Genomic DNA, 72089 nt, shown 5'->3' with positions numbered 1-72089 from the left:
CTTGAATCCAAACTCTTTTTTTTTTTGAAGAAATCAAACCTAAAATTTTCAGAAAAAACCTCTTTTTGTAAATATTTCTCAAAAATACAAAAAATTAGTTTTAAATCTTTGTTTTCTCGTAAATTTTAGGGTTTTATTCTAAAAATATAAAAAAGTATAGAAAATAAAGAAAAGAACAAAAAAATAAAAAAATTATAGAAAAGAAAAAAATTAGTTTTTGAAAACCTCCTTTTTGAAAACATCTTCTAAAACCATTTTTTTTTTAAAAAGAACTTTTTGAAAAAGACCACCCTTTTGAAAATCTTTAAACAGGGAACCGCCTTTTGGTAAAAGCCCTTTAAACGATTTTTTTTTTTAGGGTTTCAGAAACCCTCTCTCTCGCTATCCATCGCATTATAACCCGCTCCCTTTTGCAAAACCCTCCCTCTGAAAGCTTCTCCATCACTAACCTCCTCATCCACCTCTTCCGTTCATCTCCAACGGTGATTCCATCTTCATCCCTCCATCACCAACAAACCCTCTTCTCGATCTTTCTTCCACTTCCTACATAAACAACCTTTGGGATCAGAGGTAGGGGGGATTGGTCTTGGCTCTATCGCTTCCTATCACCCATTAACACCTCCATCCATCCTTTGGCCCGAGATCTTCTTCCGGGGGTTCCAGCAAGCGGAGGTAAGTCGCAGTGGAGGGATTCCCCTCAAGCAACAGAAGAATTGCCACATCAACAAATTGTAACATCAATGAGTTGCAGTCGGTGTCGTTTCCCCTGCATCCCTTACATCCCCTCATCATCCTCTTTCTGTAATACACTATTGCGTAAGAACTTCCCCTGATTCCATCTTGCAACACAAGGCCACAACATCCCCTGTAGCAAAGAGGATCAAACTCTTTTTTTATCGCCATCGGCTTCAAGCCCTTTCTGTCATTCCTCTGCGAGTGATCCTCCTGCTTTTGCAACAAAAGCCCCCTAGTAAGGCCAATTCTCTCTCTCCTCCTCACTCCTTCTTAGTTAATTCCCCTTTGAGCTTTTCTATTTTCTCTTTGATGCACGAATGAGTAGTGTTGGGTTGCTGGTAACAACATCGACCCCTCTCGGTGCTACAGTGACGAAATCACATATTCCAACATTTCTTCCCTCTTTTCTTTTGCCAACTGTTTCTGCACTTTTATAATTCCCAGTATTTGTTTGTGTTTTGGCTTCTTCTGATCAATTACCTATCGTATATGATATTCTTTTTTGTATTTCTCATAATTATTGTTGTTTTTCTTTTTTTTTTCTCTGTCGTCTTCCATCTTTTCGGGTTCCCTTCACCCCATTGCAGCATCTCTGGTAGCAGTAAATTGCTTATAGCAATATCACTCTACCTGTAGGTAATGGTAGGGGAATCCCAATGCTCATTTCTCTTTTAGCAAATTCACTTCTGAATTTTTTATTTTTTTTTATATAGTTCATTTTTTTTAGTTATCAGCATTGCTCTGGTATTGTCCTAGTTTTCATTCCTCTCCCTCTCTGTTGATCAGAACATTCAAAGATGAGTTCATTACCCTCGTAGCGACCTGGTGTTCTGCAAAGGGGATGGACCCGGTTCAAACAAAGAAACTATTGCGCATTGGCATCCTACACCTACCTTGCACATTCAATTTCTTGACTCCCGTGTGAAGATTTATTTTATAGTAGATTTTCTATGAATGTTTTCTTTCTGTTTCTTTTGTTGTCTTGTTCCGCTATGATTTTTGTCTCTAATCCGTTCCAAAGTTCGACCATGGTTTCTTTTTTTTTTTAGTAATATTGACCTTAGTTCCTGTTTTAGCTGTTTTGAAATATATTGATTCCCATCCGCGGGTAAACGATCGTCTAATGGTTGTTCGAGTGAGTTTCTGAAGTCAAGAGGGTCATTGTTTAACCAGTCTTTAAGCTAATATCTTATGAGGAATTTTTTTTTCTTCCCACTTGATCCCCGGTGAATGGTCATGTGATCGTCAGTCATCAGAATTTCGGTATTTGACTGTCTGAATTCCAGCTTAAGGCTTGAAGCTGGGATCTGTGTGAGTATTGATTAATCATCGGGATTCCATGTACATTCGTTTGAAACTCTGAAACGATCACGTGACTGTTGGCAATGGAAGTGGTACCTGGACATTGGCTGAATGATCTCAGGTATTGATTATCCAATTTCAATCAAATGGGTATATAAATGTCTGAATCGACTATCCAATTTCTGGTAAGTTTTTCCTTTTTTTTTTTTACAGGTAAGTGCAAATTTTTGCCACATTCAGTTTTCAAAATAGCTTGAATTCTCTTGTTTTGATTACTTAATAATTCCATTTCACCATATCTTGCTTCTCTATCAGAATTTATTCCTTGATGGTTCTTAATAATCAGATCCTCACTGGATTACTAAGGATCAGTGTTGTGAAGATCAATGACCATCTCAGTATTGTTCAACTGTCTGCCGATCTTTGGCCCCAATAATCACAAGCTTTTAACTGAACTCTGATGAGTTTAATTGAGTTTATTGGCAGGGTTAACCAAGCTTACTGAGGTTGATATATATAGTTGTCTGATATATCGAACCTTTGCTACAAACGTCAGCTGGTAAATACTGTCAATTGAAAATCCCACAAGCAATGGCTAAATGGTCTGATTTCTTGTTATGTGGACCATCTGAATTACCTGAGATCACTAAATGCTATCGCCCGTTTCCGCAGTTGTTGAGCATTTTTATATTTGATCATCTGCATTAATGAACTGACCTCCAGCAACCTTTCAAAGCTTGGTGTGTGGCCACCCTTAAGAAAGATACGCTCCACAACCATTGCCAAATATCACTGGTATTAAGCATTGCGACAGCTGACCACTGGACCCTCTCTCCAAGCTTGGAAAGATCTGTCGGTTCAGCCACAACCTTTATCCAGGTCAGTTAATAATCTTTTAACCTGGCGTAAGTGTATGTCTTTCTTGAATGATAATAAGTGTATTCAAGAGGGTCCATTGGGGATTATGTTCATAACCCTGGGAAATCATGAAAGGGATATTGTTGGTACTGTGTGCGGGGAATAATCTCTGTTTATTTCCAGTTGCTTATATATGTTCATCACTAATGTATCCTCTGCACATTTCCAGCCACCACCTCTTCACAGAATAAACGTTCATTCTAATATATACAGCCCACATGTATACATCACATCAACTCCCTCTTACCCCAAGGGAAGCTGTTAATGGTATTGAATCATTCCCTTTTATCATCTTAAACACATGAGACTTAATTGGTAATTATTAAAAGTTTAAGTTGTACAGGGAGGTTAAATTTGTAGAGAAATCTTTGTCTGTATGTACAATGTGCGTGTGCTAATCTTTTTTGTGGCAGATTAAGAAGGCTCTTACTAAGGTGAAAGTTGAAGTGACTTATGGGGAAATTCCACGTAGGCGATATTGCATTGAGGGATTAACACAAGAACAAACAAAGGAATTAAAGTGAGTCAAGAATCACAACAAGGCTTAAGATGCTGGTTGTGGGAAAGCTCCATGCTGCTCAAGCTTGAATGCCTACCAGGTCCTCACCCAAGCAATCACGACTTCTACCATGAGTCACAAGTTCACACCATAATGCACAAGTTCTCCAAAAAAATGCATGTCACGATTTAATATGGTTCTCCTTCTCACTTCCAAATTCTTTTCTATTTTTTTTTTCAGCAAAGACAAAAGCCATGTTCACGTTTTTTTTTGTTCTTTTGTAGGAGCCATGGAAGTGAGGTGAGCTCCTATCGGTCCAAATGGAGGTGGCGTGGGGACTTGGGAAAACTATTAAGTTCACCTCTTCATTGCCCAATGAAATCGCATAGGGAGAAGAGGCTCACTTGGAGAAGGGATCACCTCTTACTGAGCGAATGAGGTGTCACCTCTTCTTGGGAGGGGCCACCTTTTATTGCACCAACGAGGTGCTTTCTTTTTGGATGGATTGAATCTCTACATTAAGACCCTAAACGAAACTTGACCTAGATTCATTGCTGAAACAAAATTCAAACATCTACACATATTACCCCTTACACCCTCTAGTACCACAAAATAAATTCTACAGGGCACCAAAACCACCCGGATCCATAGAATTCAGCTCCTACCAAAAAATAAAATAAAAATTACAACTTAAAAATTCAAATACAACTTATTTTTTTGAAACTAAATAGAAAAAAATATTTTTTGAGAAGTGTGTAAGCAAAATTCTCAGAAAATACAAAAGTGAAATGACAAAATTGCCCTCGGACCTCTTTTTGGATCCAAATAGATTGTTTTAGCTTGGCGGGTCATGGGGATGCCTTTCAGATCGGGTCCTGCTCCTTAAGTACACCCAGCTTGGTCTAGATGTGTTGCATCATCTCGTCTTGGATCAAAAAGCTTTTTCCTCGGAGCCTGATTCTTCTCAAGTGGAGGTCCATAATCCCTATAAAATTACAAAACATAATCAAAGTAGAGTTTGTTCCAATTGCAATGACTTTGATTATACACAATGAACAAAGTTGGATAGTTATGAAAATATTCATGTAAGCACATCAAGATATCCAAAAATCCAACAAAAATATACGGATCAACATTCTTTTCAAAATTTAATTCATAAAAATTTTCTTGAAGCAAAAATTCATCCAAAACAGAATCTTTAGCAAGTTTTCCTTAAGCTAATACAATAACAATTTTAGAAAAAATTTGATCATCAACAGTAGCATTTCATACAAAAGATAAAATTTCCTTCTAAGTTCACTACAAGATGTAGTTTCTTTTTCTGAACTAGCAATGAAACACATTCTAGAAATCAACAATGTAATCCAGGTATATTTATTTTCTCTAGATGCAAATATAGTAGGAACTTCATTTTCAACCTCAATCAAATTTTGATGAGCCCAAATAAAATTTAGGTTTTCTCACATAAAATGTTTAATGCATTCAACTCACATTTAAGACTAAGATGAATAACTATACTCTCTAAAGGCTCAACATGAGAAATCGCTTTCTCAACTACTAAATGCTTAACAAAAAAATTATCTTGTTTTCCATCACTATTTTCAATTTCATCAAAAATAGATTCTTTTATCTTCATATCTTCATTAAAGATGGGTTCACCAAAGATTTCACACATAGGTTCCATGCAAACCTCATCAACCACTATGGCATCCCAAAATACAGGTGAGAATTTTTCTTCGACGTCCTCATAGACCTCATCGAATATCAAATCTCCAATGATGACATGGGAAGGTTCCTTCTTGCAAATGATAGAGGTAGGAACAACGTTTTCAACTTGTTCTCGCGTCTCCTCATTAGACTAGAGCTCTACATTGAAATCAAAACTCGATCTTGCATCCTCTACTTCCTCTATGACATCCTCAATTGTCTCATCAAACTGAGGTTCTAACTCATGATCAAAATGAGATTCTTTTTCGAACTCATGTCTTGCTCTAAATGCATCTCTTAACCTAACCCTCGATGCAACAGACTCATATATGGATGGGTTGGGTTGGGAAATGGATGATGAGGACACACGAGTACCCTGACTCATTTTTTTATACGAAAAATTCGCATGACTCAACACCTTGTACCTTGAGCACAATTCCTTATGATAGATATGGGGTAGGAATTGAGCTTTAAGCTTTCGTTCCATGTGTTTCCAATGAACAATAGGATCCTTACCCGGACGAACATGAGTTTGCTTGAGCTGTATCCACCAAGCAGCAACTCGATCCTTCAACCTGAGACCAACTAATCTTACCTTCTTCTGTTCAGGAACTTTCAAGAACACCAAACCATTTTTTACTTCTCCTAACTAATCTAAGAATTCCTCGGCATCAAATGATGCATTAAACTCAGGGATTTCAAATTTTATCTCAGTTTTTTCTTTCTTGGGTGAAGTCGTCAAGCCTTCCAGTCAATTCTTTAACTTGACGCCATAAGTTCCTATTTTCAAACCTAAGATCTCTCATTTCATTCTTGAAAGCATAGTCACTGTGACCACAACCTCCGTGTCATCCGACCACGGCAAACATTCTTGCATAGGATCTTGCTAAGGTCTGAACCCTAACATAGCCTCTGGACATCCCAACACTTCGAATCGAGTCAAATTAAGAAATTTGACAACCTTTGCTCTGATAACAAAATGATGCAGACATGACCCAATTACGAGAGGTTAGTTTCATAAATATGCTTATAGACCAAGTATACAATGCAAAAAAGACTAAACCTAAATAAGAAAATAAATTTTGAAAACTATTTTTTTTTGTTTAAAAAAAAAAAATAAACCACTAACTATGCTAGACTCCCTAAGACTACGTACGTATACAAAGATATGTATATATATAATTCAGGTAAGGTGATATATATAAGGATAAGCAGTTCAGTTTGTGAAATATATATATATATATATATATAGCTTTATGCAAATGTGAATTCAGTTAACACCCTTTAATGTGTTCGAGAGCACTCGGGTGATAGTCCTCGATACATGAGTATTGAGTTGGAACAAATTCAGTTTGGGTAAACAATCAAGAGCAGCACAACAGGGTATGTGCAGGGTAATTTTCGGATTTGTAATCTAATGTCGTGGCAGCAACAGTACCAAAGATGTCACACTTTTTAGAAAAATATTTTTAAGGGTGATGTTCAGTTTGGTAACAACATGCATGCAGTGAAACTCACGCTTTCAACTGTGACTATTGAGTTCAATACTAACTAGGTGAAAGATTATATCCAGAGGGACTATCGCTGATTCGTTTAAGCATGACAGTCCTAGCTGGGACTAGGCATATATAATACCCAAACAGAGGACTATGAACGCAGTGGCAACAACAACGTGCTGGTCACTGTTTGTAGGTGAATCTGATCACCAAAAATGAACACACAAGCAACGTCATGCAAGGCATAAGTTCAGCACTCGATCAAATATAAATGGGGTTTGAAATTCATAACAGAACAAATGTTAATAGCCACTCAATTTTCAGGTTTCATAAACTACAATATTTGAAGCACTAATTTTGCTTTGATTTCAACTATGGCACATGCACACTAGTAAGAGGTATGGTCACGCGTGTCGAACCACAACACGAAACTAATAACAAAATTCATATACAATATGTTACGCACGAGGCAGGAAATTTTAGGGGATTTGAACTTAAACCACACACGATAGTTTCAGAAGTTCAGTCCACCAAACAACTTTAAAATTTCTGGGTAATAACTGTCCCAAACATCAAGCTCAAACTGATTGCATTCGAGGGATTGAGCGGTGGATTTGGCAACAAATCCTAAGCTGAAAAGGGGTTGTTCGATTAGGCCAAAAAAATAGGGAGAAATGCTCAAAGGAATATGATAAAATGTTATGAATAAAAAAAAAAAAACAGATTCACGTCCTATACTATATGCTAGATTTGAATGGTAACATGAAATAATAAAGCTATTCGGTTTGAGGAAATGTATCTGGACCAAAGCGAAGCCTCCAGCACTCCAACACTATCACTATATCACAGTTGGAACCTCACGCACGGATGAATAGATGGGAACTCGGTCACACCCATCACAAGTTAATTAATGCACGTAGGTTCAAATGTGGTCTGGTCCACGCCAACCATAATGAACATGCAACCAGTTCGATGGTTCAGGCCCAACCCCTCCAAGATGAATCACACGGTTGGTCTCCACGAAAACAAGCAAAAAGAATATCCGCAAGGCTTAAGACGCTGGTTGTGGGAAAGCTCCATGCTGCTCAAGCTTGTACGCCTACCAGGTCCTCACCCAAGCAATCATGACTTCTACCACGAGTCACAAGTTCACACCATAATGCACAAGTTCTTCAAAACAATGTGGGTCACGATTTGATGTGGTTCTCCTTCTCATTTACAAATTCTTTTCTAGAATTTTTTTTCAGCAAAGGCAAAAGCCTCATTCACATTTTTTCTGGTTCTTTTGTAGGAGCCTTGGAAGTGAGGTCAGCTTCTATTGGTCAAAATGGAGGTGGCTTGGGGACTTGGGAATGCTATTAAGTCCACCTCTTCATGGCCCAATGAAATCACACAGGGAGAAGAGACTCACCTGGAGAAGGGACCACCTCTCACTGAGGCAATCAGGTGCCATCTTTTCTTGGACCAATGAGGGGCCACATTTTACTGCACTAATGGGGTGCTTTCTTTTTGGATGGATTGGATCTCTACAATAAGACCTTAAACAGATCTTGACCCAGATCCATTATTGAAACAAAATTCAAAATTCTACCAATATTACCCCTTACACCGTCTAGTACCACAAAATAAATCCTATAGGATACCAGAACTATCCGGATCCATAGAATCCAGCTCCTACCAAAAAATAAAATAAAAATTATAACTTTAAAATTCAAATACAACTTTTTTTTTTTAAACTAAATAGCAAAAAAATATTTGCTGACATGCATGCGAGCAAAATTCTCATAAAATACAAAAGTAAAATGATGAAATTGCCCTCGGACCTCTTTTCGGATCCAAATGAATCATTTTTTCTTGGAGGGTCATGGGGATGCCTTCTAGATCGGGTCCCACTCCTCACGTACACCTGAATTGGTGAAGATGCGTGGCATCATCCCCTCTAGGGTCGAAAGGCTTTGTCCTTGGAGCCTGATTCTTCTCAAGTGGAGCTCCATAATCCCTACAAAATTGCAAAACATAATCAAATTACTAACAACATTTTCAACTTGCCCTCGCGTCTCCTCATTAGACTAGAGCTCTACATTGAAATCAAAACTCGACCTTGCATCCTCTACTTCCTCTATGACATCCTCAATTATCTCATGAAACTAAGGTTCTAACTCATGATCAAAATGAGATTCTTCTTTGAACTCATATCTTGCTCTAAATGCATCTCCTAACCTAACCCTCGATGCAACACACTCATATGTGGATGGTTTGGGTTGAGAAATAGATGATGAGGACACACGAGTACCCTGACTCATTTTTTTATACGAAGAATTCGCATGACTCAACACCTTGTACCTTGGGCACAACTCCTTATGATAGCTATGGGGCAAGAATTGAGCTTTAAGCTTTTGTTCCATGTGTTCCCAATGAACAATAGGATCCTTATCTTAATGAACACGTGTTTGCTTGAGCTATCTTCACCAAGTAGCATCTCAATCCTTCAACCTGAGACTAACTAATACTACATTCTTGTGTTCAAGAACTTCCAAGAACACCAGACCATTTTTTACTTCTTCTAACTAATCTAAGAAATCCTCGAGATCATATGATGCATTAAACTTGAGGATTTCAAATTTTATCCCAGATTTTCTTTCTTGGGTAAAACCCTTAAGCCTTCCAGTCAATTCTTTGACTTGATGCCATAAGTTTCTATTTTTAGACCTAAGATCTCTCGCTTCATTCTCGAAAGCATAGTCAATATGACCACGAGCTCCCTGTCGCACGACCATGGTGAACAATCATGCATAGGATCTTACTAAAGTCTAAACCCCAACCTAGGCTTTTTACATCCTAACACTTTGAATTAAGACGAATTAAGAAATCCAACAACCTTCGCTCTGATGCCAAAATTATGCAGACACGACCCAACTATGAGACGTCGGTCTCATGAATATGCGTACACACCAAGTGTATGTTGCATAATGATCACACATACATTTTACATGTTTATTCATCTTATTCTATGCATGATCCAGTGTAAAATTGTATTAAAAACTCATCTTTATCATTGTTTTCGAGAAATTGCTTCGAAACCCAATTTTTAGAAAAAAAATGTATTTTTTGATTTGGCCTTGTGTTTTCGGTATTTTTATTAGATAGAATTTTTCTAATTCATAATTTAGTTAGATTAGGACTTACTTTATTACTTTGAATTAGCTTTAGAAAATACCCCTTTGAAAAACATGTTTTTAAGAGGGGACCTGTTTTGGAAATTGAAAAATATTTTGGACTCCTTTTGATAACTTTGTTTTTAATCTAATTAGGCTTATAGATAGTAGTTTTGAGGGCTGAAAAAAGATTTTTTCCAGCAGCCCTCTTGCCTCTTGCCTCAATCTTCCCTTCTCCCTTCTTCTTCTTCATTCTTGACCGATTTCTTTTCTCCTTCTTCTTCCTCTTCTTATTTTTTATTTCATCGATCCTCTAAACTCTGTCTTCATTAGCTTTTCTTACATTCTTCATCGGGGAGGCATGTATGTAGCTGGGATCAACCACTTTCTCCTCTCAACCAGTCCGTCAGAGGTGATCCATGACAGGTTGTTTCTTTCTCTCTCTTTTTCACTGTAGATTTAGGTTTTGCATAGCATAACACATTGCATTCACATATAGTTTCATAGATCATTGCATCATCTGAATATTCATCTAGGTTAGTTTATGTATTGCATCTAAAAAAAAAAATCATTTTGATAGTTTAATCGTTCTTGACTTAAGCATAGAAGAATCATGTTTTTTTTTTGTAGATCGTTATTTTTATTATAGGATTTAGGTTTTGGCTTCTTGAATCTTGATTAGATTAGGACTAGATGTAGTTTAAAATACCCTATAGCAATTTTTTTTATTGTTCTTCATCATCGTTTTAGATCATATAAACAAAATATATTTTTTTTAGCAGAGTATTGTGTTAATCGTTTTGTTTTTGTGAAATCAGTTTTGACGCCAAAGCAATATGCTATTTGTTTTTAGTAGGTTAATGTTAGTTGTTTTCAGCAACATTTTAGTCTTTTATTTTTTTTTAATCAGTTGTTCTTCATTAGCATACAACATCTTTAGTTTTTAAGTTTTTCATTAGACGTTTTCAGCATATAATGTTTTAGTTTCTTTGTTTTCATTAGGAGTTTTTTTTAATCGGTTTAGCTTTTGCATACAACATTTTAGCGTCTTGTAGTTTAGTTATTAGTCATTTTAGTACATATTCAATTAATGTTTTCAGTAGGTCTGCAGCCCAATAGCTGGGTATTTCATTAGTATTCATGTCATAGGTTTGACTTCGAATTTAACGTTTTCTTTTAGTCTTAATGGTTTAATTTTTTTACAAGTGATTCGAGTATAGCGTCATCTACTAATTTGTTTCTTTTCTTGTTTTGTTTGTTAGTCATTGTTTCTTCCTTACATTAGGTTGCTAGTTATAATTAGTTCAATCAATTAATTAACTTAGGTTTGGCTAAGTTTCATGCGGTTAATGAGTCAAGTAAAATTATTATTTTTATCGGCGTACATTCACGGCTTTAATGATTAGATAGTTTCTCTTTGGTTTTAATTCAATTACTATGTTTTAGTGGCTTTAAGTTTACGTAGTTTGGTTCAGGTAATTAGTTTGTTATACCAGTTAGATCTTTATTTGGTAAATAGTTAGTTGGTTATCAATATTACATTTAGTTTCATAGCTAGTGTTAATTGATTTCTTGCATAGCCGATTAGCTCATTCTTTATTGATAGCAGTAGTTCTTGTTAATGTTTGTTAATAATTAATTAGTTTGTTATTTCCTTTTGTCATTTAGTTAGTTAGGTTAGATAGTTTTAACTCTTGATGTACGATTTTCTTGTTCTTAGTTACATAGTTGTTAAGAAATCTCATAAATTGTTTTCATTAGTTAGCCCTTTATTGTTTAGTTGTTAGGTAGTTTCACTATTTTGTCTTTTAGTAGTGTATCTAGTTAGTTAGATCTTGTTTTTCTGAATTTCTAATCAGTTAAGTTTAGAATTAGTTTAGTTTTCTTTGTTTTGTTGCATTTTATGTTTTTGATTCTTGCAAGGAAGCATTGGAATGTGTGGTAGAGCCTTTTTTTTACCCTCAAAGTACCCTCTGAGGTCCCCTCAAGCCCTCAGAAGTGCCCTCAGGGAGCCCTCAGATAGCCCTTTAGCAAACCATACAAAAGTGTTCAACCTAAGTACCTAAAGGGTACAAAGAGGGAAGGACAAAGGAAAGCAAATCAATCAAGAAGGGACACAAGAGGGACAAAAGACTCAAGCACTAAAGAATTTCACTTTTCTTTTAGTTTAGGATTTTATTTATTTTATTCATTTAATTTAATTGGGTTGTATAAGGCCTCTGTAATTATTTTGTTTAAGCCCTCTGGGTAGGGTAATAGTCTTTTAGTATTCTTTTATTTAATTAATTTTTTTTCTTGTTGGCAATAAAGAGTAGCATAGTTGTGTGTTTGAATACAAGTATTTCTCGTTCCCTGAGATCGACCCAGACTCCACCACTCCTGCGAGCCGTTTTTTATATTTTTGGTGTTCGGCTTTCACTTAGAATTTATCAAAAATATTATTTTAAAAAGGGTTTTCCAAAACTTACACCAAATTTTTGGCACCGTTGCCGAAAAACAACGATTACTACGAGTATTCACTTTATTGTCAGTGTTTGTTCACGTTTTGTTAGGGTGTTAGTTTACTCTTTGTTCTTTACTTATGATTATTTAGTTTCTTTTCTGCATTTAGGTTCAGAACCACGTTGCTTGCAAACCCTAGATAGCAAGTTACCTTTCTTGCACGACCCACCTATTAGGATGCCCTTAGAGGTGACTGCACACGATTGGTACCATGCTCATAGTTTGATTTTTTGCAGAATATATGTTGGGTGCAAGTGTGTGGTGCTTGTTTATTTACTGTTTTCTAGTCTTATTTTATTTTTCTTTAACTGCTTTGTGGTTTGGCCGCTTTGCACGTTAGGTAGGTAGAAAACCAGTGTCTTAGGATGGTTGCTACATCGATCTACCCTGAGGTGCACGCAAGGACGACACTCGCTTGACCCCGAACTTGTTGAGTTAGTTGAGGACCCCGAGTCTCTTATTAGGAGAGCCTGTTGATCCGGCCCCATGGCCCAAGATCAGCCATTGACCCATTCTCTTAGGGAGTACTTCACTCCCAATGCTTACACTCCGGCCTTCTGCATTGCGAGACCCGCTGTAGGAGCGCCGCAGTTTGAGATTAAGGCCAATATAATCCAGATGCTTCCATCTTTCTATGGCTTGAACAACGAAGACCCCGACCGTCATCTTGATGGGTTCCTCAAGATCTGCTCTACGGTATAGATCAACAATTTTGGGGATGACGCATTGAGGTTGACGTTGTTCTTGTTATCCCTCAACGATAAAGCTAAGCACTGGCTAAAGTCCCTCGATACTATAAAAGTTACCACTTGAGAACACATGCAACATGAGTTTCTCAAGAAGTATTTCTCAATTGGTAAGACGAACCAGTTTCGTAAAGCCATTACCAGTTTCTCTTAGATTGAGGGAGAACAGTTCCATGAGACTTGGGAGAAGATGAAAGATCTTCTCCGGAAGTGCCCCCACCACCAAGTGCCTCGTTGGCAACTGGCACAATACTTTTATGATGGCATGATCGACAAGGACAGGCAAATGGTTGATTCTTCATATGGGGGCACGTTCATGTTCAAGAGCGAGGATGAGGCATGGGCCCTATTCAAAACATTGAGCAAAAATGTTATGCGCCATGCCATGTCCTCATGGCTTGATAGGACCACACCTATTCCTAGTAGTCCGAAGAAGGGAGGGATTTATAAAGTTGGGTCCGGACATGATTTGCAAATCAAAGTGGACCCAACTTCACATAAGGAACTAAACCTAAGTGAGAAAATAAATTTTGAAAAATATTTTTGTTGTTTTTCGAAAAAAAAAATAAAACACTAACTATACGTATACCAAGATATGTGTGTGTGTGTATATATATATATATATATAATTTTGCTAAGGTGATATATATAAGGATATACAATTTAATTTGTGAATTATATATATAAGGTTGTATGCAAGTGTGAATTCAGTTAGTACCCTTTAGCGTGTTCGAGAGCACTTGAGTGACAATCCTTGATACATGAGTATTCAGTTCGCACAAATTCAATTTGGGTAAACATCTAAGAGTGCAACGGGGTATGCACAAGGTAATTTTTTAATTTGTAATCTAATGTCATGGTAGAAACAACACCAAAGATGACACACTTTTCAAAAAAATATTTCAAAGGGTGATGTTCAGTCTGGTAACAACACACCTTTCAGAAATGAGATATGTGCCAATTTCTTTTGATATGAGATCGACTGATTAATCGAGCACAGACAGATGGTTCATGACCTTGTCTATGATCATCTGAATTGCTATGTGTTGGTGCCCCAAGGTGGTAGCTGATAATCTTGTGATTTACATTGTCATAGGACTGAATTTGTGCATGTTGAATGTATACATGCATGTACCCTAATTGGTGACTATGAACCATGTGAGCGATCAATTGTGTTTATGCATGTATGACAATAGAATCTACTTGATAAAATAACATGTTGAGGAACTGTTCCTAAGAGGAGGATTCTATGTAGTTATACAAGTCCAACACTAGGTAGTTCGATTGAGGTGAGCCTATGAGGATGTACAAATCCAACAACAGGTAGTCTCCTAAGACGATTCTATGAGGGTGTACATGACTAAAATCCAAATATGATCTGATGAGGATGATTCTATAAGGTTGTACATTTCAAAGATCCAAATATGATTTGGCTGGGATGGGCCTGTGAAGATACATGTTTCCAATATCAGGTGATCCTAAATCTTTGAAAGATTAAACATGTTAAATATATTGATTTTGATTGTGATTAATTATGTTGATCAAATGAGCTAGTTGAGATAGCCAGTTGTGAATCAATGGATTTGGTTGTACACCAATTATTGTAGCATGATTACATACTGAACTCAGATCATCTATAAATCATAGTGTGATTGGAATAAATATGTAGACATATTAGGTGAATGACACATCATGCCTATAAACGAATATGTTGACTTATTAGGTGAATAACACATCATGCCTATGTAGTCATGTTGCTAGTAAATATATTGTGTTTTCCTAATTGACATATATCATATATGTGTATCATGATGTATATATGTCATGAATATCTGATTAAATAGATTATCTTATCATTAATGTACTACATGTATTAGCTTTGTACACTCACCATGTGTGTAGACCTTATAGGTTTTTACAAGTCTGATTCATTTTATGGGTATATAGGTGACTATGGGTTTAGCTTCGGATACAGGATGTTGTGACAACGTTGATGTGCCAATCATTTTTCTTTTCAGGGTATTGAATTCATATACATGTTACTATTGTTTTGGTTATGTAATACTCTGTTCTTTTGGAATTAAAATATTTTAAATGAGTCATGTTATCAACATTTGAATTCAGTATAATCATTTTTGTGTGGAATATAACCTGTCTGAAGTTTTGAACCAAAACAAAAAATGTTTTAGCTGATGATTATTCAATAAAAAAAGTTTTAATTTTTACATGTTTTACAAGTGGTTAAAAATCTCAGGGTGTTACACCAAAAATACCACTAGTCGCAGCCAAAACATCCTCTTGAGAAACAAGAGAAAATACTAAATCATCTCCTTTATGAGTATGTTTATACATGAATGAGCCACCAACAATAGACCCAAAAATGTTTGTCAGTACCCAAAAATTATAATCGACACCACCAGATTAACGAACATGACCCCCAAGCGCACTGCCTGTAATAGAGGATGTGTCATTCCCATCATGGTCGCTATGGACCAGTGGGTTGTTCAAAGTATCCCCATCGAGTGGACGATCATGCTAGGCCAGATTCACCATCATCGAGGGTGGAAAACCAGACCCAAGATATCCAAATAAGCATGAAGCATGTTAGATAATAGACGCCTTCATCAGTAGAATAGTTGATGTTCTAAATGTTGTTGCTGCCACAACTCAAGCGTCTTGTAGGGAGCACCGAACAAGTCTTCTCTTATATGGAGAGGGGGATTAGGGCACTCATGTAATGTCCCTGATTTATAACTCATTTTTTAGAGTATTTTTTTTATGCAAGGCTTTATCTATGACATTTCTCCAACTGGACTAAGCTTTAGAGAGTCAACCTATGCACAAACATTAGCATTTCATAGCCCTTTAAAACCAATTTCGAGAAAGCGACATCAAAGGACAAGAACCATTTATCAAGGAAACAGAAAGATGATACAAACACAATATCAAACCACTAAGTAATCCAATAATTTTCATAAATTTAAAAATCATCATTCACACAAAATTAATTTAAATTGTTCATAACAAGCAATTTTAAAACCAATGAGCCAATCTCAAAGTCTAGTGCCAAACCCCCATAGTATCCCAACCAATACAGTTGTCAAGTCTTAAAAGAAACTATCTAATTAAGCCTCCTCACCCAAAATGTTCAAATTATTTGGGGTGAGTACAACATTTCTAAGTATAAAAAAATTTACTTAAACAATGAACAAACTAAGATATCATTGAATAATTTTAATTATTTAATAACTTAACTATGACATGCACTTATCAGAACTAGATACAATTAACACACACACACACACACACACACACACACACACACACACATATATATATATATATATATATATATATATATATATATATATATATATATATATATATATATATAAAGAATATTTATATCAAATTTATGCATGAATAGTTAATCAATGCATGAACTTACCAGAATAAATAAACATCTCTTTAATGCATGAGTAGCTTCTTATCTTTATTATTATATTTTCTTACTTAGATGATACATGCAATATTCTAACTACATGCACAATACAACATTGTTTCTTTATCACACACATTTTTGGGGTATAACGGTTTAGGGTGTGTTTTCAACAAATTTGTGACTTATTAACCTAGTTTTGCACAACTTCACCAATGTTGGGGTGTGGGGCGATCCATTATCGAGAGATTCCCTAACCCACCAACTTGATATATCATAATTCCCTTCATTTGAAATCTATACATACCACCTTACGACTGTAGCCTAGTCTTCTCTCTTTGGTGGGAGAACAACCTTTCATGCTATAAACAACTTTTCATGGAGCCTAAAGTATGACTTGCACTCGCTTTGTAAGCTTCGAGAGAATTAATGCACATTTTACTTCATTTACCATGCATGCATAAGCATAATTAACAACACAGAATCCATAGCCACTCATTCAAGTACAAACAATAGCCACCTTTCAGGTACAAACATTGCCACCTTTCAGGCAGAAGCATGCAATAATTCAAGCATGGTATCAACACATAAGTTACTTTGTGTATATGCATACCAACATACACTCAATCATGCATTCAGTGCACATAAGCATATCATCATGTTTCACATATTCTATATCATGTTACATGTAAGCATAACGTAAAATTATATTGCATTTCATTACATCATGTAAGCATGTCATAACATCATGTAATCCATTTTAGCATTGTAATAGAAAATTATAGCATAGAAATCCAATTATATTCACTAGTGATGGCATAGCCATTCAACCTTTTTAGGCCCAAATAATGTACACTAACAGGTCGTGTGTCCATTTGGTTCAACTCTAGAACCTAGCTATGTCCATTTGGTTTACTTTAAGAACCATGACATGCGTTCAATCTCATTTTTTCAATTTGAAACTATTATAACTGAATTTATTAGTCAGTAGAAAGTCTTCCATAACCCATATAAAATGTTTTTAGTTATAAAATTTTTAATTTAAATTTATACACATGTTAGTTGTCTACAAAAAAAAACTAGACCCAAACTAATTCCAAATTAGAGAATAAAAATTCTAAAACCACTGACTATTTTCTATTCAGAGAACATTCTTGTTCAGTTTAGCCATCCCAATGAAATATCAGTCGTGCATTATACATAATGAAATAAATTCTAAGATTTTTACTAAAGTTAGCTTGGTAAGTTTAACACAATCTAAAAAAAATCCTAAGTTAAACCTTGTTTTCAATAAAAAATTAAAAACCACTCAATAAAGGTTATTTATGTTATTTAACATACTATTCTCTAAAAATTTTAGGTTTTGTATCAAACTTTTAGTTCTCAAATCATAATGAACCAGCATACAAGATTTTTATCTTGTGTTTTCAACATACAAACTAACATGCATGCAAATTTTAATCAGAAATCCTTAGTAATTCAGGAGGTATAATTTTTACAAAAATGTGTAACCAAAATAGATTTTTTGTCAGGACTGAAATTCTATGTTGACATGCAGAGGTTGTATCTCCCAACCTGAAACTCATTTCAGCTCAAATTTTTTTCTAGAGTTGCTTCCATATGTTTGGAACATCCCTCTAAATTTTTTAAATTGATGGGTTCACCATTTTAGAGAATCACATTTTTCTTTAAGGCTAGTCAGAATAAAAATATAGAATAACATGTAATTTTCATGAAAACACATCAAGAACTTTATGTTTTTTATTAAAAACACCAAGAACATGCATATAAGAATTTGTATTCATCAATCCCACATCATATTCATGCATTTAGACACCTAAACATGCAAAAAACACAAAGATATCATACATATCATGAATCAAACACAAGATCCAACATTTTTACTTAAGATAATACATTTTTTCCAAAAACTGATTTTTGAAAAAGATTTCGGGTTTCTAGAAACGTCCAAACTAAATTTTTAATCCATTAAAATCATATTAAATTAAGGCATAAATATTTTTAGCATGTTAAACACACAAAAGAATACAAGATTCAGAGTTGGGTTAATTCAAGCAACATACTTTCATTGTCTTATTTTGCATAGTTTCATAGAAACCGATACAAAACCCACTCAAAGACTCAATCCATGGTTCTAAACCATGAACTTAAATCAAGATATGGATTCACATTAATCAATCCTTGATCTAAACCTATTTATATAGATTTCTCATACCTTTTTTGTAAAATCTTGTGTTCTATGGCTTTGTATGTCTGAAACAACTATAAAAAATTGCACACAACCAATAGAAGGCTGCTAATCTGAAAAAACATATGATATAAGTTCAAACTTAGATTTGAAACTGAGGTTGAAGCTCAAAATGCAAGAAATTTCAGCTAAGGCACTCACCTATATTAGATCAACCACCAGATTCTCCTATGTATGACCACCTACACCTCCTTCCTCTTCCTAATGAGAGGGGTATGTGGAAGGAAGAAGGAAGAGAGAGAGAAATAGGGAATTGGGATTTTAGAGAGAGGTAAAGACAGAAATCCAAGGGGCGTGTGGGGTGAGGGAGAGAAGATCCCCTTTTAAATCACCATGTGGGGTTTCCTAATCCCATATGGATACTAAGTGTGAATTTGAAGATCCTAGCTAATTAAAATAAGAAAACTATGAGATACCTAAGCTAACTAATCTCGTTTATGAAATAAGAAACTAATGACTTAGTTTGACTTTAGAATAAAGTAGAAGAGTTTGGGAACATACTTAAATCCTTCTCAAATTGGTTTCTAACCTCAAGAGGGCCCACAGAGGAGAGGGCGTCCCACCCTATGGATCAAATTACTTAATGTTATCAAACTCTCTCCAATTTAATTTTCCAAATCATGTTCAAATTGAAATCTAATCCAAATTTAATTTTATATTAAATTCATATCCAAATTCAATTAAATCTCAAATTCAAATTCACATTCAACTCAAATCCAAATTAAATTGAAACTCAAATTCACATTCAATTTAAATTAAAACTCAAATTAATGTGAGATTTAAATTCAATCCAAATTTGAAACATAAAATTCATCTTTATTTATTAAATAATTATAAAAAATTCACAGGTATTATAGTTTAACCTATGGATTTGAAGCTGCCGATATTTTAGACTGTACCGTGACTCCAACATATTGCAGGGAAGCTAATGTGGATCCGGAAGGGGTCGATCCATAATCCAAGATCTTGATGCGCGGAAGCTAAATTGGATAACCTAAAAAACTGACAGTTTTCAATACAGGGTGTTTGGAACCTGTTGCACTCCAAATAGAAGGACAACACCAAAATTGATTTTGTAGATAATAGATTTTTCTTTTCAACGAGTCCAAAAACTCGTAAATACGACCACCGATGGTTAAGATACAAACCCGACACCAGACCAATGGATTAGTGTTTACAGGTGGATCTACTATAACTGCCCAGTATGGATAGGTAAGAACAGGACTATTACTTATGGATTCAGTTAATGACCCAAAAACAAAAGTTATAGAAAAATTAGTTTTGAAACCAACTAAACTCAAATCAAATGTCGAGCGACTTCGATACGACCCAAGAAAGATGGTAGACTGGTACAGTTCTATACAGTCACTCGTAGGACTGTTCCATCTATTCCAAGATACTTTTGACCAAGAAGAAAATTGATTTAGCAAATTTATTTAGCATAAAATTTGTAGAGAATTTAATTATCAAATCAGAGCAATAAAAATCACTTGAATCGGACTTCAGATAACTTTTATATAAACCAAACAAGGGGTCAAATTTTTACAGTCCAGACAGTCAGTCACCTGAATGACTATTTTCTCAATTCTAGATCTATTTTGATAGCCAAATCGAATAAATCAAAAAATTCTCTAAATGTATAAGTTGTAACCACAGATGTTATCTTTCCAACAAGCTATCATACGCTAATGTTTCTAGAGTAGATTAAAAGTTATTATTTAATTAGTGCAACTGTGTTTGATTCACAGACAATCACAGAACTGAATGGTGTTACACAATTCAACAACACATTTAGTTTAATCCAAATTTTAATGTTAGGGGTTTATTGTTCAACCTGCACATACAAACACTTTTAAATATATATTCTCTAATGTTAAATCCATTCTACCTTATCCCAACCTTGGTTAGACAAAGCGAGGATTAATAACAAGTCATAAATATCAAACAAATTAGCAAACAAATTTATATTCAAGATCCAATGCGTAAAAGATAAGGTCTTTCATCAAACAAGATATATAACTAGTTTAAATTATGACAAGTTTAATCAAACCCATTTTAGAAGTTACAAGATAAGGTTCAAGCAATAATATCAAGAGTCATGCAAACACAAACAACAGGGAATCTACTCCCTTCCAATTCAGCAAGGGCACTACGACCAAGAAACTAGCTACCACAGTTGGTACAAAATTTTGACAGCAACTACAGACACACAAACAGTTCACTTGAAACTCTGGTTCACGCCTAACTGGAGCTATGGTCTGCACCACGGTCTGGCTCTAGCAAGCTTCAACAAAAATGTCTCAATGTAGGAGATGACTAGGGAAGATTGACCATGATTTTTTCTTTAACACAATTTTCCAGCAAAGAGAGAGAAGTCCCCCTCAAAGTTTTTTTCTGGGTTCATTTAAAAGAGGAAGAAAGGTAGCATGGCCTCTTATTGGCCATGTTGAAGGCCACCTCCTTAGTGGCTAATGAGAAAGCCAAATTTAAAATGTGTTGCTTTTGGATGGTCAAGAAGGAGATGTCCTACTATTGGCCACCTTGGAGGTAACTTGGGCTTAGAGTGAATTTAAGTCCACATCCATTTGCACCAATAGGAAGTCAAGATACACTTCTCTTGACTTTGGTCAAACAATTTCAAATAGGGTCCATATTAGTCCAACCATAGAAGGGGGGGGGCAATATAAATCCATTTAAGATGAATTAGATATGGTCCAAGATCCAATTGGTGCAAATGGATATCAAGCCATTTTAGAGCAAAATAAAATTGCTAAAAACAAATAAAAATTTACCTCGATACCTCATACACCCTCTAGTGCCCTAAAATAATCTTACTGGATACTAGTACTAGACAAATTTATAAGATCCAACACCTAAAAATATAAAAAGAAAATACATAACGGATTCCAATATTAGCAAAAATGGAATCGCCACATAAGGTAATTTCTGAGAAGCTAAACACAAAATTCTCAGAAGTTGAGATGTTTCAAAATGAAGTAGTTACCTCAGAGATCCATTTGGACCCGAATGGGTCTAAAGAAAATTGGACCTTCTAAGGTATTGTATCCCGAATCGAGTCTGGAGAGTTGGATTCACATCCAACTAGTCTTAAATGGTTTGATCATCTGGATGTTGTATATCATCCCCTCCTAGGTCAAACGGCTTTGTCCTTGGAGCCTCGTTCTACTTATGCAAAGCTCTATAATTTCTGCAAAATTTCGAAATAAAATCAACGCAGAATCTGTTCCCAGAAATAAAAAATAAACTATACAATACAAACAAAATCATATATATATATGATGATAATTATGTATGCAATGTAAATTTTGTAAAATTCTTTTGATCATTAATACATCAAAATTTTGATGAGGTAATGCAAAAATAATTGGATATTCATGCAAATATTCTTGTAAATACATCAAAATATCCAAAGAATTATATGCATCAAAATTCTTTTCAAAATTCAATGCATAAAGGTTATCTGGAAGCAAAATTTTATCTAATACATGATACTTGATTGTTGTGCTTAGATTTAATGCTCTAATAATTTCAAAAAAAATTGGATCATCAAAATACAATTTTTTTCTTTGTAGCATTTCACACAAAAAATAAAATGTCTTTCTAAATTCACTGCAAGGTACACTTTTTTTCTCAATGTTAAAAATGAAATACATCGCATAAATCAACAATGCAAACTTACTACAAAAGTTTCTCTAGATGCGAAGGTAGTATGCAAATCATTTTTAACCTTAATCAAACCTTGATGAGCCCAAAAAAAAATTTGGGCTTTCGCACTCGAAATGCCTAATGTATTCAACTCACATTTAGGACTATGATGAATTTCTAATGACTTGACATGAGCATTTTCAATTCCTAATTGCTTGATGACATATATCTCGATTGAATTTTCAAAAATAAGATTAGGCTTTCTAATTCTCATATCTTCCTCAAAGATAGGTTCAATAAAGGCATGCGAAAGGTTATTGTTGAAATCCCCACATTCAAATGAGACTTCTTCCTTGATCTCTTCATTGGATTTTTTCAAGATCGGGTTGTCATGGATAAGTTTGTCATTTTATAAAGCTAGACAATCTTCATGATCATCTATGAACATCGGGTTATCAAAAATGACATAAGAAAGTTCTTCACATTGTTCTATTTCAAAAAATGAAGAAATTTGAGACAACTCTTCGAACTCCTCATCAAAGATAGGTTCACCTATGATCTCTAAAATAGGAACATCCTTAATTTTAGGTGAGAGTTTCTCTTCATCCTCCTCATCGACCATGTTAAATATTGGATCTCCAATGATTTCACGAAAAGGCTTCTCTAGGGGTTCTTTCATGAAGATATCAAATGCAGAGTCAACCACTTCACACTAGGACTCCTCGAGATTTCAACCAATTTTTAAACCCTCGTTCTCCACTATGACTTTTTCAATTTTCTGAGGTTCTAAGCCATAGAAAAAGGGGTTCTTCTCAACCTCTCAACTTGCATACAAGGCATCCGCAAACCTTACCCTAGAATTAACAGACCTAAGTGAGGTGGGTTTAGGTTATGGAGTAAAAGATTACAAGGTCACATGAGTACCTTGTCTCAGTCCCTTATGCAAAGGATTCACATAATTTGACTTCAAATATGGACAACAAAACTCCCATTTGGTTTTCCTAGGCAGATCCAAAATTCTATCCGAATATGAACATTGATGCAAATCTGACTCATGATCGGAGTCATTCTGACTATAAGATCCTCTGGATCCATGCACACCATGCTCGAATCGAGAGACTCTTTCTATCAAGGCTTCACAAATTTGTATATTCAACTCCATGACTTGATTCTACAAGTCGCGATTCTCATACCTAAGATTTCGATTCTCATTTTCGAGGTTAGGTTCACCTCGACCACTACAAGAATTCTATGAATTAGTGATAGACGCTATCCGATGCTAATCTGTCACAAATCTATTGATGGCTTAGCGTTGGATAGCGTCCGTCACAATTTCTTGGTTGCTAATTAGTGACAAAACTGATTTGTCGTTACTTCCGTCGCTAATTCATGACGGATTAGCAAATGTCAAGATCCGTCGCTAATCTATCGCTAAATAATTAGTTTTGCGATGAAATGAAATCCATCGCTAATCCGTCACTAAAATTTAATGATGAATACATATCTGTCTCTAATATTCATCACCAATTTAGCGACGAATTAACGATGGATTATATTCTATCGCAAAACATCGACTGATTTAGTTTTTGAGATAGATAAATATTCATCCCTAATTCATCGCTAAATTGGCGATGGATATTCATCTAAATATTAGCGACAAATATTATCTATCGTTAATCCATTGCAAATTTAAAAAAATAAAATAAAACAATTTTGTTTGAAATATAAATATTGAGAAAAAAATTCATGTTATACAATTTATATAACATGTGTATAAAAAACAAAGTACACATAAAAAATACATATACAAAGCAGGTGAAACAAATTTAACACAAGTTATAAGTGAAACAAATTTAACAACCCAGTATAATCCTCGCCAAGTTCTAATTAGTTACAAGTGAACATATACAAAGAGTTTTGTTTGAAACAACAAGTAGGTGAAACAAATTCAACACATAAAGCTAATCCTCGCCAAGATTCAGAGCATCATTGTCTTCATTGTCTCAATTTGCCCCTCCATCCATGCCTCCATCAACTCCTCTACGCTGATAATCTCCAGCATCCTACAAGAGAACCAAAATATTAGTATTCATAAACAAAATATAATGAAATAAATTATATACAATGCACCTAATCTAAGGCAATCAAAGTAACATGGCTGAATGACACATAGACTAGCAATAAAGTGAAGGACATTAACAGAATTCAGAGGTTGTGTGATCATTGCAAAAAAAAAATCTCTTTATTCCTCTTTTTCCTTCTCTTTTCCTTTATAACCTCTATTCCCTTTTTGAAGGGGAATAAAAGATAGAAAAAGAAGAGAGAAAAGAAAAAAGAAAGGAACTCTTTTGCAAAGGTCTCACTTGACCTTAATTTTGAAAATATTTTAAAAATTACTTGCCTCCATTTTTGAAAATTTGCAGGGAAAAAATGGAGAGACGAGATTCACTCGTGGGTACGAGATTCACTCGTCGGTACGAGATTCACTCGTCGGTACGAGATTCACTCGTCGGTACGAGGTTCAACCATTCTTGGCGCCTTTACCAGGGGTAATTGAACTAAGGATCGCATTTATGCCTTTTGCTTTGCCTAAATATTATCTAAGAAATTATTCTAAGTCTAGAATGCACAAAGAATCATGCTTGTGAAATGTAAATGCAAAGATGTATGCTTTGAAGGATAATTTTAGAAATTTTGGGTTTTATCCAAGTGATTTTGAAATAAATTTGAAAATATTATGAAAAAATGATTCTTGAGAGTTGAAGATTGACTTGGAAAAGTTAGATTTTTAATCTAATTTAAGACTTGAAATAGATCTGGAGAAAGAGACTTGAAATTCTAAGTTTTGGAATAATCAGAGATCTTGATTTTGAAGAAATGAAGAGAAAAGGAGGTTTCAAACTGAGATAGAATATTTAAAGTAAGAATGAAATTTTTAAAGTCAAAATGAGCTTTGATTTTGAGTTTGAATCTAGAATTTTGAAATTGAGATGGAATTTGAAAAGGAATTGAATTCCGAATTTAAAGTTTAAAATTAGAATGGAATTTGGATTTTTAAGAAATCTAGATGAAATTTGAAAAATGGAATTGATTTTGGAACTTGGAAAGAAAATTGGAAAATGGAATTGGATTTAAAAATCTGAATCCAAGATGGAATTGGTTTTAAAATTTGGAATTCAAGATGGAATTGGATTTGAGAAATCCAAATGGAGTTTAGAAATAGAATTGAATCTGGGATTGGATTTGAAAAATCTGGAATTCAAGATGGAATTGGATTTGAAATCCGGAATTCTAGATGGAATTGGATTTGAAATCTGGAATTTAAGATGAAATTAGTTTTGAAAAATCTAAATGGAACTTGAAAATAGAGTTGGATTTCAGAAATCCAGATGGGTTTTGAAGATGGATTTTGGATTTTAAGAAATCCAAATAAAATTCAAAAATAGGAATGGATTTAAGAAATCCAGATGGAAATCGAAAATGGAATTGAATTTAGAATTGAATCTTGAGCTGGGAAATGAATTTGGAATTTTAGAGTTAAATTGAACTTTGAAATTTAATTTGAGTTGGAATTTGAATTTTGAATTTAGAGATGGACTTTGAAATTTCAAAGTTGAATAGAGCCTTGAAATTGAAATGTTGAAGTTTGAATTTTGAAGTAAGATAGAATTGAGAATAGGAAGATGAATTTGAATTTATAAATAAGAACTGAAGATTGATTTGAAAAGAATATTTGAAGATTTAGCTCAAAATCACTTGGATTTCTCAAGATAATTTGAAATAACTTGACAAATGATATGATTCTATCCTAAATGATGAATGAATTAAAAGAATTTGGAAATTGAATTTGAAAAAGCATATTTCATTCTTTAGGAGAATTAAAAATAAGATTAAAGATATAATACATTCCTAACTATGGTCATAGATGTATTATAAAAATAATCTGTATTTAAATTCTAATAAAGAATAAAATATATTTTGGTGCCTTTATAGAGTTTGAGATGAAATTAACTTTCAATATATCCTGACTATGACCATTGATATATGTATTAAGTAAATTTACAAGTTAAACTCTGATAAAGGAAGAAAATTTCAAAAAATATGATGATTTTTTAAGGAGATTCAGTGTGGATCCAATGTTATTACATAAAAGATAAAAATCCTAAGCATTGTTCATATTTTAACTATGGCCATCAATGTGAGTCATTTGCTCAGGATTGATTACCTCTTATTAGAATGGTGCACGTGCTGTTCATGTTACATTTTGTGATTTTTTTGAAATAAAAAAAAAATGATATGAAACAGATAATTCATGATATTTAAATGCTCATACATTCTAATCTAGTGTAGGAAATGTAAAATTCTCATTATAATCTAGCTATTACAATTCTGAAATTGACACTAAAATTACAATTTCTAAGTTATGAAGGAAAATAACCTCTCCTATATCATTCCTGCAAAATTCAAGTTATCATAAGGCAAAAGATGCATATAAAAGGGGATTTGCACAATGTTATATCAAATCTTCAATACAATTGACAAGAGGCTCATGCATATGCCAAAGGGTTATACAGGGACACACATATATATATCGATGGAAAAGGATATAAGTATATGCATGGTTATGCTAGAGAGGGGACACACATATTAGAGTACATGTATATTGAAATACACATGTCCAGCATATGCCTAAAACATGTATGTGCCTGGCTAATGAAAAATGCATGATTTGATGCATTATACCTTTAAAAGGGATCTAATATCATGCAGATGCAGGGAGTGTTAGTTGCTGCTAATGGTGTAACCATAGGGTGGATGCAAGGTATATGCAAGGAAGTGCATGGGATATGATGCTGTAAGTGATAGTAAGTGAAGGTATGGTGAGTGAAAGTGAGGTGCAGCAATGCAAACATGCACTTGCTACTGCAAATGGGATTGTAGTCGTAGGTGTGTGGTAAGGTGTGTTGGAGGGCGTGATTGAAATGATGAAGTGTGATGCAGGAAAGTGCAGCTGGAGGTATGAAGGGAATGCACTGTGAAACTGCAGAAATGTGGTGTTATTGGTTAGATGAGAAAAAATGCAGTATGACAACAATGTGTAATATGCTGGAAATGCAAAAGCAGGTTATGAAATTGCTGCCTATGCATAGTATGGTGATTATGAAAGCATGACGGATAAAGAAAGTGGATGGTGTAACTCAGTGCGGTGAACAATGTGGTATGGAGGCAATTGCAAATATAAAGTATAATATGCAGGAGGATGCTGTGAAAAGGGGCTACCACAGCCCATTGGGCTGCTGTATTGAAGAGCAAAATGGAGGATAAGCTAGGTTGAAGCTGTAGATGCTTGTGCAACAGTGGCTGGAGCACTATTGCTGTGAAAATAATGAGTACAGCCACTAACGGCTAGCAAGGGGTGATCATATTACTGTAATTGCAGCAATATTGTTGTGAAAAGATGGGATATGTATATCTAAATGATGTGCACATGTAGTCACATATATTGACATGACATGCAGGTGACAGAGGCTGAGTGTAACTGCTATTGTAGTTGCAGCAGTGAAGGGGAAGGGTATGCTCAGGCTGCTGCAAACAGTACCGTAGCAGCCAAGTGGGTATGTGCATAGTGAAGTGAATATACAAGGGCAAGAAGAAGGTTGTGTATTGGATGCAGGTACAGATGGAGGGGTTTGCAGAAAACAGAACAATGTGGTGAAATGCTACAGATAAAAGAACTGGGTGTTGTGAAGTGAAGGTGGAGTAATAAAACTACATAAAACACATAGTGGATGAGTCCAGTGAGCGAGCTCAGCAGATACATCCAAAGAGAAAATGTAAGCAGCCGATGAGTTCAATGAGTGAGCTTACCAGGATGCTTCAAATATATGCAATCTACTCCATTAAACTTTGTACCCCTATCGACCTTATCACGTCAATAGGATCTTGAACTCCTTGCTGGAGTACATTGGTTCCAACAGAGGGACTGGGAATGGATTTGGTGTGATTGAGGAGAGGCACTGAAGTGTTGTGAGGGGTGATTGTGAAGAGTGCAATTTACAGCAGTGGAAGAATTTTGACAGTAGGTAAGTGGATACTGAAGATTACGGCAACATGGTGGGTGGCTTGTTGTTCCAGGTTTTGTTTCTTTAAAACAAATGGCAAATAACAGTAAAAGTGAACACGTGCAATCCTTCATCGACTATCACGTTGCATCCAGAAGAACATGTTCATAGCAAAAGTCCTCAATTACTACTGTAGTAGCTATTGTATTGTCTGATATCTTCAAATACAACTCATTCAAGATATACTATCTCCATGGGTATATAAAGAGATATTGATACCATAGTCTGGAAGACAATGACAGAACTTAGAAAAGAAGAGAACATCTCCAATGCTAGGTCATAACAGTTGTAAATCTTTTAACTAATAATCCCATTTGTGAGGTGTCTTTTTCCTGCAATGGTGCATTATATCCAGCATACTCCATGATATTGAATCAAGCAGAAATTTTCAATGAAGAAGATGATGAGAGCCCAAACTTTGTTGAATGGATCAATCATGAATAGATCTCACAACCAATGCCGACTTATTCCTAAAGAAAATAAAGCAATTCTAATGGGTTATAATGATCTTCTTTTTCAGCAAATGTAAGCCCAGATTTTGCAATAGAATCACACGCAATAGATTCAGGACCTTGCTTTAGAGGAATGGATCGGAATTTGGCTATTTCCAGCAAACTAGATATGAAGCGCATATCGAATTCACTAAACATGAATAATCATCAGATCTTAATATAACATTATGGTCATCATGAATAAAGAACTTTCAGAGAAACACAAATATTGAAAACATCCACTACGCGAGTTCAGGAGGGAACCATGATCGAAGATCCGATCTCATTGATATAGTAGTAAGAGCTTAAACGCTAACATAGCAAACAAATATAAATAATGAAGACATTGTAAGGGGGAGACGTTGGACCAAGGCATGAGTATATGTCATAGCAGGACGTAAACCCATGCCTGTAATGAAATTTCGGGAAAGGAGGGTATATACTTGCATTACAACCCAACATGGTCGTCTGTCACGCATGGTGCACGAAAAGAAAAACCGAGTAACATCAGTATAAACAGAAAGGTGCAGGAAATAACAATGGTAAATGACGTTAACAGTAAATCAAAAAGGATTTTCAGAATAAACCATAAACCAAAGGTTTTAACGAAAGGGAAAAACACAAACTGATGCTACAACGAAGCATGGCTGCGTGTGGTGATGAAAATTCAGAAAACAAAAAGCGGAGGTCGAAAATAGAAATGATGCTCTAAACAGGAACATAACGGGAAATGCAAATGGTGATACTAAAAGAAGAAATAGTAGTCAGAATCGATCGATAAAAACCAATGATCGACAATGCTAGGCATCATATGGTTCATTGGCAGATGGGTATCTAGTACCCAGACTTGCCTCATCCGAATTCCAATAGCAGGATACAACCAAAGGGGTTTATAGAAAATTCAGTTCCAAGAAAGAGAACAGAAACTGTATGGATACATCAATTCTAGAACGATTAAAGCACTCCCTGATGCTAGAAATCAAACTGTAGAAGCCAACCAAAATAAATAGCAAAATAAACAGGAAATTGGATTGAGATTTAAATAAACCATAGAAAATCATTGAATCTGATAGCGTGAGCAAAAGTAAATTGCAGAGTAAACGAAGAAAATAAAAACAGAAGCCAAAAGAAATGTGGGAATTAGGAAATTCCATTTATTGATGCAAGGGGTGAGCCGATCCTGCTATATGTAGGTCAACCCTACCACCAACGCATTGTGATTAAAGAAAAATAAACAAAAGAAAAACTAGAACAAAACACAAAAGGATGTAATGAAATGGGAAGAAGATTTTCACAAGAAATCGAAGGAGAAAGGGGGTGATCGCTTACCTCTTAGCCGCAGGGAGTGGTCGACCTCCTCCGGATGGCTCGAAGCTTCTGCTAATTGGAGGGAACCAGAAGAAGAGGGGATAAAGACAATGAGCTCAGAGAAAATGTGATCGTGCTGAAGAATGGCGCAAATATAGATCAGTGAGGAATGGATTTCTCGATGGTGAATGGATGCTTCGAGAGGCTAATGGATGATCTCGACCTCTCCCTGTGGTCGCTCTTTATAGTGAGCGACCGTTAGGAATTTCTCAAATTGGGTCCATAATGTTTTTGAAAACTTTCAAAAAGGTGGCTCGTTTCAAAATGGTTTTTCTAAAAAGTGGTTTTAACAAAGCAATGCTTTCAAAAAAGGGTTTCTAAACTATCTTTTGTGTTTTTCTTTTTCTATTTTTTTGTTCTTTTCTTTGCATTTTCTATATTTTTTTTTTGTGTTTTTGAAATAAAAACTCTAAAACTATGGGAAAAATAAGGGATTTTAAACTATTTTTGTAAAATTTGAAAATATTTACAAAAGAGGGGGGTTTTCTGAAAATTCAGGATTAAACTTTGAGAATTTCTTCAGAAAATGGGTGTGGATTCAGAGTTTTGAGAAAATGTTCAAGTTTTGGATCTCGAATTGAGGAAAATGGAAGAGTAGATCCAAATGGATACCGGATGAACTGTTTGAGCCATTCAAAGATTATTTTTGTATTTTTATAATTTCGATTTTGAAAATTGGATAACAGGGCTCAGAATTGGATTTTGATACTGAATATGGATCCAGAATTGAGTCAGATATAAAAAATGGATTTGGATTCCAGTGAATCCAAGAAATAAATAGAATTTAGATCGAAACTGAGTCAATTACTCAGAAAATAGAGGCTAGGGGCAAAAATGAAATTTTTGGTAATTTTTGAAAAATTTAGGGTGTTCACAAATTGTCAAAAAAATTTCATAATGATTCAATCATGCATATATGTGTTCTAAGGTTGTTAAAAAAATTTATAGTGATTCAATCATGCATATATGTGTTCTAAGGCTGTCAAAAAAAATTCATACGGATTGAATCATTTATATATTTGTTCTAAGGCTGACAAAAAAAATTTATAGTGATTCAATCATGTAGATATGTGTTCTAAGGTTGTCAAAAAAATGTCATAGTGATTCAAGCATACATATATGTTTTTTGAGGCTGTCAAATAAATTTCATACTGATTCAATCATGCATATGTGTTCTAAGGTTGTCAAAAAAAGTTCATAGTGATTCGATCATGCATATATGTGTTCTAAGGGTGTCATAAAATTTTTATAGTGATTCAATCATTCATATATGTGTTCAAAAGGTGTAAAAAAAATTTATAGTGATTCAATCATGCATATATGCGTTCTAAGGTTGTCAAAAAAAATTCATAGTGATTCAATCATGCATATGTGTTCTAAGGCTGCCAATAAAAGTTCATAGTTATTCAATCATGCATATATGTCTTGTAAGGTTGTCAAAAAAATTACATAGTGATTCAATCATGCAAATATGTGTTCTAAGGTTGTCAAAAAAAAAGCATAGTGATTCAATCATGCATATATGTGTTCTAAGGGTGTCATAAAAATTTTATAGTGATCCAATCATGCATATATGTGTTCAAAAGGTTTCAAAAAAGTTCATAGTGCTTCAATCATGCATATATGTGTTCTAAGGTTGTCAAACAAATTTCATAGTGATTTCATCATGTATACATGTGTTCTAAGGCTGTCAAATAAAAGTTCATAGTGATTCGATCATGCATATATGTGTTCTAAGGTTGTCATAAAAATTGTTTAGTGATTCAATCATGCATATATGTGTTCTAAAGGTGTCAAAAATTTTTATAGTGACTCAATCATGCATATATGTGTTCTAAGGTTGTCAAATAAAATTTATAGTGATTCAATCATATATATATATGGTCTAAGGTTGTCAAAAAAAATTATAGTGATACAATCATGCATATATGTGTTCTAAGGTTGTCGAATAAAATTTATAGTGATTCAATCATACTTATATGTGGTCTAAGGTTGTCAAAAAAAAATCATAGTGATGAAATCATGCTTCTATTTGTTCTAAGGTTGTCAAAAAAATTTCATAGTGATTCAATCATGCTTATATGTGTTATAAGGCAGTCAAAAAATTTCATACTGATTCAATCATGCATATATGTGTTCTAAGGTTGTCAAATAAAATTTATAGTGATTCAATCATACTTATATGTGGTCTAAGGTTGCCAAAAAAAATTCATAGTGATTCAATCATCCATATATTTGTTCTAAGGTTGTCAAAAACATTTTATAGTGATGAAATCATGCTTATATGTGTTCTAAGGTTGTCAAAAAACTTTTATAGTGATTCAATCATGCATATATTTGTTATAAGGCAGTCAAAAAAATTTATAGTGATTCAATCATGCATATATGTGTTTTAAGGGTGTCAAATAAAATTTATAGTGATTTAATCATACTTATATGTGGTCTAAGGTTGTCAAAAAAAATTATAGTGATGAAATCATGCTTATATGTGTTTTAAGGTTGTCAAAAACATTTTATAGTGATGAAATCACGCTTATATGTGTTGTAAGGTTGTTAAAAAACTTTCATAGTGATTCAATCATGCATATATATGTTATAAGGCAGTCAAAAACTTTCATAGTGATTCAATGATGCATATATATGTTATAAGTCAATCAAAAAATTTCATAGTGATTTAATCTTGCATATATGTGTTCTAAGGTTGTCAAAAAAAATATATAGTGATTCAATCATGGATATATGTATTCTAAGGCTGTCAAAAAAAATCATAGTGATTCAATCATGCATATATGTGTTTTAAGGCTGTCAAAAATTTTTATAGTTATTCAATCATGCATACATGTGTTCTAATGCTATCAATAAAATTTCATAGTGATTCAATCATGCATATATGTATTCAATCATGAATATACATATTGAAATCTAACAACATGAAACTTTATACCTGGCAGGCACCGGAGCTCATTGTTGAATGCAGACGAAGTTCCCTTGTCCCAAAAAAAGTTACACAACTCATTATAGACAAGGTTGGGAATGACTTCATGTAAGAAGTCATGCATTGTATCCTGACAAAGATGGCGGACACCATCCCAAGAAATAGCAGGGTCAATCGGCCGCTAGGAGTTGATACTGAGGAGAGAACTCTGAGAGCCGTCGCTGAAGGAGGCAACGACTGGTGTGGTGTTTATATTACTCCCATACCTGAACACAAAATCTTTTTTGGGTTCACCGGTTGCAGTCACCCATGCTGCTGGATCAAAAGTCCCTGAGTGGAGTCATCACCATATCGCTCTATCATCTGCTACTCGTATGACTCTTACAAAAGTAATAATTACAGTGTGAATTAAAAATTAAGAATTATAATGTTTATGATAATGTATATCGTGGTAACTTGTATATTACAATATTTATTAGTACAATAAATATATATTGTTATCGCTCTCGCCTTTTCTGATACAAACTCTCTCGTGCTCTTATGTTTATGTGTTTCAACAAACACATCCTTATAAGGCACAATGCCTCATTTTTCAGCTTTCTGTAAGGGTAAACGATAAAAAAATCAATTAGAAAGTATGCAGAAATACTTATAAATTTGATAATATATATATATATATATATATATATATATATATATATATATATATATATATTGATGAGTTATCATTTTCTTCTGATGGCTCCCAAAAGTCCTAGAATCACTTGTGTGTAGATAGGCATCGAGCATCTTCGCTCGGTTTTGTGCAGCATTTGCTGAGCGGTTTCAAAATTCATGGCTTGCCCACTTGTCGCACATTGTATCCCAATAATCTGACCTGATAGTAGATGGGTCATGGCCCTTCCACTGCAGTGGATCATCTATCCCACCAGCTATTTTTATTGTTGCAGTCTTCATATTGTGAAGCATGTCAGCAAATCGACTGACAGCTACCTTCTGCCACACTAGCCTCGCGTCCTGCTCCTCCTTCGCAGTCGCGAAGCGATTTGAAGCCTATAAATAATTTCAGAAAGTTAGTACACATGACTATAACAAAAAATTAAATATAAAACACATTAGATATGATAAACGATTATATACCATAAATGTGGACCATAATTTGTCCAACATCTCCTTTGAGTATTCTTTCCATTGAGCGACTGGTCCTGAAAGATGTTGAACTAGTAACTTCCTAATTTCTTGAATCACTTCTTGTAGCTCAAACCGCGCACTACATATGAATTGGTATACATTAACAATTGACTATCGATATACACTATTTATAAGATAAGTATTGGACAAGTGACAATGAAATACTTACGATCGACTATCGATATACACTATTTCAATGAGTCATCGTGTGCTAGACAGAGAAGACCCAGCATCTGACGAAACATCATCTATAGAACAATGAGTTAGAAATTCACATAATGCACATTTAAACTAATCAAGTATACAATTATTTAAATGATATACCTATCGAAGCATTACGTGAAGAAGGTTGAGACTGGCTATCACTGAGCTAGGATCCTATAAAGACGATTAACAAGTAACAATTTTTATATCAACATATAAACAATAATATAATGAATGCCTATATTTAAATATAACACAAAGACATCTACCTATTGCTGTCCCACGGCCTCCACTTGGTCCTCAAGCACTAGGTGCTCGACCACTATGACCTCCACGAACCATATTTTAACAAATAAAAATGTTATTTGGATCAGTTACATAACTCTTAATCTTAGCATAGACATGACATATGCATGAAATGTAAAGATTTAAAGGTCTTAAATGAATCAGTTGGTGAGCAATTTTTGTTTGGTGTATATCTAATAATTCTTTTTTGGTGATTGTTGGTGAGCAATTTTTTTGTTTTAGTTAATACATAATTTTTTTTCCTCTCTACCACAAACATGCTTAACATAAAATGCAATTTCATGAACTATTATGTATGCATTGATAATTCAATATTTTTTTGTGTAACATCACATCATATTTACATACATCATAAGGATATTTAGAAAAATGAAATCACATTCACAAACATGATACATTCAAGTTAAGCATGTTTTCATGATACAATTTTACATGAAATGCATAATCAAATCGAAAATAACTTCATGCAAGCATGTATAGTCATGTCAAACATTACAATACATTCAATCATTCATATCACAACAATGTCAAACATGTACTTACAACAAACACACTTCAATATCTCGCTAACTACTACCACGACTAGCATAAAATCTGAACTACAAAAATAAGAGTACTTCTATTTCCATACATTCAAATCATGCTCAACATGATCTCCAAACTCCAGCAAAACAGTCTTAGATATCCACAACTAAGTGAGTGTGTGAGCAAAAAAAGTATTGCATCCAAGAAAGTAAATAACATGTGATGTGTTTGCATCACTTACTCACCACGGGTATTTACCCGATTTGCATGCTTTTGTATTTGCATTTTTCTTGTTTTTTTTTTTTCATAGCATTTTAAGCCGCATACGATTCTTAGCATTAAGCATCGCGCATTTTGCTCTGCTAGTATGGACAGGTCAGAAAAGGATTGTTCCTTATGAATTCAGTCAATAACCAAAAAACAAAAATTATAGAAAATTTAGTTTTAAAACTAGAGAAATTTAAATCACTCAAATTAGACATTGATTGACTCCTATATGACCTGAGCAAGATGACAAACTGGTATACTTCTGTACAGTCACTCGTGTGATTGTTCTATCCATTCCAAGACACTTTTGACCATGAATAGAATTGATTCAGCAAATTTATTTAACATAAAAGTTGTAGAGAATTTAATTAGCAAATCAGAACAATAAACATTACTTGAATTAGAGTTTGGATGACTCTGTTACGAACCAAATAAGGGGTTGGCCTATTACAGTCTAGAGAGTCACCTGAATGACTATTTTCTCAGTTCTAGACCCATTTTGATAGTCAAATCGAATAAATCAAAAAAATCTCTAAACGTATAAGTTGTAGCCATGTATGTTAGCTTTTCAACAAGCTATCATATGCTAATGTTTAAAGAGTAGATTAAAAGTTATGATTTGATTAGTGTGACAGTTTGATTCACAGACAATCATAGAACCAAATGGTGTTACATAATTTGACAACATATTTAATTTAATTCAAATTTTAATGTTAGGGGCTTATTATTCAACCTTCACACAGAAATACTTCTAAATGTATATTCTCTAGTGCTAAATCCCTTTTACCTTATCCCAACTCTGGTTAGTTTAAGTGAGGATTAAAAACAAGTCAAAAATATCAAACAAGCTAACAGAAAAATTTATATTTAAGATCCAATGCGTAGAAGATAACCTCTTTGATCAAACAAGATATATAACTAGTTCAAACTAAGAAAAGTTTAATCAAAACCCTTTTAGAAGTCACAAGATAAGGTTCAAGCAATAATATAAAGAGTCATGTAAACACGAACAATATGAACAATAGAGAATCTACTCCCTTCCAACTCGGCAAGGGCACCACGGCCAATGAACTAGCCACCACAGTTGGTACAAGTTTTTGACAGCAACTACAGACACATAAACGGTTCACTTGTAACTCTGGTTCATGCCTAACTGGAGCTATAGTCTGCACCACAGTCTAGCTCCAACAAGCTTCAGCAAAAACGTTCCAATGTAGGAGATGACTAGGGATGATCCACCATGATTTTCTTCAACAAAATTTTCAAGCAAAGAGAGAGAAGACCCCCTTAAATTTTTTTTCTGAGCTCATTTAAGGGAGGAAGAAAGGTAGCATGGCCTTTCATTGGCCATGTTGGAGGCCACCTCCTTAGTGGCTAATGAAAAGGCAAATTTTCAAATATTTTGCTTTTGGATGGTCAAGAACGAGGTGTCTTCCGATTGGCCACCTTGGAGGTTCCTTGAGCTTAAAGAGACTTTAAGTCCACCTCCATCTGAACCAATAGGGAGTCAAGCTACACTCTTCTTAACTTTGGTCAAACAAGTTTAAATGGGATACATATTGGTTCAGCCATTGAGGGGAGGGCCAATATAGATCTATTTAAGATGAATTGGATCTTGTCTAAGATCTAATTCATGCAAATAGATCTTGAACCATTTTAGAGCAAAATAAAATTGCTAAAAATAAATAAATATCTACCCTAATACCCCAAACACCCTCTAGTGCCCTAAAATAATCCTACCGAACACCATAACTATCTGGATCCATAAGATCCGACACCTAAAAAAAAGAGTACAAAACTGATTTCAATATTCGCAAAAATGAAATTGCCACGTAAGGTAATTTCTGAGAAATTAAACACAAAATTCTTAGAAGTTGAGATGTGCCAAAATGAAGTAGTTACTCTGGAGATCCATTTGGACCCGAATGAGTCTGAAGGGAATTTGATCTTCTAAGGTATCGTATCTTGGATCGAGTCTAGAGAGTTGAATTTGTATCCAACTCGCCTTCAATGCTTTGATCATCTGGATGCTCTGCATTAGAAGCACTGTACGAGACCTCCCTCTAGGTGGATGGGAGGTTGGGTGATCAACTTGTGGGTGGGTCTCTCGACCACTCCCCAAACCCATTGAAAGCGATCATAGGAGGAGCCAACAACCAACACCACCCACTGAGGACCAACGCCGCTTGCAAGGAGAAAGAGGGGTTATGAGAGAGGGAGACAAGACAAATGCAGGGAGAGAGGGATTTTGATAGGAGTGCAGAGAGGGGTTAAGAGAGAGGTTGACGAGGGCATTGCACAAAGAGAGAAATTAAGAGGGGTTTTGAGAGGGGTGTAAAGAGAGAAAAAATGGTTAAGAGAGAGGGGGACAAGAGGGTTACAAAGGGAGGAGTTTTGAGAGGGGGTGAAGGAAGAGAGATTGATAATGTTTTGAAGGGGAAAATACCTAAAATCAATGGCTGGAGAGAGCATCTGCCAAAGCCCACCATCGCTAAACCCTCATTCTCAGTGAGGGTTCCTCACGCTCTAACACAGTCTGTCTCGCTAAGGCACTTCACGAGCTCCATCACCAACACTTGGCAATCTTGCTCGATAACCCTTGGCCATCTTTTTCATGCCCTTGACGCCTGAGGTAATGGTCGCAACGGTCAGTATTATGTTGGGTAGAAAATGGTATTTTCAAAAAATTTATATTCAAAGGAAATACTTTTCAAGTGAGATGTAATAAGGGTTCGATTTTTCAAGGTTCAAATCACATTGAATCTTGGATTAGAATCCTATAGTCGGTTTAAGGAAATATCTCACATATGTCTGGTTTTCTTTCATTATTTGAGAAGGTGGTTAGCCGCTAACCACTTTTTTAGCTAGCTGTTGTGCTAACCAGGACTTTGAAGGGACTTTCCATGTTTTCCTTAAATATGACCGTACAGATGCATTTTGATTTTATAAGAATCAACTCTTGAATCATCTGATTATGATACGCATGTAGCTTTTATACGGTTTAAAAAATTAACAGTCTAAGATTTTTTTTTTAAATATTTAAAGCTTAAAAATTTATGTTTTTCATCAAAAAAACATGATCCAAGTATCATTTTCACATCTGTATAGTCAGATTTAAGTAATAATGTGAAAAACCCTTCCAAAGCCCCAGTAATACGGTTAACTAGAAAAGTGGTTAGCAGCTACCAACATTTCATATATATATATATATATATATATATATATATATATATATATATATATATATATATATATATATATATATATATATATATATATATATATATATAGTAGGGCGTAGTGCTTGCGCACCTACTTAATCAAGCGGACCGTCCATTGAGCTTTTAATTGGGATCTGAGGTCCCAGCACGTTATTGACGGAACAAGGCCAGGTTCATCAGCTGTTCCAGATAAATTTTTGCCCCTAGAGTGGTGCAGTTTGGTCCACGGCTTTCCCATGGTAGAAACCGCTTTTTTTTCTTTATCTTGACGAAAATCATCGTAGAAACCTTATGAAAACTAATTTATCATCTTATCTTTTTTATCTTTTATATTATTTTAGATGACAAACATGGGATTTGAACATAAAAGCTACTACTAATCAAGCATTCTTATTACATTACACCGACACCAATTGGTATACATTGTTGTAGTGTCAAACTTAAATTTCTGCATGAGAGGGTAAAGATCTAGGAATTGTTTTGACACAAAATTTAGCCCTTCCATACAGATTGCAAGTCCTTTTGTTCAGATGAGAAAAAGGAGTATCACTGCTTATTCCAAGCTATGGAGAGTCGCTCAAACTGCTACCTTCTATTTGTTCTTTTATTCCTACATGACCATACGAAAATCCTTCAGACAGAGTACTGGTTACCCGGCCTGCTTTCAAGTGCAGAAAACAGACCGTATTATTATAAACCGAGGATGGTCTGTGTCATTAACCTTGAACTTAGTCTATTATTGTTGATCTTGCCGACTGTCACATACTTGGCCTGGATCAAGGGGCTTTCGTGCCAGAATTACAGAGTTAATGACATCGTTAGTAGGATGAAAGACCTGAAGAATTCGAAAGGAGGACAGGTCTTCCTCTTCAACCACTGGGTACAAGAAAGCCCTTGCTCCATTTGCACTTCTCACAAGCAGAAATCCACCAGCCTTCATGTACTTGCCTATATGGCTTAGAATTTCCACCTTCTCATCCCTACTCATCCCCACCAGTGCAGCCAAGAATATGCAGTCAAATTCTCCAAGCTCTTCCTTTACATTCCTTATGTCACAGCTCTTGAAACTCATCCTCTTTGCCAGATCAGTGTCCGTTGAGACTAGTTGTTGTGCCATGTCATTTGCTGATTCATCAATATCATAGTTAACAAAAGAAGTTGATACCATATATTGGGTAGCCAAAATAATGGATGTTAGAGGCATGGGCCCAGATCCTATGAAGGCTACATGGTTGGGATGCACTAGACCATTGGAGGTAAGGATTTTGTACTCTAGGCCTGCAAGTTCGACGTAGTTGTAGTAGTAAGGGAAGAGGTTGAGGCAGTTCAATGGCCGAGAGATCTTTGACAGCAATGTGGAGAATTCTACCTCGAGAAGGCCTTCCCCACGGGCACATATGTCTATTAAGCCTTGCCGAATTTGGTGCAACTCGGGGGCCAAGAGCTTGATGTTTATGGAAGATGGAAGGGTGCACAACTTCACCAATTGAGTGAAGAGGCCATTGACATACACGGAAGGCCTAAGAGACTCATGCTCACAGAGGCTTGCATATATTCTGAGAATGTTGGTTATCAAATATTCATCTGACACATGGCACTCATTCATTGACTGTTTCAGGGCAGCCATTGATACTGTTGAAGATGAAAAAGGCTAGGTTGTTGGTAGGAGAGGGCTGTGAACGAATCTATTTATATGCATCTGTTCATTCAACCGCCCTAATATTTAGGTGTGGTAAACTGTCTGGATTTGAATTCTCATAGCAGGATATTATTTATAAAGCAATGACATAAGAATAGATAAAGTAAAATAATGCATGAGCAGGGGCATGTCCTTCTCACGGTAAAGTCATTTGATACCTTACACAATTCGGGTTCACACTTTGTCATGTAAACAGGCCAGTCCTGCACCCCACCCCCCCCCCCCCCACCCCTCAAGCTCCCAGTCCTGCCTCCCGAAACAGTTAAAAAAAACTTTTTTTTTTTTAAAAGCCCAGTCCTAGCCCAACCCTGACTGCAGCAAATAGTTTGATTTGTGCATATGAAATAGATTTTTATTAATGATTGTAGCCATTTTTTATTTTATCTCAATTTTTTTTCCTGGGGCACTGCCCCCGGACCCACCCAACCCCCTCACATGAATCCTAGCTACGCCACTGACCATAGCATATCAGGCATACCAGTACACGACTCGTTTCTAAATCATGAATGAGCGCATCAAATGTGTAGGAAACTCATCTCAGTTACTTGAGAAATGTGTGTTAACACATGAACTGGTTTTTATTACACTATAAACGAGTATCAAGCATGTTTCCATTAACGCCCCTATATACAAACAAAAAAATTTATTTTGTATAGGGGATTTTTTTATTAAGACTTTTAAATATTATGATTTAAAAAATTATTGAAGAGTAGTGATATACTTATATATATGTATATATGGTAATGATAGGGTGCTCCTGGAGTACTTACTCCCACCTAATAGAAGCTTTAGATTTTCAAATTTCTTAATTGTTTTTTGTTGGTCAGACCCCCTATAGATATGATCTATAAGCATTATTTAGTAGAAAACAAGTTTTGGATCATGTGATTATAGCATAGATGTATGCTTTTAATAACTTTAAAAATCAATGGCTTGCAATGTATCAAAATTTTATGATTTAAAAAATTTCTTTTATGTCAAAAAAACATGATCCAAAGCATGATTATACTACTATCAAATAAACTGTGTTGAGACGTACATCTATAAGGTTTAATTGAGAATATACAACCTACAACCATGATTTCTAGTATGTGGGAGTACTAGAGAACAGTAGTATTACTCATATATATATATATATAATATAATTTGCTAGTAATGTTTGCTACCCTGGTGGGTAAGGAACCTTTTAATAAAAGAATATAATAATTTTATTTTTTTATCAGTTTTTTTTGCACATTTAACCCTCTAGATGTGATCTACATATTAAGTTTAGTAAAAACTAACCTTTAGATCATGCATTTTTATTTATATGTCAGATTTTATGAGGATTGAAAAAAATCTACATACAGCTTACAATGTACCAAATTTTCAAACCTCAAAAAAACATATTTTTCTTAGAAAAACTATGATCCAAAGGTTGTCTCATGTTATTTTGATCACGTTGAACACATCCAAGATGTCTCAGATTTGGTCAAAACAGCTTTTTCCTATGAGTTCCAACTAAGGGGTTCGTTACCCACGAGGGTACACCAGCTCTTTGAAAGACAGTATCAATGTTAATTCTGAAAACGATAAGCCCTTATCTTCCTTGTTTGGGATGGCAGTGGATCGTTGTGGGGGTGGGGGACAATGTCTCCACCCCCGTCCCGTCTCAAAATTTTGTCCTCTATCCCCACCTCCATCCCTACACGGGTTTTGATTTTAAACTCCATCTCTGCCTCCATTCCCGTTTCATGTCCTCCATCCTAAGGCGGGGTGGAGCTCCGTTTTCCCTTGGTCCACTGTCTTCCCTAAAGGAGAGAAAGGTTTACTAACGGGTATCAGGGACGAGGCGGGGGGAAATGTAAGTCCATCCCCGCCTTCATTTCTGTTTCATGTCCTCCATCCCTGGTCCAAACGGGGGGAGGCGAGAGGGGTGGGGCCCCGTTTTCCCCAAGTCCACTGCTATCCTTGTTCCTTGGCATGCATCATTTTTTTCATTTGGTACCTTGGCATGCCGTTTGGGTTGTATGTGCTGTCGACGTACATTTTGTGCGTGGGTGGGTGCTCAAAATGGCCCATAGATGATGTATGTGCTGTCGTCTTTCATATGTAGTATTTCTTTCAATTTCTTGCATAATGAATTCTTGCGTAAGTCTTAAACTATGTGATGAAACTTTAAGCCCCGTTTAGATGACAATAGACAAAATCAGGTTTTTCATAAACGTGGTTTTGCCTTAAAATCTAGTTTGGTCTTGTGTTTGGATGACCTCAAAAATCAGGTTGTGGGTTTCAGAATTTTAAAAAAAAATATTAAAAAAGATCACTGGAGATTTTTAGCTATTTCAAAATAAAAACATTAAAAAAAATAGTGGGCCCATTTTTCTGCCAACCAACAGCCAAGAAATGGCTGGGCTGATCCCACTTGGCAAGGGGGCCATCATTCCAGCCATTTCCTAGCTAATGACCACTAGAAAAATGCCAAAAAGCCTAAACATGAAAATTGTCAAAATAAAAGAAAAAATGGAGGAGCCATTTTTTTCAACCAATGGCTGGGAAATAACTCTGCTGGTCCGACCCAGCAAAGGGGGCACCAGCCTAGCCATTTTGTAGCCTATGTTCAGCTGAGAAATGGTCGAAAAGCCTAAAAACTAAAAAAAAAAAGAAAAAATTGCGGGATTATTTTCTAGCTGATGGTTGACCAGAAAATGTCGGAAAATCAAAACAAAACAAAACAAAATTAAAAATTAAAAATTAAAAAATTAAAAAATGGTCAGGTCATTTTCTAGCCAGCCACCGGTTGGGAAATGATCGGGCTGGTGCCACCATGCATGGCGACATCAGCCCGCCATTTTTCGTTCGGTAACTGGCCCAAAAATAGCAAGACATAATTGTTTTTGCAAGAGAGAGTATCAGCCATTTCCAGCCAATTACCAACCATCCAGAACTGGTTCAGCCAGTTTCTGGCGGACATCGACTGGAAATGGCCATACATTAGAGGATGAGAGGGTGGAGAAGAGGAACGAGGTTTGGCTGTTTTTCATTTACTGGGTTTTGAAAAAAACAGTTGATAAAAACTCAGGTTTGTGTCATCCAAACAATGCACAAAGCTGAGATTTTCCTTCAAAACTTGGTTATTGCCCAAAATCAGGTTTAAACCAGGTTATAAACCTGGTTTTGGGTGTCATCCAAATAACCCTTAAAATTGTGAGGATGCTTTTATTTGGCTAATAAGAGAGCTGGTCAGCTATACTACAGTGAATTGGCTCTCGACTTTTGCATATACCGCCCATCACTATGAGTGCTACTGACTGTACTTTGAATTTTTTTTCCTTTTGTAAATCTCAAGTAAATTTTTTACCAAAGCCAGTGGGTTCTGCGCTTTCCACGTTTATCCAAAACATGGTTAAACTTTTTCGTATTAATTTGTATCAAAAGCAGTAGAGGTGTAACTGGGTCGGGTATACCCAACCCAACCAGACGCCACAAATCAATTATACCCAACAAGGCCTGATTTTAGTGGACTCATGGGTTCGAATCAAGTCCAAAATATAGACCGATGATGAAAACAGGTCGCGTCTTGGGTATTACAAATAAAGACCCAAACCTTTTTGGACTGAACCCACTTTTTATACTCAACCCGAATGGTTCTCCATATTGTAAAACCGAACCGGCCTGATTATATACCCAAACCCATTTTATTCTTCAATCGACCCAAAGTCGATCCTGCTTCGTACCGGAACCCATTATCTACCCAAATCCATTTTATAATTGATAATTTGGTAGTACCAGGAAATAACTAGAATAATTGGTAAATATTGTATTATATAATCAATTAAATATTTAAAGAAGTTGATAATCTTAAAACTAATATGCCTTTAATTCATTATTTTATAGATACTTCCTACTACCTTTGGCACGGAAATTGATGGGCTGAAGTGAATATCAATTCTAAAAAATATTACTCAAGAACACATTGAATTTGATATAGCATTGATGTTTTTATTTTAACATGAAAGGATTTGTTGATATAAAATATTTTTTTATACTTACACTTGGCGTTATTTATAATAATTAATAAACTTATCATTTGTTAGCAGATAATCTTCTTAGTAAATAGTTAATTTTATTCATTTACATATTTTTAGTGCCTTTAACTGGTGGGTTACCGAGAGCTTGGTATTAATGACCCCAATCTGGGGATTTCCTCGTAAGGGGAGGGCCCACTAAGTGACCCGATTCTTGGCAAGGTTCCCTCATCATAAAAAATAATAATGATAATAGGTCTAAAATACCAATCATATCAAGACCCAAGCTAAAACCCAATCCTATCATACCTGAACCTGTTAATCCATAGGGCTCAGCAATACCCAAACTTGATCCCAAACCAAATCAAAATGGGGTCTATTAAAGACTCAACCCGATTGTACTGGATTTGATATGTACCCAAACCCGTTAACCCATATGAGTCTATAATTTCTAGTTGTACTCGAACCTAAATTAGATTGGGTTGAGTTTGGGTTTTAATTTTAGACATGATTCAGAATCGGGTCAGCTAAGATCCAACCTGACACCCTAAAAATCAACTGATTAAAATAGTCACATCTCAAGAAACGAGTTTTTTGAGATAAAATATCTCAAAAGTTGAAGGGACTTACATATTTTTTGGGAAAAAAACAGATAAAAAGTCCAATCAAATGCAGCCAAGAAGTCATGTGTTAAGGCATTTACGAATATAGTATTAGAAAATCACAAATGTAATGTTGCATAATTTATCAAGGACAGTAAACAATTTTGCCAACCCAATTTGTTGGTGAACCATAAAGCTAGTCTAGATTGGAACCCTCTGTGGCTCACAGTAGACTTGATCACGTCTGTCCTAGCATGTACACAAATCTGGATTGGATTTGGAGTAAGTACAAGTTAGGTCCATCAGATTTCAAATATCCAAAACAGGAAAGCAAACATAATTGGATCTGGGTCAAAATCCAGTTTATCAAGACTATATTGAACCTTAACACACAATTAGGCTTCACATGTTTTGGCATATCCAGTACCACCAAAGCTTAAACTCCTAACATGGTCTGAATCTTCACTGTGCATCGGTTGGGAAAAGTCATTAAGTGGATATGGTAACTAAGCTTGAACTAGGTGCGCTCGGAGACACGTGTTAGATGTACTATCTTTCAAGCGATAGTTGCCCCACTTAGGATCAAGTCCTTGGTGCGATAAGTATTTGTGCAACTTATTTCTTAATATACAATCGTGTTTTCACTTACTCATGAAAGTTGACCTACACCTTGCAGGAGTGAAGGTGAGCAACTTGACGCATATCACCTTGAATTACCTCTTGAATTGATTGGGTAGACCTTAAGCTCAACCTAAACTACAATCTAAGCTTAACTTAGACTACACTCTAAGCTTAACTTAGGCGGAGTCTTGACTAAGTCAAGGCCTATACTCACTAAAGAGAGAGAGAGAGAGAGCTCATATGAGTTGGAGAACTTTAAAGAGTAGGGAGCTCGAGAGAGAGAGAGAGAAAGAGAGAGCATAGTAGAGCTTGTGAGATGATGGAGAGAATGGGAGAAGGCTGAGGTTAGGGTTGCAAATGTGTTAGATCCAAGAAAAATAATTTGCAAATTTTGGTTGATCTGACTTTTCAATGTATTATTTTGGGATCCAAAACTGACCAATTTGCATCCTTAGCTGGGGTATATATAGGCTCTATCCCAATAGCTAGAAATAAATGGTTTGGGCTTGGAAAATGACAACCATAAAGACCCAAACAACTAGAAGAAAGAAGGTTACGGGTTGGGCCAAGTCTTAGAATGAAGAGGGTAGTCAATGGGCCTGAAATGATATTGCCAGGCGCAAAGGAGTCCAAAAATAAGTCACAATCAAACGTAAACATGGTTGAGCAGTTCTAGAACATTGAAGCAATGAAGGGGTCATGCGAAAACATTGGGTAGGTCCAGCTCGTGGTCAAAGGTGACTCAAATGGTTCAATGGACCAAGTCACGGTAAAAAAATCGATCAAAGCTCATAAATGGGTTGGCCAAAGGCTTAAAGAAGGTTGAACAAGGTTTTTTGAGATAAAAATATTCTAAGAGCAAAAAAGATTTGTCAAAATTCAAAAATGACCATGACCAAGACCAATCCAAACTGAACCGAACCAAACCGAAACTTAATCCCAAATCTAAGTTCAAAGTTCAATATTTAATTGACATATGTGAAGTACCCTAAACTCTTTAATCTTAGACTAAGCATTTGAAAAGAGTGATAAACTCAATAAGTTAATCTAGGAAAAAGAATAAGCAAACCATAGGTTCTAACTCAATAATTTTGAGACAAAACCCCATCAATCCCCCGTGTAGGTCAAAATTTTGGAATGATTTAACAAGCTATTTACAAAGATTGAGTGCATAAATGAAGATACCTTTTAAGTTTGAATCTCCACATTAGTATTACTTAGTCATAGTCTAGGACCCCAATAACATTAGCTTTGAATTAGGCATTTTAATTGACTTTTCAAACACAATAATACACACTTTCACTTCAGGTGATCACTGTATGTCTACCAATATATAGAAGTCACACATTAAGACTCATGTGTTTGTATCTCAGTTTTATATGTGCTCTATAGACAAAGCTTAAGTCCCATAGAAGGCGACCCATACCTTCACACTCATATAGGTGAGTACATCAAAGGTGTAAACTTATTTGAAATACTTCAATCATAAGTCCTATGTATCTCATTAAGAGTTTAGTTTGAAACTCAACTTCTGTACGCAGGTTTTGAGCACTTAATATCAAGAATGAGAAAATCATAAGTACCCAACACAATCACTCAATGTATTATTCTTCTCGTTAAGCCACTTGGTTTGACCCATATCATGCAGTTAGGTTTCTATGATCGATTATTATAAGCTTTACCCTCATTCTCCTTGATGTCTTAAAGTCAATTTCTCAAAAAAGTTCCTTTGTTAGTGAATTCACAAAGTTTTGATAAGATTTTACATACTCAATAAAGATTACTCTTTATTTGAGTAAATTGTTTTAGATTGATATGTCTAGACTTTTTACCATAAATATTACTTGTTACTTTATAAATATTTGCTTGACTATAACAATACATAGCTATTAAAAGTATTGACTTATCTCTTAATGATATTTTCATAAGAGATTTTTAAGTCATTCAACTTACATGCTAGCTAAAGCAAATGTTATCGATTATATTTTCATTGTAGAATGAGTTATCACAGATTGTTTCTTGTATCCCTAAGCAACCACTTAAGATCTAAGAATAAATATGCATTCACTTGTTAATGATGATTTATTAGAATCATAATTTGAGTTTACATCAGTGTACTCTTTAAGTACAATGGGTTCTCTCACATAGAATATCTCATAATCTAGAGTTTATTTTAAGTACAATTCAGAACTTAATAGATAGCATCTCAAAGCTCTTGTCCTAGATTACTAATCAACTAAATTTTCTCATGCAAAAAGCTATGTTTAGTCTAGTTCCATTCATTGAGACTACCAATAACACTCATGTATACATCTTTTAGTGTTAGTCGAAAACTTATTACTATGATCAAACATAGTAGCAATTGACTTACAATATATTTTTTAAAAATCTTTTCAATGAAGTGGGATTGAGTTAATGCATGTCCATTATCATTTGTTAGATAGATCTAATATCTATTACAAAATAAAAAGTCCAACTAGAGTGTCGGCATCACTTAGCATCAGAGTCTGGTGTAGTTGCAAAGACTTAAGTACCCTTTCTTACTATTCTTGTCATGAAATGATGGTTTGAGAAAATGACAAAAATATCTTTCATTCAAAAAAAAAAAGAGAAATGACGGTTCAAAAAAAAGACAAAAATATCCTTTATCCAGAAAGTCGAGGATGATGTTAATTCTTCAAAGTCCAAACAACGAAACAAACATGAAACACTCTCTTTCTTTTCTGTTTGAACTTTCCGTTGTCATCTTCCTTCTCCGTGAAACACTGTAAAACTCTCTGTCTCTCTCTCTAAACAAGAAATTAAGGGAGGCAAAGAGCCGGCGATCCGATGTTGATCGTCGTCCTCTTTCTGCTAGCGATAACCAGAATGCTGCCCTCGTCCAGCGAGCAACCGACTGCGGCGGTCGCTCCGCCGCCTTCGAGGGACACCTACAACGGAATCTTCCTCCAGTATACCTACAACAGAGTATTTCAAAGTATAATCTGTCTACTCCTACATCGGCAACACAGGTGCTCGCACCTTCAAGTCTTGGCGGAGATTCATTGGGTTCTGGCACCGCGAGGTCCTCATCTCAACCTCCAGTGTCGTGCTTTCCGACAGGACCGACCTCCCCGCCAACGTCGAGAATGACACGTTCCTCTCCGGCTTCTCCATCACAGACCTCAAGACTGCCATTGAGCTGGCGACTACAGCCTGATCACAACGAAGATCGTGCTCAAAGGAAAGTTGTTTGGCATCACGATTTATGATTTACACACTGTAGCGATTTACGAAAATTGCGTAGCACAAAAAAAATAGTAAATCGCAAAATCGAGTAGCGATTTATGAAAATCACGTAGCGAAAAATAAATAAATAACAAATCGCTATATCGAGTAGCGATTTACGAAAATTGCATAGCGAAAAAATGACAAATCGCTAAATCGAGTAGCGATTTACAAAAATCGTATAGCGAAAAAAAAAATCGCTAAATTGAGTAGCGATTTACGAAAATCACATAGCAAAAAAAAAACAAAAAATCATGGGAATGGGTGTTACGAAAACTTTGATCAAGAAACAACCGAAGGAAACATATAAGCGTCACGATCAAACAAAACACTTTATTACTCTTTTTCGACAGTTATAAGAGGGAAAGAAAAGAAAGAATTTATACAAGGCCCAAAACAAAAATTTATACAAGAACCCCCGCTCGTTGACCGCGCAGCGGGACCTGCATCGGAGGAACCCCCGAAACCCCTTCCTGTAAGAAAAAAAACTCTGAATCAGACTCCACAACTCATCAAGTTGAGTCATGCTACAGTCAGTGTGCAGGTGAGTCGGTGCTTGATGGAGCAGTGTAGGATCGTTTGTTGGATGTGCGCAGAGGCAGAAAGAGAAGGGGGAGAGAGAGAGGGTTGATGTTCATGGCCTTCTTCAGGGGAGATTCTTTTCTCGGATAATCCTGTAGTGCAGGGACTAGGTCTTAAATAACCATTTTCGGGGTACTTAAGTCTTTGCAACAACTCCTTTTCTAGAATTGTCGTTTTATGACACCAATAGAGGAAAAGGTACTTAAGTTTTTGCAACCACACCGGACTCCGATGCTAACAAACATGGAGATATGAGCCATACATGCTTACATACGTAGTGCTCATTGGAACCCCGAACAAGCGATGTAGCTAACGACCATCTTCAGGTGGGGGGGGGGGCATATCACCTGCTTCGCTCTTAATGGGACGTTGCAACTTTGAAGTTCGGTTGAATAACTGCCTCATAGTATGAACAGGCCTATCTAGGTTGGGTAAAGGCTGTTTGTAAAAATGTAAGTCCTGATTCCCCAGCTCTGTTACGAAAAAAAAAAGAAATATCCACTTAGATTATAAAGATGCTTTTGTTTGCCCTGAATTCGTTTTCAAAATCTCAAGTAAATTTTCAACCAAAACTAATGGGGCATTGTAATTTGTCTGCAAAAGGCAACTTATTAAAACAGTCACATCTCAAGAAACGTTTACTTTTTTCAGATAAAATATCTAAAAAAATGGCGGAATCACAGATTTTGGGAAAAAATTCCCTATAAAACAAAGGGGAGCTCTCAAACAAGGTATGAAGAATTCGTAACTCCATGAAGTTTCAATAGACGGTCTTGACAAAACACAAAACCATATTTGCATTCCAATGCATGGCTCCCAAACATAGCCTGATCCTCATTGAAATTCCACCAGCGGCTATCGCCTAGTTTTCCTATCATTGAAGATATGCAAAAATCAAAAAATGTAAAAAATTGTTGACAAATTGCTCCTGAGTGGATAAAGGGATCTTAAAAGTTGACAGGAAGCCAACCAATGCTCATTTTGGTAATGGAGTTTTTCCTTGTCCTAGCCAAACAAAAAATTGTTGACAAATTGCTCAAATCATGAACAATCATCTAGTAGAATGCTCTCAAACATTATCTGTTATCTATGTCCTAATTCTACCTTCAGCATTTTTAATTTGTCAAAATCTAATTATCATATTCACTAGAATTTTATCAAAGCAACTTAAAATGATAAAATCCTGACAATATCACAAATTTATCACGGCCAGTACATTGCTCTCAAATGTTATCATGCATCCATGTTGCCAGTACCTCAAACGTGTTTAATTTACTAAAATTTTATTAGACAACTTTTCAAAATGATCAAATTTAGTAATGTCAAACCTAATGCACGGTCAGAGCAGGGCATAGTTCAGGTTGAAAGGATTTATTTAGATCCAGTTCATTAGTTTAGGCCACCCTCCCTATGTGTTAGACAAAGAATGCAGTAGGCAAGAAACTGGAAGGAATGACACATATGGAAGATGATCACAGCACATGAGTCATCATGAGTCATCTGTGGCATATCAACCACCATGCACAAAATCTATGGTGTAATTAGATTTTCTTATTTCTTTGAGAACCAACCTCCCATGCTGTTTTTCAGCAGTGGGCCCACCAAAAAGGCATGCCAAGTCCCCAGTAGATCAAGTGACGCATGCAATGAAGGTAAGGGCTTACCATTTGGAGAAAAATAAAATTAATTATTGTCCATACGTCACTTCACTTGTCTTTTTTTTTTCATAACCGAGAAAAAACTGTTTCAGTCATCGTCTCATCGAGTTCATTGGCGTAAAATCCCATGTCCCCTTTGCCAACTGGAGAGTACCCAGCTTCATATGCCACCTTGCTATTAATCATCTTTAGGGTCCGGGTGTCTAAGGGACACGGCATGACACCAACACATTACATGACACACTATGATACGTGACCGACACCATTTATCTCTTTATCGGTTTTGGTTTTGTTACTAATCATATATAATTTTATAAATAAAATTTTTCAAAAAATTGTTTTTAAATATTTAAAAAGTATGTGCCGTTAGGTTCTACTTTTCATAGAAAACACTTACTCCTGTCTCAATGCCCTACTGCATATTTGTTGCGTTTATAGTATCCATCAGTGACATAGCAGAACGCTTCATGTCCTCATTTAAAATGAAAGGAAAACAAATTCAAACTCAAAACTTCTCGTATTACAATGAGAGGCTGCAAAATTTTCTATCCCCTCCTATAAATGCTACCAAAAACAATTAGGAGACTTGACTGAAACAAGAACACAACGGCTTCCAAATAAAATTAACAGAAAATGACGGTGTTGTACGGCAAAAGTGACACATTTTTCAAAATGTCTCAATTTTTTAAATCCACCTCATGTTCAAATTCACAAATGCTCGCCTTTTGACTTTTTTACCCTTTTCACGAGTGCATCTCTTGAGGTTCATGCGATATATAGATACATTGTCCTGATCTCACAACCAATCACTAAAAAGTACATTTACGCTGATGATTTTGCAAAACCTCATGAAGTTCGCATAACTAAATTTGTGAACCTCTTGTAACTGAAATTTGCATACCTTTGTAAATACTATACATAATTCGCATTTATAGATGACATTCACGAGCTACTGTGTGAATCTCCTTTAAATAAATGATCCTCAAAAAGGTTCACAAATGTGTAGTGACATTCACCTATTAATGTTTCAGAATGTTCTCAACCATCGCACTTTGATCAATCTCTGCAAATAAGGTATTATCTTTGCATGTATAGTACGACATGCATGAGCTATCATGCAAATCTCTTTTTTTGTAAATGATCCTTAAGGAGGCTCAAATATGTGCAGACATTCACATATAAGTCTTGTGAATGACATCTACCTTCACACTCTTATATGAAGATAGCAAAAAGTGCTTGTGAATCTCCCCGAATAAAATTCTCTTTAATGAGATCCACAAATATGTGCTGACACGCACAAATTTTTAGCATGTGAATTGTTTTATATTTGCATACTTGTTGAATCATATATAAAGTTGCTTTTGTACATTCACATAAACATCATGTGAATGTCCTCAAGTTTGCAAGTAATGAAGTAAATTTGCATATACATGATGTGAATGTCATCTGCGGATCTCTCTATCCTCACATCATAGTGTGTGAATGTTCTCAATTCGCAAATAAAATAATAAAGTACATTCACAAAACTTTATGCAAAAGTACCGATTGCAAGCAGAGGTTGCAAACATGTTGACTTTCATGCATAAGATACTTGTAGATCTCACTTAAATACATAGTAACTTTCATTGAAAAATTACTTTTGCAAATAATGGAGTACATTTGCATAAACATCAAACAAATGTCCTCAATTTCACAATAATGATTATATTTGCATAAGCATTATGCATACATCCCTATCATCACATCACAATGTGTGAATATCCTCTATTTTGTAAATAGATGGCGACGGGGTAGAGAAACAACCTAGGAAGCAAACACTAAAGGTAATATGTGACCAACAATGAACTCACCAAGTAATGAAAAGCAGTTCAATAGATAATTACAGCAGCGAATTCAATAATTTTACAGAAATTAATTGTGATATATTTCAACCAAGAAAACAACACTTTAAATTAATCTCTAAGTATTAATTTTGATTTCCAATTCAAGTGGTCTGTTAACCCTTATTTGGAACCTATTAGGGAGGATGAATGTGGTTCAAACAGGCTATGCTACATTGTTGTCATGAATACTAAAAGAAAATCAGATATGCAATTCAACGAACGTCCAACAACAAATATTTTAATGTCGAACAATAATAGGAACTAAAGAAAAGAGGCTCAGATATGACCCAAGGGTGGATCAGCCAGTTCGTTGAGGCATTTCACCAAAATGTTGGTTGACGTTTGGTGCAACTTTTCGTGAAAGTATTTTTAAAAGATATTTTTTGAATGAAAATTGTTTATGTAAACTGTGCACCAAATCTAAAAATTTTGGTTCACACTAGTGGTGAAGTCCGAGTCAAACACAGGGAACGTGTTTAAAAGCCTTTGCACTCCACACAATGACAAAGATTTATTGCCTTAATGAAAGAATAAGTAAAACATTTTACCCTATTACAATAGTCGAGCAAAAATAAAAAATTATTATAACTCAATTAAATGGCCTATGGCCCAAAAAAATATACAAATAAACTTAAAGAAAAGCAAAAAACTTGTAGGGCTTTATTTGCTTTTACGGACTCGCTTTCTTTTGCTTTGCACGAGCATGACCCTAGCGATGGCACTTCCTTCGCACAAGTGAATGTACTTGTAGGAGACACTAAACACGCAAAACAAAAAAAAAACTCAAAAATGCACACACACAATTTATAATGTACCGAATGTTAGTTTTTGTAAATAAAAAAATATATAATTAAAAATGATAAAAACTATTTACAATGACTAATTAACTAACTATGTAAAGAAACTCAAAAAATCTAAGCTAAACTACAATGAAACATTAAACTAAAAAAACTAACAAAATCTAAGACAAGCTAAATAGAAACTGCTACATGTTGTAGGTCTAAAAACATGATCAACATTGATCACGCTGAACTGGGTGACTAGCGTTGATGGTGTGAAACACGACTCACACGTGTGTGCGTGAGCTGCATGATCTGCCAAAAACACTGGCAGATCAGATCAAGCAGCAATTGTGATCTTTGAATCACACTGGAACGTGATACAACAAATCTGCAGTTCGATGTGGATCTACTGAAAGCCCAACATGTATAAAAAAATATTGCCACGTATTTGCATCAATTTCTACAGACAAAAAAACATAGATTTGATCTGAGATCAAAACTTCAGATCATGATCACACAAATAGGCATGAAGAAACCAGAATGTGTGATCTACAAATCACGCTGATAGGCATGCTTTTGGATGATCCAATCAATTCTAGTTTGATGATGGATCTGGCTAAATACACACACACACACACACACACACATATATATATATATATATATATATATATATATATATATATATATATATATATATATATAGTTTCTTGTATGCGTAGGTCTGCAAAATCTATGCAATACGAAATACGATAATTGTTGGGCCTGTTATGGCATGATCGAGATTCGATCAACTGTTTTAGCATTAATCAAAGAGCGATCAGATTTGTTAACGATGACAGATCAGTTTCGGCTTTCACGCATATTGCATTGCAGCAACATGCACTCCAAAAAAAAATGAAACAACATGAACTACAAAATAAAACCTATCTATATGATGCTGAAATAATTTTTACGCTACTCTAGATGCAACAAAATTGCAGAAAATAAATTATGATATATGCAATGCTAAAGCACAATTTTATGCATTCAATAAAATAAAACAAATCTAAACTAAATGTGAAAAGTTAAAGAAACAGGAGAGAAGAAGCATACCTGGCAGTCGCTTCCGACGGAGGGGTTGAGAAAAGAAGTGGTCGTTCTCCAAGCTAGCATGCACACTCTGATGAACAAGAAGAGGACAGCGATGAGAGATGGGAAAGAAGAAAAGACGAAATAGGAGAAAGAAGAGAGAACAATAGAGGGAGAACTGACGGTACAGAGAGGGACGAGAAGGAGAAGAGAGAGGAGAGAGGGGCTGGCGTGTTTCTCAAGAGAAGACACCCCCCTCTTCTAATTAACTATTATTTATAATGAAAAGTAGATTTTGGGTGTGTTTAAGAAAATTTCTAAAACACCCCCAAAACCTTAATAGTTTCAAAAGACCTATAAAAAAACTATTTATAAAAACATGGTTAGTAAAAATTAGAATTATCAAAAAATACTTAAGTGATCCACTTTAATCATTTTTTTCTCTTATTTGAAAAATAGAAAGTGCCTTGCCAAAAATTGCTAAACAAGGATTTTTAATCTCTTTTCACAATTAATCATGTACATAAATTATATACAATATCAATACAGATTATGCATGATCAAATTCCCCCATGCTTATCGTTTGCTAATCTATGAGCAAACTGACCCTTAAAAAAAAATAAAAACAGAGCATTAAAATTAAAACTTAACTCACTTTCGTAGGAATCGCGGTTGCATTTAGCATATGCAACAAGCTCTTTAAACCCATGGGTTACCTCAATGGATGAGTAAAGTCTCATGAGGGTTTGCAGTGATGCTACCCACAAACATCTCTGTCATATATACATCAGAATTCAAATTCAAAGAGCATTAGGCAGTTAAGAAGTTTGTCCAACAAATATTTCATGTCATTACACTTTCACAACATATCTAGAGTTTACGCATGCCACCACAAAAGAAAAATTATTTCTTTTACTTTTCTAAAAGTCACAATTATTTATGTTTATTCTCAAAAAATCAAGTACACTTATGCTATAACTTATTTATCCTCACTTATATGTTTTATGTACAGTTTTTCATCATTCTTTCTAAGTAATGAATTTTTCTTTAAGCTCACATTATACTTTCTTTTTCTTTTTTCTTTCTCACTTTTTATAATTTTATTTTATTTTTTCAGTTGATCAATATATTCATTTTCAGGTTTTTGTGACCCCTGTAACAAGTTTTGCGTCGGTGACTCCCAAGATAGATGACCTTAGGGCACAAAATACAAAGTATCCCTCAAACTTAATTGCTTGAGTCATTAGACCTTATACTTTTATAGTTCTACATATAGATTTTTTCTTGGCATGTGCAATGTCAACATCTCTTAGGCCCTCTATAAAGTCCATATAGCGAGCTTTCAGGACGGTGTCTCCCAAACTAGATGGCTTTAGGGCACAAGGTGTAAACACCCGTTAGGCTCTACTTGCTTAAACCAAATAGGCTATAACTATTGACTAGACAAAGAAGTGATTTCCTTCATTATCCTTTTTGACATGAGAATCAAACACTTTAACTTGTGTCTGAGCCCAGTTACTAGGAAATACGAAGACATCAACCGACTAAACGTATGCTCATTTTCTCTTTTAAGCTCTTATTCTTGATATTTTTTATTTGCTTAGTTTTTCAAAAATAAAGTTGTGCATATTCATATTCGTGATTCAAAATAAACTCTCACATTCATCTACCATCCTTTCTTTGAAATCTGCATAAATGACTATGCTTTCTAGATTAGTGTCAGAAAAAAAAAATCGTAGCGTTTAAAAATTCTCTATAATGTTGGATCATATAACACATTTATATAAGGTTAAAACTTATTTCTTAAAAGTTAAATTTTTATGAGTTTTTATCAGAGCAGATACATGGACAAAAAAAATTGGGTGCAAACTATACCCTTCCCCATGCTTAACTGACACTATCCTCAGTGGCACTCCCACATGCTTATATGCAACTAAATGAATGCATAGTAGGAAACAAAAGACATACAAGAGAAGAAATATATATCACCTGATATATTTGTTTAGAGATGTCCCTTCACCTGTAACTCATAAACCATATCCAAGAAATGAAATGTATACATGATCTATCATACATGCTTATAAAACAAATAAAAAGAAATAAATAAGTAGAAAAAATACTTAGTTACTAAAGTTACAACAACAGTAAGGGTTGCCTCCCAAAAAGCGTTAAGTTTTACTCAGCCATACGGATCTCTGGTTACCCTTCATCGTCCGTGTGATCAATGGACTCAAGGTCATGCTCAATCGAGAGGTCTCTGGTATATTGTTTCATCTTTGGCCCTATCCACTACATGTCCCCAAACTCTACTACTATGGACCCTGCAATGACACTTTTTCCTGCTATGAACAAGCTTAGCCTCCATGCCTATTTGAAAATCTTTGTGAAGCTCGATGATCCCAAAAACATAAAGTTATCCATGCAAGTTTCCAACTATGGATTAGATTACTCCCATTGAGGATTAATGTTATCTACATGAAAGTATTTGTCATTTTTTGTCATTCTCATGGTTGAATCAAATGTGTTTAATCTCATTCTCTTGTTGCTAAATGATACATCCATCTCCCCAGTACGATAATTAATCCAAGCATTCAAGTGGCCAAGAATGGTCTACTTAGAATGATAGGATTATGGTGAACGATATCAGTGCCTTCCATATCCATAACAACAAAATCAACAGGGAAATAAAAGTCCTCGACCTTGACTAACACATCTTTCAATATTTCTCGAAGAATCTTGATTGACCTATCAGCCAACTGTAGGTTGGTTGAGGTGGGTTTTAGATCCTTAATCCCCAAAATGTCATATAAAAAACCCGATAATATGTTTACACTGGTCCCAAGATTGAGCAAAACATGCTTGATGGTCATATTCTCTATTACACAAGAGATGATTGGTGCCCTAGGATCCTTAAGTTTAGGTGGAGCTCGGTGCTAAAACACTGAGCTTACCTGCTCAGTCAAGAAGATCTTCTTGGAAGAGATCTTGATTTTTTTTTGCGTGCAAAGTTCTTTAAGGAACTTTGCATATGCAGGCACTTGTTGGATGACATCTAACAGGAGAAGGTTTATGTGAACATGCTTGAATATCTTAAGAATTTCTTGTATTTTTGTCCCTTGCTTGCCAAAAAAAATTGGTTTCTCAAAAGCTTCAGGAAAGGGGCCTTGGGTATATATGACCTAAAAGGCTCAGGTGGTGGAGCCCTCCCACTTTCCTAAGATAAATCTATAGGGACCGACTGATCACTCTTCTACCTCTAAAACTCTTCAGTCATCTCCGTGGTGTCATGAAATTTCTTCCCACTTATAAGGGTAGTAATAGCCTGAACCTGATCATGGTGTGAGTCAGTCATGTGCAGGCCAAAATGCATGGGTTCCTTGTCCCTCGGGTTGACGACAGGCTGACTAGGAAGGCTCCCTTTGTTGTGCCTACTCAAGGCCTCAGCCAATTGTCCCATCTGAGTCTCAAGCTTCGCTATTGACTATGTGTGGGAGTTAAGGTTGGCCTTTATATCAGAAAAGGCCTTTAGGAGCTTCTCGTGAAAAGATTGACTCACTGTGGGTTCTTGGGAGAAGGCTGGCTAAAGTGGAGATGAGCCTGTGGGAATGTGAGCCTTGGGTAACTTTGTTGGAAGTTACTCGATCTAGCCTGTATTTGGGAAGGCACAGAGGGTGAGTCTTATGGATTTCTTTATGCAAAGTTGGGGTGGTTTCGCCAACTGGGATTATAAGTGGGTGCATAAGGATCATGTGTCGGTCTGGCAAAACTTTGGGCAGCATTCACCTGCTCCTGAACAAACTCAGGATAGAGCGGTGCTGCCGGACAGTCAAAAATATAGTGTGTAGGGCTAGCACATAACTCACACACTTTACTCGGTTGATTTATTGAAATTGGGTTGGCTAGCAGTTGGTCCACTTTTCTAGCCAACTGGTTAACTTTGATTTGCAGTTCTTGATTTGACTCATCTTAAAAAAATCCTCATTTTTTAGGACCACTAGGAGCAAAGGTGGTCCTATCAAATCTCAAAGACAAGACATGGTGCATAGAGTTTTCACTCAATGTTTTGAACTGAGCTCATACTTCATCCTCACTCTTGATCATAAATGTGCCCCCACACGAAGAATCACCCATTTGCTTGTGTTTCTTAGTCAAGTCATCGTAAAAATACTGCACCAACTGCCATTTGGGTACTTGGTGGTGGGGGGACTTCTTGAGTAGGTCTTTGAGCCTATCCCAGGTTTCGTGAATCTGTTCTCCCTTGATCTAAAGGAAACTGGTTATAGCCTTTCTATACTAGTTCGTCTTGCCAATGTAGAAGTATTTTTTTAAAAAAAAAATTTGTAATTATTCTCAAGTGGTAATTTGTACCATATCTATGGACTTTAGCCAGTGTTTCACTTTGTCCTTTAGGGAGAACGGGAAGAGAGTTAGCCTTAAAGTGTCATTTCCAAAGTTATTGATCCGTACTGTGAAACTGATCTCTAAAAACTCATCGAGATGACGATAGAGATCCTTATTGCTAAGGCTATAGAAGAATGGGAGCATCTGGATGACACTAACCTTAATCTCAAACTGGTTTGCTCCTACATTAGGTCTCGCGATGCAGGAGGTGAGAGTATATTCATTTGGGATGAAATACTCCTTCAGAGGATGGGTGATTTGTTGATCTTCATCCATGTGGCCGGATCTGCGGACTCACCTAAAGATGGACTCTGGGTCCTCTACAGGTTCAATGAGCTTGAGGTCTTGCGAGTGTTGCCCTTGCATACACCTTATGTAGAGACTGGTGTATCAACCGTACTAAGGTTGGTTTTCTACCTAATCCTAGCGCATAAGCGTGATCAAACCACACCATGAAAGCAGGCAAAACAAAGCAGAAAGAAATAAACACACAATCACGTACTTACACCCAAACATTTATCTTATAGAAAATTAAACTAGATGCATGATCACCTATGAAATGGGTACCCTAATAGGTGGGTCAGGCAAGAAATGTAAGATGGCTCTAGGGTTGACAAGCAACACAGTCCTAACAATCTTAAATAATGTGTAAAAACAAACTAAGCAATCTTAGATAAAGGTGCAAGAAAATAAACTAAACAGTCCTAAATAAATGTAGAAAAAGAAACTAGCAATCCTAATATAATGTGAACAAATACTAGGCAATAAAGTGAATATTTATTTCTCAATCGTCGTTTCCCGACAACGAAGCTAAAAATTTGGTGTGAATTTTTATGAAAAATATTTTCAAAGTTATTTTTGATAAAAATGATTTATGTAAACCAGACACCAAATAATAAAAACCGGCTCACACTAGGGTGAGATCCAAGTCAAACCCAGGGAACATGGTGAAAAAAATTGTATTCCACACAAAGCACACCTTTATTGTCTTAATAGAAATAAAAAGTAAATAAATATGCAACACAAAAATGCGTAAAACCCTATTACACAGCCATGAGCAGAAAATAAATTAATTACAACCCCAAATGTGACCTAAGGCCCTATTTAACTAAAAATAAAATAAAAACAAAGAAAACAAAAGAGCCGCCTCTACTCGAGCACTAAGATCCAAATCCTCAAGTGTCGATCCTCGTTTGTCCACTTAGGCACTATACCTCCAGCCCATGGTAGCCACCTGCAAAAACAAACAAAAACACAAGAATAAAATGCAAACTCTAAACAACTAGGTTAGTTCACAAAAATCGCAGAAAACAATTAAAACTAAGTAAAAAGAATTAACACTTCTAAACATGGATCCCAAGTCATTTTTATTGGGATCTGGTCTGAAACAAAGTGTTCTCTATTCCAAGACAGGACACACTAAATGAGTTCTGCGAAATGGAAACTTAACGATGCAAAAATCCCCAATTCTGTCCTACGCGATTTCCTGTCAGTATAGGCTTTCGTCAATTTGACGAACAAATGAGTAAACTGTATCAAATCCTGACAAAAATTTTCAGATTGATTCTTGATACACTCAGAAATCCGACACGATTTATGAAATTGAAAAATTCCACACAAAACTCATGAAACAACTATTCTAACAACAAAATTGCAGAAAAAGAGGCATTTCTGGACAGACTCATGTAAAACGATGCAACAGTCCATCAATCTGTGTCAGAACCTGACAAAAATTTGCATAACATAAATAGACTCGTCTAGGGTTTGAACCCAATTTACAGATTCGAAATCAAAATTTGGTATCTCCGAATACACATAAAACAAAAACAGGTCAATCACAACGAAAACCCAAAAAATTAACTAATGGCTTTTCTAAGCTAAACCACTAATCTAATCAACAATTTCTAAAGGAAAATTAACTAAAACAAATCACTGAATAGAATGCTAAATAAATGCAAATCTTAATTGATCAGACAAAGTATACCAATAAAAATTAAATAAAAAATTTAAGAATAAGAAAGAATGCCAATCTAGATCTAGATGATGGCTCGGTTTGGACGATGGCCAATCTGAGCCATCAATCTATCTAATTTTTTTTCTGCTTTTAATAAAACAAATGAGCATAAACGCTGATTTGAAAAAAAAATTGCAATAATCTAATTACTCAGCAAAATAAACTAAACAAATAAAATAATAAAGATTGCCTAAAATATATATATATAGACTAATCGGCGGTTCGGATTGAACAATGGTCGATCCAAATCGACGATTGATCTTTATGCAATTTTTTATTTTCAAAAAAATGAATGAATGCCAAAAACACATCTCTAATGTACATTGAATGAAATCTAATTTAGTTTAATCCATAAGAAGATCACGCTAAAAAAACAAAAGAAAAAAATAAAAGAAAAAAAATAAAAGAAATCAAAACTTTAATCTAACTTGAAAATGGGAAAGAAGGAAATACTGAATCATAGATCTGGCTTTTTCCGATGGCCTAGATTGAGAAAAGAATGAGTCTTCGCCTCGTGCAGCATGCAGCAACGCTCTCAGACTCGATCCCACCCTGGTCCTGCAAAATAAAAAAATAGAAAAGAAAAAGAAGAAGAAGAAGAAATAAGGAAAAAGAAGAAAGATCAGTAAAGAAGAAGAAGAAAGAGAGAGGGTTGCATGAAGAGAGAGAAGAGATCAAAGGTTGAGAGAGGCTGCTGTAGAAAAGAGGGCTGGCCTGCCTCACGTCCCCTCAAAAGAGGTTTTTATAATAATTTTCTAGGTTTTACAAAAATTATGAAACTAGTCCAAAAAATAAAATCTATTTTGAAATACCACCTAAGACTATTATATTTTAAAAAAAGGGGGAGGTGCTAGATAGGAGGGGTTTTTTGGAGATTTTTACAATTGGATCGAGTTTAATTGGGTGCTGATCACGTTTGGATTGGATCCAAGATCCAATGGATGTGATTTGGACCAGATCGAGACCCGATTCTCCTCAAAATTCGCTCTAAAACCATAAAACAGCTATAATTTTTGTTATTTTAACTCGGAATTGAACGAAATTCAAATTGTGGCTCTGTGACACCTGAAACATCATGAAAATGGGCATTATCACAATAGAAGATGCACAAATGCATGAATTTAACGATAATAATGAATGCATTTTCATGCATTATCAACGTCCCCAACAATCCAAGTAACAAAGTTTTAGTTATATGAATTCACACAAAAAATTTTGTGAAACAACATGTATATCTAAGGACTAACTAAAATCTGACTCAATCAGTTATAGTAAATGAAACAACAAAATAAATCACTGAAAGTTTATATGTTCTTGACATTCCAAAATATTCCAACAACGCAAGATGTTGATCAAGAAGAGAAGAAAGTAAGAAAAGTGTTCTTAGCTCCAATGAAACAAATGCTGGCCAATGCTCAATCTGCAATCCCTCTTAAATAGCACATGAGAGCACCACTTAAGGTCGAATGCTGGCCGTCTTCTTAATGGGAGCCCTCGCATCTTCGAGCAACTACCAAAGCAGCAAATCAAAGGAGGGATACTCAACCCATGCAACATGATTTTATTTTTCAAGAGAGATTTTTGTTCAGCAAAAGTAGAAGCTCCTCTCCTTTCATGTCTTGGGTTGTTTATAGACAGCAAAGGATAAGAAGTTCTAAAGTTCACCTTTTGGAGCTTAGGGTTGTCAACCCTTGGAACCAAACTGAGGGATCTAGGGTCTAACAGCAACTTGGAAACCCAGTAAGCTCTTGTGGCTCTCAACAGTTATATTTGGGACCCAAGTGAGGTCCAAATAGCAAACCATATAGGCATATCCAAATCCAAAACAAAATCTAGCAAAATACCCACTACGCCCTCCAATCGCCCAAATTGACCCTAACAAGGTACTGGGCCAAGATCTGAACCCGATGATTTAATCAAAAAATAGAAAAGTCCTAGTTTTATGATAGAAAAATTCTAAAAAAACCTACATATTTTCTAGATGCTCAAAAACTGAATGTCAGTTTAAAATAGTTTCAATCGTAAACAAAATAAATTTTGGAAGGTGTGAAAATATCCATAATTAATGCATGGGCCCCTGTAAGCCTGTTTCAAAATGGAGTGAGCTTGGCTTGCATGTCTGGGTTTGATGGTATTTCTTCCTGGACAAAGTCTTCATCATATCTTCTTTAAGAACATCCAAAAACATCCAAATGTGTTGCATCTGTCTTCCTGGTCTCAAAAGGCTTTGTCCTTAGAACCTGCTCAGTTGAGTCTCCATAATACTTAGAAAGATGTTTAGCATTAAGCACATCAGAAGTATTATAATGAGAAGGTAGATTCAATATATATGCATTTTCATTAATTCTCAAGAGAACCAATATGACGGTTTGCTAATTTTTCACACATATCAAGAGGTATCCTTTCTTTTAGATAGAACGACCCAAACAAAATCAATGGGTTCAAAGATTACCTAGCGGAACTTTTTATCCAGTCTGATGTCAGAACCTTATCGATGGGGCATCATAGGAGGGGTTTTCCCTAAAAACTTTTCTAAGTCAATAAACAAAACATATGTGGCTATTAATTTTTGACTAGGTAAATGGCAAAATCCGAAAAAAAATCTCAATAGAGAAAAGACGACAGATAAAAAGGTCTTTTAAATGGCATATGGCATACCAAAAATTGACAAATGAGTATTGAGATATGGTCCTAGGAACGCTGCTAAAACAAGTATTGTTGCCCCTGTTCTGACTGATACTACCTATTTTTTGGGTACTTGGCATCAGAAATCAGAAAAAATAGTAAAAAAGAACAGAAGAGGATTATGTTATCTTTTCAACTCCAGAATCAGATTGATATGCAGCGTGATTTTGGATAAGAAAAATGATAACCCCAAAAGGACTTTTGGCCCTAACTCAGTACTAGACGAACCTAGATTCGGCTCTTACCTTTTTAACGAGCCAAAAAACATGAATTTTCAACACCGAGATGCTGAGATACAGATAAAAAATCAAGTGTTTTTGGCAAAAAATAGTCACCAAAATAATTGTTCCTCACTGTTAGGGTCCATTTTCAAAGGCTTTAGATATAGAATCTGAAGACAAAATAAACATGTGAAATATGACCATACTCTTTTGCTTTCCAATGAACTTAAGAATGTGAGAAACAGACATATAACCAAGGACATATGACTGTCACCTAGAGACGGTCTAACAAGACATTAAACAATCATACAACAGAAATATGCATTGACGTCGAGACTGGTTCCACGCCAGAACAGTTTGACATTGATTTTAGCATACACGAATCACCAAATAGAAAAATTAGACTTAATCTCATTCCATTTTTTACCCAACAAATACAAATTATGAATTGGTTTTACTGAACAAAAAATCAAATTCAATAGTCACTTTCCAAATTTCAAACAACAATCAAACAAATTGCAAACACAACAAGCTCAAAATCGATTAATAGTCCTAAAAACTGTATCTTTTTTAACCAACAAAATAACAAGTAGATTAAGTGTTTTCAAATTTTACACAACACATCAAAACTGATTCAGTTCAGTCAAAACAGTTTTAGCAAATGCAATGTAGTTGGGCAAAATTTTTAAACTCGAAAAATCCCGGGGTAGGTGGATGACTCCACCAAACGAGCTCCACGACCAACTATGATTCAGCATCCAGGTTCAGGGACATCACTTGGCTAGACGATATGCACAACTCCACAAGTTGGACATCACTTGGCTGGACGTCAGATACAAAATGTTGACGATGAAGGAAACATCCTTCATGTCCTCACTCCCCTTCACTCTCAAGTTCACTCACTCACTTTCTCTCACGCTCACACTCGCCTTCACTAGGCTCAAGTTGCAACTCTCATGGTGTTCTCATCTCCATTGTTTTCGTTTATAGAATTTTTAAAACATAGGCAAAAATTGGTCAAATGTTTTTTAGTTTGGCTTTAAAAGGGAGAAGGGGGCCTTGTGTTCTCATTGGATCTCATGAGAGGCCACCTCATTAGAGGGCCAATGAGAAACACTCTTATTTTTTTGTCTTATTCTCTTCCTTTCTTGGCCAATGACAAACTTCTAAAAATGTGTGGAGTAGTCCTCTTGAGAGGTTACCTCCTCATTGGCCCATGAGAAGCCAATGAGTTGGTCTCTCTTGGATTGGCTATTCCAAAAGGCTACCTCTTCCTTGGCCAATGAGAAAGATTCCCTTATACACGAGTTGGCACTACAAAAAAATAAGCCATTGCCGACAATATTTATCGTCAGCAATATATGATTTATGGTAGGCAATAATATCAACAATGATAAATATCGTCGCTCGAGGAGTCAACCATTTATGATCATTTATATTACTATTTTTTACGATATTTATATATCGTCGTGTATCTAAACATAAATTTGACGATATAATATAGTCGATATAAAATGGTTGGCTATAGAATGTCGTCGGTAATAAGAATTAAAGGCGATGATATGCATCGTCGGCTATATTAATTAAAATCAATGATAAATATCATCACCTATATTATTGTAAGCCAACAATAAATATTGTCGGTGATATTTTAAAAGTGGACCATAATTATTGTTGTTGAGATATTGAAAAATCATATACATTCAAATAGCCAACGATAAATATCATCGGTTATAATAATTAAATGCGATAATAAATATTATCAAGTAAATTTAATAACACCGGTAATATTTATCATTGGTTCTCTCTTAAAGGAAACGATAATTATCGCCGTATTTATACTAAAAACATATAAGTCAAAATTATCCAACAATAAATATCGTCAGGTATAGATTAAACTTGACATTAATTATTGTCATATATATATTGAAAAGTCATATATGTTCAAATAGCCAACGATAAATATCATCGGTTATATTAAGAAAATTGTTGATAATATTGTCGCTAGTAACTTTGATATAGTCGATGATAAATATTATCGGTAAAAGTATGTTTTAAAAAAAAACTATATTTTTACTGGCACATTTTTTGCATGAAATCATATGAATTTGCGTCGAACTTTCACATAGTTTGATGAAAATTTACTCAATTAGAAGGAAAATCACATGGATTCATGTGAATATGCATAGTACTTTTGTATAGTTTGATAGAAAAATTACACAATTAGAAGAAAAATTGTGTGGTAGCATGTGAATTTATATAGAACTTCTACATAGTTTGATAAAAAATCACTCAATTAGAAAGAAATGTGCATGGAATCATGCAAATTTTCATAGAACGTTCATATATTTTGATAGAAATTTGCATAATTCTTGAGAAATTTGCATGGAATCATGCAAATTTTCCTGTTCTTACAAAAATGACTCTCAATTATTATAAAACACTTCAATTATTACAGAAAAATATAACACTTCAAACTCGGCTACTACAGACCACTTCAAACACACTTCAAACTTCATTCAAATTTTAGATTTCCCTGTTATTATAGAAATTAATTTTCAAATCAAATAACCAGGCATATATAATTGAAAACATTCCATAACAACAATTATTACAATAATTTTAATAATGCACAATAAGAAGTTGCATCGATAATCAGTAAAATATAAGAATGTGCACTATATCGTACAAACATCTTATGTTTGCTTAACCTAAATAGTAGAAACAAAAAATAAACTTCAATTGTTACAAACCCCAAATCATTAGTCAAACACTAAAGTACATCATTCACTTTCTTTTCATCGAAGAAAAAATAAGGACAAAGCAAAATCCACCAAATCCAGCACGTGTCCATACCTGCATAAAAATTTGAACATAAGGATCGTAGTGTAATGTGAACAATCATAAAACATAAAAAATAGAATATATATTTAGTAAACAAACTTGAGCAGCTAACTACAAAAAGATACATGCATGAAAGAAAAGTTATTAAACTTGCATTACAATATCTTTTAGCTGGTATGCAAAAATAGTAAAAAAACTAGCATATTATTATTCAAAACTGAAATTGTTTAATAATACCTTTTAGTTTGAACTTTGTGATTACTCTAAAATTGTTACAACAATTCTCTCAAAATGTGCCAGCCTAGCTTTTATTCCCTCAAACTGCATCAACCTAGCTTCCATATTAACCACCATACCCTTGAAGATGCCCAACTCTTCTTTGGTGGTGTCCAACTCTTCTTCGATGGTTGCCAACTCTTTTTTGGTGGTCGCCAATTCTTTCTAAGTTGATTCAAGCACATGCCTAAGGGCATTGTTTGAAGTATTAGTTGAAGATGATGCTTGGGTAGGCATAGCACAATTCCCCATGCCTTTGACATAGGCAGGTCATATACCAAGGATCTTTTTAAGTATCACAGAATCTTCCATATTATAGTCCTGGATGCCAATTGTGCAATCTCATGCTGCAACACGAACGTATACTTGAATTAGTTATAGTCAAAACAATATGTACATATACAAGACCATGAATGATTAAATTACTTACATAATTATTGAATGTAGTATTGCTCAAAAAGTCACCGTTAGCATTATTTATGTGCTCATTCAACCCAATTTATTCTTCTAAAGCATTACTCTAAACATGAGAGACCAAAATTAAGTTATGATTTATGGTCATGTAAAAATGAACTGATCACTCTAACATGAACAAATTTCTATCATACACTTATGAAATCAAATGATTATACCCTCTTTGTTCAATGTCGCATATATGATTTTGCCCCACTAGTATGACTGACCTCCAATCTAGCTCTATTGGATTTGTTTCTTACACACATAGCCTGGATGAAATAAAGATCAATCGTTATATATATATATATATATATATATATATATATATATATATATATATATATATATATATATATATATATATCGACTACATATATCTTCCAACATGTAGTTTACCATCCATTTCAGTTCACTGAATAATTTGTTGCACATATCCTCCCACCGCGAATTAGAAATATGCTTTGGAACATTGGCTATGACTTCATCCTTAGTGGCATATCTCTTATAGATATTGTTGTAATCATGGCAGATCTATCTATAGGCTCGAACAGACTGAATATTCAAGGCTTTCTTGTCCTCTAATCGATTCATGTCTAAACTAAAGTCGGGTTGAAATATATAACAAAACAACTAGAAGATGAAGGCCGATACACTGTGTTAAAATAGAAAAGATAGGTACTACTATAATAGGGCGTGATACTTACTACTATCAAGTCCTGCAACTTCTTTTTTTGTGCTTAGATACCTTCTTTCAAGATATATGATAAAGTTGTGCATGTTTGTGCACAATGTATGTCACTCGCCTATCCAATATAAAAGCGTTTAGGCACTCCACTGTCTGTGATACATCTAGGATACTAAGTGAGTTAGGGCATTTTTGCCTCAACAGTGCAAACCCCATGCACATGTTCTTGTGTAAAACCTAAAAAATTTCCAGAAATTTATTGGAAGAAATAAAAGTGAAATTTCTCCTGAATAACTATGATGATTGAATAGATTTGGTCCAAATGGATCTTAGAACCGAACCAGATCATATGGATCTAGGTTTTGAATTCGAATACAATAAATGGATTCGGATCCCAAATAGATCTGAAACCCAATTAGAATTCGATTTGGATCCTACTGGAATCCAAATATTTTATAACCCAATCAAGAACCAAAAACTAGTTAATGTATTTCATAGATGTGTAATATTTGAGAACTCAAAAATCCAAAAATGTGAGTCCCATTGGGGAAGACAGAATAAGAGTATATTTAAATTAAATTAGGCAAATTTGCAACGAAAAAGTAAAGTGGTATTATGGAGAGGTCCGCTGCCTCTTAGGGGTTTGACACAAGTTCAAATCTCACCACACCCATGCGCACGGGTTAGTGAAAAAAAATGAGATATACTTTCTAACAAAAATGCCTAAAGCTTACATGCGTATAAGTAAAATAAAGAAGACTCTATTTGCAATGAAACAAAACATAGTGCAGTGGAGAGGTTCGTTGCCTCTTTAAGGAAAGACCCAAGTTCAAATCCCTTTCATGCAAACAAATTTTTGCTTTTGACTACTTTGACTCCTTTTCAAAAAAAAAAAAAAACTTGAGTTTGTATCATTTGAAAGTTCATTTTCCTGAAGGAGGGGAAAGTTTTGATACATAGCACATGATTCTTCAAGATAGGAATAAAGTAAAAAAAATATCTTGAAGTAACTACTTTCTCTCTCTTATCCATGATTTTTGTGGGCTTGAGAGCCTAGTTGGAAAAAGGGAAAAAAGATGAAAATAAATATAGAATGAGGAATCAAATAAAGGAAAATGGGCGTGAATGGAGAGGAGCAAAATGGTATCAATATCTTAATAGCTTTATGATAATGCATGAAATGCATATCATATAATCATAAAATCATATAATTATATAAACTTTTATAGCTTAAGCACCTGTGTTTATGGTTTTTTAAGTGTGAAGGTGTTTCGGTTCGAATTTCATCAGAATCTGAGTTAAAACGAGAAAAATAGAGCATCTTCTGAGAAATTGGATTTGTATTGATGCAAATTAGATCTGGATCCAATCCAAAACCATATAAATGGACCTTTAGATCTGATCCATATTCCAACTAAACCCAGCTCCATAGATCCAACATGAAAATATCCAAAAAGCCCTCCCAGAATTGGCGCAGATTGTTTTTAGGAATTTTAGAATGTTTTAGGTACTATTTTATAAATAGTTTTAAATAAGTTTGTTTTTGAAATTTGTAAAACTATAGTTTTATAAATAGGGGACATCCACCATAGAGGAAGTTGTCTTTGTCTAGGGTTTCATGCTACACTCTCCAGGCCATTGCTTTCCTCTTCTTTCTAAATTTCTCTTTCTTTCCCCTTTCTTCTTCCTCGCCAGTGATTTCTAATATTCTTTCCTTTTATCGTATTACGTGTTTCTTTTTCGTTGTTTGGATTCATATTTGTTGTAGGTACCCATGGTTGGAGGATTATAACTCAGATTTGATGTGAATCACCATCTACCTTCACGATCGATGGCCAAGAAATCTCCCCCTACAACCAACTGATCTCTTTTCTTCCAACACAGATCTTCCCTATTTGTTAACTTAGTTTCTAGGCGTGCTACAACAAAAATGCAACTCCAGCAACAAAAAGATGTTCATGGCATGAGATCTGAGATATAAGTTTGCTCTTTTCTAGCCCCAAACTCGTCAAGCAGACCTTGAGGTGTGCCTTCCTTCTCATCTACTTTTTGGTCTTTATTTTCATACTTTTTTCAAAGAACTCGAGTCTTGGCCATTTTTATTTTGCGTTTAGGTTTGGATTTCAGATATTTTATAGTATTTTGTGTCTAGAATCAGATTCTAGGGTCTGATCATTTTTTTACAGTCTTTTGTTTTAGTCTTGAGTCATTTTTTGTCAAAACCCTAGCCGAAAAGGCTAGCCGGCTAGAGGTATTTTGCGAAAATCATGCCCGTGTCTTGGTTGGTCCTTTAATGTTATCTTTTTTTTAGTTTAATGTAGTGCATCTCAAATTTGATTAGTTTTAGTTTTTGTGTTCTTAGATTCATGTTTTAAAAAAATAAAAATAGATTAAATTAGATTTTATTGATTTACATGATTTTCAGGCTTCATTTTCTACTTTTATCAGAATCATTGAATATAGATGAGTTCTTTTTATTATTCACATGATTTTTAGTTTAGTTTAGACTTAGATTTAGATTAGTTTAATCTATTTCAGGTATTTTTATTTGGTCTTTATTTAGATTAAATTAATTAGATAGTTTTAATACTTAGCCAATTAAGGTTTTTATTTTCTTTTCAATTCTTTTTTTATATCATAGTGTAGATCTCATCTTTATTTATTTATTTTAAATGAATTATTCCTTTTATGTGATTATCGTTTTCTATTTAAATAGAATAGTTAATATTTTTTGTCAAACATGATTAGCTATAAATTAGTGTTAGTTTAATTTATTAGTTAGTTAGTTTTAATCATTTACGTTAATTCCAGATTAGTTTTAATTTCAATCCTATAATTGAATAGATTAGTTTGTTAGATAGACAATAGCCAAGTTCTTTATTAATTTTAATTTATCATTTTAATAAGTTACATTAGATATATTAGATTAGTTTTTCATAATTCTAGATTTAATTCGTTCATTCTATAGTTAAGTTTTAAATTAATTCACCTTAGTTAGTTTTAGTTTAGATTTGATTTTGTCTTGAATAGTTAATGAGATTCTTAATAATAGCTGATTTCTTGTTTTCATCATTATTTTCATTGTTAATTCGATTAGCTAGTATAGATTAGTTTTTATTCTTGTTCCAGACTATTTGTTATTAGTTTAGATTTGTTATTTCATACAACATATTAGTATGTTAGTAAGTTATCTTTAGTATTTAATTAGTTAGCCTGATAGTTTTAAAATCTTGATTCTTGAAATTTGGTTACTTGTTTTTCTTGGTTCATG

General features: G+C 34.9%; 1 protein-coding gene across 1 annotated transcript; it reads right to left on the bottom strand.

Moving 5' to 3' along the window:
• Window positions 1–39800: 39800 nt before the first annotated feature.
• Window positions 39801–59913, bottom strand: LOC149837315 (nicotianamine synthase-like). The gene is made up of 4 exons (XM_090008014.1): window positions 59605–59913; window positions 49015–49188; window positions 48858–48923; window positions 39801–40715 (listed from the first exon to the last, which is right to left on the bottom strand). Exons 1-4 carry the CDS (start codon window positions 59911–59913, stop codon window positions 39801–39803), a joined length of 1464 nt encoding a protein of 487 aa, XP_089864140.1.
• Between the last annotated feature and the right edge of the window lie 12176 nt (window positions 59914–72089).

This window comes from Nuphar pumila, chromosome 5, assembly GCF_984573655.1.
Source record: "Nuphar pumila chromosome 5, dmNupPumi1.hap1.1, whole genome shotgun sequence".
NCBI classification, from domain to species: domain Eukaryota; kingdom Viridiplantae; phylum Streptophyta; class Magnoliopsida; order Nymphaeales; family Nymphaeaceae; genus Nuphar; species Nuphar pumila.
The sequence above is the reverse complement of the archived record's forward strand: the minus strand, read 5'-3'. Positions and strand labels throughout refer to the sequence as shown.

Bases quoted from the DNA above. Each gene is read 5' to 3' on its own strand.
- LOC149837315 (XM_090008014.1), bottom strand. From the start codon at position 59,913: ATGGATGAAGATCAACAAATCACCCATCCTCTGAAGGAGTATTTCATC. The intron at 49,189-59,604 runs GTACAAATTACC...CGTTGTGATCAG, and splicing joins GGCTAAAGTCCATAGATATG to GCTGTAGTCGCCAGCTCAAT. The intron at 40,716-48,857 runs GTTATCGCTAGC...CCAACAACCTAG, and splicing joins TGGACGAGGGCAGCATTCTG to CCTTTTTCATCTTCAACAGT.